The following is a 72,089-nucleotide window of genomic DNA, read 5'->3' as shown; positions in this document are numbered from 1 at the left end:
CAACTCGTTGCATATTGAACTTCACTTAATGTGTAGTGTTTGATTGTGTGAATTGTCATGCCGTGCCTTGCATGAATTCAGCTGCTCATGCATCATTTGTATTGTTCCATCGTGTGGTGAGTTCCGTGTGTTGATTTGTGTTTCCGGTTTTCCACGTCTCGATAGAGTTCCGCAAGCGTGTCGGATTGTGAGGGCCCGTTCGACTACGTCAGTTCGTCTGCTTCACGGAAGCATTCTTCTTCCAAGCGGGATCTCAGGCAAGATGACCATTTCCCCAGATACCATTACTATCATTGCCATGCTAGTTATTTCGGTGCTATCGTTTATGTCTCGTTGCCTACCATATGTTAAATATCAGCCTCTCAACAATGTCATGAAACCTTCAACCTGTTCAACCTAGCAAACCACTGATTGGCTATGTTACCGCTTGCTTAATCCTATTGTTAGCGTTGTTAGTTGCAGGTGCAGATGCTTCCATGCGAAAGCATGGGTTCCTTGTTATATCACCATATTAACTCTATTTAATTTAATGCACCTATATACTTGGTAAAAGGTGGAAGGCTCGGCCTTTCTAGCCTGGTGTTTTGTTCCACCTTTGCCCCCTTAGTTTCGGCTACCGGTGTTATGTTCCATAAATGAGCGCTCCTAACACGATCGGGGTTGTTATGGGGACCCCCTTGATAATTCGTTTTAGATTAAAGCTGGTCTGGCAAGGCCCAACTTTGGTACTACATTTGCCTAATAACCTAATAATAATGCATAGGGACCCGCCGGCACCCGCGGACTAATTTAATCAACCCCCGGGCCAGTGCTCCTCATGAGTGTTGGTCCCACCTGAGCGATGTCCGGCGCCCCTCTGGTCACCTGGAGGTTTAGCGATCCCGACGTCTAGCTCATCCGCCGTGTCCTGAGAACGAGGTACGCGACTCCTATCGGGATCGTCGACACGTCGGGCGGCCTTGCTGGATTAGTTTTACCTTTGACGAGATATCTTGTGCATCGGGATTCCGGTGATGCTTTGGGTAATCTCAGAGTTGAGGTTTTCCACTAAGGAATCCGACGAGATCGCGAGCTTCGTGATTGAGGATTTTTATGCGGCTTGTGGTAATTTGTGATGGACTAGTTGGAGCACCCCTGCAGGGTTAAATCTTTCGGAAAGCCGTGCCCGCGGTTATGTGGCAACGTGGAAACTTTGTTTAACACTGGTTCTATATAACTTGAAGTTAACTTAATTAAAATATGCCAACTGTGTGCGTAACCGTAACTGTCTCTTTCGTGAGTTCCTTCTCCGATCGAGGACACGGTGGGGTTATGTCTGACGTAGGTAGGTGTTCCGGATCATTCATTTGATCATGAGTAGTTCACGTCCGTTATGCGTAGATCTCCCCCCTCCTATTTCTTGTACTCGTAAGTTAGCCACCAAATATATGCTTAGCCGCTGCTGCAACCTCACCACTTAACCATGCCTCACCCATTAAGCTTTGCTAGTCTTGATACCTTTGGAAATGAGATTGCTGAGTCTCCTGTGGCTCACAGATTACTACAGCACCAGTTGCAGGTACATGTAAAGGTTAGTTGACGCGAGCACGTTGATTGTACATTTGGAGTTGCTTCTTCTTCTTCTTCATCGATCTAGGATGGGTTCCAGGCCGGCAGCCTGGGATAGCAAGGATGGACGTCGTTTCATTTTCTTGTTTGTTTTCGTCCGTAGTCGGACCCTGCTCTTACTCTTGATGATTATGTAATGTGCTGTTGTGACTCTGATGTAGCTTGTGGCGAGTGTAAGCCAAGTCTCTATGTATATCTCTTCTTTTCAGTACATGTACTTGTAACGATATCCATTCTTGCGACATGACGAGATGCGCTTCTATCCCTGACGAGGCCTTCATGCCAAATTGAGGATAGGGTCGCATCTTGGGCGTGACAGTTTTGCAATGGCTTTTTGATATATTTAATTTCATAATAGAGATGAATCGCCAATTTGACCCTCAAATTGAAAAGCACTACAAATGAACTCTGAAAATGTTGAAAGTTGGCATGCTATCATCATTTCACCCACATAGCATGTGTTAAAAAGTTGAGAGGGCTACGACAAAAACTGGATGCACTTCGTGTACAAAACGGATAATCTCTCTCGAAGTATCAGGGTTTTGAACGAGAACTCATCTCTTACATGGATACTATGTAAATGAAAAGTGTTTGAAATTTAGTACATTCCATACATGCATTACATAAAAGGTTTAATACATTATTACATTATTGCACCAATATTCCTATCTATTATTTCTGTTTTCTTCTGGGTCGTAGCCATGGAGAATCTTCATCATTCAGTAGGATGCTTGGGTCAGTTTTTACTTTGAAGGGCGGAATTTCATGAAACTTATTATAATCTTCTGACATGTCTGTCTTGTCATCTACTCCCACGATGTTTCTTTTCCCTAAAAGAACTATGTGGCGTTTTGGCTCATCGGACGATATCTTCTTTTGCTGATTTCTTTTTCTCGTTTTTGTAGACATGTCCTTCACATAGAAAACCTGAGCGACATCATTGGCTAGGACAAATGGTTCGTCCATGTACGCAAGATTGTTGAGATCCACTGTTGTCATGCCGTACTTTTGGTCTACAACTACCCCGCCTCCTGTCAGCTTCACCCATTTGCACCGAAACACAAGGATCTTAAAAGTAGGTCCATAGTCAAGTTCCCATATCTCCTCTATATACCCGTAATATGTTTCCAAACAGTGCCCATTCTCGTCTGTTGCATCAAAGCGGACACCACTATTTTGGTTGGTGCTCTTTTTATCTTGGGCAACCGTGTAAAATGTATTCCCATTTATCTCATACCCTTGGAAAGTACATATAGTCGAAGATGGTGGCCTGGCCAAACAGTACAACTCATCTTCAACGGTGTCGTCATTCATGAGATGTGTCTGCAACCAACTGCCGAAAGTCTTCTCGTGTTCTCCTTTAATCCAAGAGTCAGCCTTCCCCGGGTTTTTGGAGCGTAGAATATTCTTGTGTCTCACGATATACGGAGCCACCACGGTGGAATTATGTAGAACTGTGTAGTGTGCTTGAGAGAAAGAATGCCCGTCGATACATACTTTTTCTTTCCTTCCTAGTGTGCCTTTTCCTGTCAGCCTACCCTCATACCGACATTCAGGAACACCAATCGGCTTAAGGTCAGGAAGAAAGTCCACACAAAACTCAATGACCTCCTCTGTTCCATAGCCCTTGGAGATGCTTCCTTCTGGCCTAGCACAGTTACGAACATATTTCTTTAAGACTCCCATGAACCTCTCGAAAAGGAACATATTGTGTAGAAACACAGGACCGAGAATTCTAATCTCTTCGACTAGGTGAACTAGGAGGTGTGTCATTATATTGAAGAAGGATGGCGGGAACAACAACTCAAAGCTGACCAGACATTGGACCACATCAATATGTAACCCTCATAGACTTTCTCGATCGATTACCTTCTGAGAAATTGCATTGAGGAATGCACATACCTTCACAATTGTCAGGCGAACATTTTCCGGTAGAATTCCCCTCAATGCAACCGGAAGCAATTGCGTCATAAGCACGTGGCAGTCATGAGACTTTAGGTTTTGGAATTTTTTGTCTTTCATATTTACGATTCCCTTTATATTCGAGGAGAAGCCAGTCGGGACCTTGATACTGAAAAGGACTTCAAAGAAGATTTCCTTCGCTTCCTTAGTAAGAGCGTAGCCGGCACGCCCTTGAAACTGCCCTGGATGCATGCCATCTCTTCCTTTATGACGTTCCTGGTCCTCCCGTGCTTCCGGTGTATCTTTTGACTTCCCATACAAGCCCAGGAAGCCTAGAATATTCACGCAGAGATTCTTCGTCAGGTGCATCATGTCGATTGCCGAGCGGACCTCATGGACTTCCCAGTAGGGTAGCTCCCAAAATATAGATTTCTTCTTCCACATGGGTACGCGCTTATCAGGGCCGTTAGGAACAGGTTGGCTGCCAGGACCCTTTCCAAAGATTACTTTTAAATCTTTGACCATATCAAATACTTCAGCACCAGTACGGATGACAGGCTTCCCCCGGGGTTCTGCCTTGCCATTGAAATGCTTTCCTTTTTTCTTTAAGGGATGCTTGGGCGGAAGAAAACGACGATTGTACGGGTACACATTCTTCCTACATTTGTCCAGATATATACTTTCTGTCTGATCCAAACAGTGTGTGCATGCATTGTATCCCTTGTTTGACTGTTCTGAAATGTTACTAAGAGCAGGCCAATCATTGATGGTTACGAAAAGCAACGCTCGAAGGTCAAATTCCTCTTGTTTGTGCTCGTCCCACACACGTACACCTGGTTCGGCCCACAACTGTAAAAGTTCATCAACTAATGGCCTTAGGTACACATCAATATCGTTGTCGGGTTGCTTTGGACCTTGGATAAGCACTGGCATCATAATGAACTTCCGCTTCATGCACAACCAAGGAGGAAGGTTGTAGATACATAGAGTAACGGGCCAGGTGCTATGACTGCAACTCTGCTCCCCAAAAGGATTCATGCCATCTGTACTCAGACCTAACCATAAGTTCCTTGCGTCAGCTGCAAATCTCGGTAACTCTCTCTCGATTTTACTCCACTCCCGACCATCAGCGGTGTGCCTCAACTTATCGTCTTTCATAGGATCTTTCATGTGCCATCGCAACAAATTCGCATGATCTTTATTTCTGAACAGACGTTTCAACCGTGGTATTATAGGAGCATACCACATCACCTTGGCAGGAACCCTCTTCCTGGGTGGCTAGCCCTCAATATCACCAGGGTCATCTTTTCTGATCTTATACCGCAATGCAGTGCATACTAGGCATTTATCCATATTCTTGTACTTCTCACCGCGGTAGAGGATGCAGTCATTAGGGCATGCATGTATCTTCTGCACGTCTAATCCTAGAGGGCAGACAAGCTTCTTTGCTTCGTACGTGCTGGGGGGCAATTCGTTCTTTCTTGGAAGCATCTTCTTCATCAGTACCAGCAACTTTTCGAATGACGAGTCAGTCACACTGGTCTCTGCCTTCCACTTCAGCAATTCCAGTGTGCTACCCTGCTTCTTCTGGCCATCTTCACAAGTTGGGTACAACAATTTGTTGTGGTCCTGTAACATCTTCTCGAACTGCAACCTCTCCTTTTCTGTGTCGCAACCTCGTCGTGCATCAGAAATGACCCGGCCAAGATCATCAGCGGGCTCATCCGGTTCCCGTTCTTCATCCTGATCTTCTTCTTCATTGTCTTCCATTGCGGTATCAGCATACTCAGGGAACATAGATCGGTAGTTGTCATCATCGTTCTCTTCTTCTTCATCATCGTCTTCCATCATAACCCCTCTTTCTCCGTGCTTGGTCCAAACATTAGAGCCCGACAAAAAACCGGACCAAAGCAGGTGGCTCTAATGACTCTTGAGGAAGTGTAATTCTTCTCATTCCGACATTCAACACTTGGACAAAACATATAGCCACCACCATGCTTGTTCGTATCGGCTGCCTCTCGAAAAGAATGCACGCCTTCTCTGTAAGCGGCTGTGCGTCGATCACCGTACATCCATGGATGGCTCATCTGTGTTATATGACAGTATATCAAATACAATCACGATCCTAAAAATTAGTACCGCACGGTCTAAACGAGGAAATATAGTTGCTAACCTTTTAGAATAAGTAGAAATAAAGAGGAAGAGGTTTAAGCGTGGCTCAGGCATCTCATATCGTAGTTGTGTTCGGTCAACTAAAGCGGCATCGCTCTAACACACATTTCAACAAACACCTCTAGTGCATCAAAAAAAGTGGAGAGCTAGCACCCACCCACAATCCTCCATCCAAGAAAAATGCAAGGAAGAGGACAGAGGGGGGATGTGCTATATATAGGCAGAGGACTTTAGTCCCGGTTTGAGACACAAACCGGGACTAAAGGTGGCGCACATGCAGGCTGCCCACCGCGTAGCCCTTTAGTTCCGGTTTGGGACACGAACCGGGACTAAAGGCTCCTTACGGGCCGGGACTAAAGCCTCGAGGGAGGCATCGAGAATTGGGGCGACATGGCCGGGCCTTTAGTCCCGGCCCAGAGGCAGGCCGGGACTAAAGGGTCCCGGCCAAAGGCCCGTTCTCCACTAGTGCAATAAGATGCTCATAGCCAAGAAACAAAATAAAAGAAAAACAAATACCACATCACAGTGTTCAATCACTCGCAACAATGACATTCTAATCACCACCGAAGACAACACCTGCACTACAAACGAAAATTTCCAAAAGCAATGCCTCCAAAAAGAAAACAAAACACAAGTGTTGTCGTCACCCGATCAAAGTCTTGGGTTTTCCTCCTAGAGAAAGTCCGAGTTTCCTTCAACAAGGTCATTGCCACGTACAACCAATGAAGGCTAGACCTTGTGTTTATACCATGAAAATCATGGCTTGGTATTTGAGGAGCACTATCAAGAATGCAGTCCACCTATGTTTTCACCACCGCTTGACCAGGATGATGTTGCAAGTCGCCAAACATCTGAGACACATGGAGAACATGTGTTGCATTGTCTTCAACACAACCATCCAGTACCTAATTCTCTGCCAATACAAACCTCCAATGCAGCCACGATGATATCCCCACCTCTGTTAGTTTCATGAAAAACTATATTAAGGCATGTCCCAAGGTACCGACAAGAAGGCGAAGCTTCGCTCCTCACCTCAGTGAAGCCACTTTTGCTGAAGAGAAGGACACACATGACCGCATTGATTCCGCTCTAGATATCCAAATCCAACAACGCCTTCTGCCAAACTGTGGAAATCTTGAAGAGGAATACCGGAATTTGACAAGGCCAAATCGAGAAGGCAATCGATGCCTTGGTGCTCAAAGAATAACAAGGCCAGTCCACCTTTATTCTTCGGGGCAGACAATCAGGCTCCCACACTACCATCCGACGCCCAACGAACTCGAGCACCCCCGACGAAGGAGGATGCCACCACCACCATGCCCGGGAACGTTGTCCTGGACAATCCTGGTGCCGTGGTACTTTCCCAGGAGTTCCTCTTCGGAGACGCAGCGATATGGCAAGCGCAACAATGGTCGCGATCTCTTCCAGGCTGTACATAGCAGATCGGGGCCCTGCCCACCACCACCAGCCGCTGTCGTTGTTCATCATCAAAGATGTTGGCCGACGTTTGCTGGTCACCGTTGTCTCGCACCAGCATCAAACCCTAGGCCGGTGCGGTCGCCACCGTCTGCGATATCTGCACCGCCGCGCCAGGGAGGCCTGTCACCACGAGACCCCCGCCACCCGTGCTAGGACGTTGATCAAAAAATTATGCTGCCGCCACGCCGACAGGACTTTGCCTGATGATGACGCCGACAGCGACAAGAGAAGGGGCGAGGATAAGAGAAGCTAGAAGGGAGGGGCGGCGGCGCTCCGGTACGGACCGACGCGGCCGCACGATAGTGGTTTTCTCACGATGGAGGACGAGTTGTCATGTCCTTGCGTTCTTGAACCTCTTCCTGTTAGATGCACTAATAAGAACTTTTTTCGATAAAGGACATTTCATTGAATTAATTTATTAAGGTGATACAACCGCATCCAAAGAATGCTCGGCCTGTGCATAACATGATGCACACAGCCAACATGTTCAAACGACCAAAAATAAACATTGTTTTGCAGCAAAAAAATAGATCAATCCAACCTAGGGTGGGGCAGATCCTATACGGAGATTACACCGTCATCCATGGTGGGAGAAAACCTCCCTGGCCGTACGTTCCAGCCGTGTAGACACCGTCATAAAGAGGTATGTGTCCTCCGACTTCTGCGGGATAAACCAAGTACGGAGCCATCACGTACATGCATGAATAACCTGTACAGGAGAGGAAACACACTTATTATTAAAAACCACGTTCTTTCTAGTAAGCAACAATGTCCAGCATAAGGCAGCCGCCCTCACAAGTATATGTGCAGAAAATTGTTTATGAATACCCCGCAACCAATTGCCGAACATGTTACGTGGACTACGTGTGGGGTATAGATTTGAAGCTATTTGAACTATGGCCCATACCGTGCGAGCGAACTTAGAATCAAAAAATAAGGGTTTAATAGACTCGTCATGTTGGCAAAAGACACATGTCTTACTACCTTGCTAGTTACGTCGTACCAGGTTATCTCTAGTCAAGATGACCCCTCTGCTTAAAAACTAGAGGAATATCTTCACTCTCAGAGGTATTTTTAGATTCCACAATTTTTTTGTTATCAACTGGAACATCGATATGAGTCATCGCATTGTTTAAGGACTTGACTGAGAAACTACCGTTTTGGTGTAGTTTCCATCAAAACTTGTCAGGCTTGCTTGTCAGTTGAATGTCCTCCATACGAGAGAGTAATACATTCCATGCTGCCAGGCGAGGGCCCAAGAGGTCCCTACGAAAAGAAATATCGGGGTTTTTTTGTCCCAAAACTTGTTTGATCGTGAAAATTTTATGTATGACAATCCTATACAAGCTAGGGTACTGCACCATAACTGGGGTGTCGCCTAGCTAGGTATCTTTTCAGAATCGAACTTGAGAACCATCCTTGACTGAGAAAGTACAAAATTGAAAAAAAAAATCCTTGGCCTTCATGACACCATACCAAAAATATGAATCGCCGGTTTCCAATGAACTTGAGAAATGGCTTTGGACCCACGTATTTGCTACGAATGATTTCCTGCCATACTCCATTCGCAGTTAGTAATTTGTAAACCCATTTACTGAGAAGAGCGATATTTTTAATCTCAAGATCTTGAATTCCGAGGCCCCCTTGACAATTAGGACGGCATAATACAGTCCACCTAGCCAGACGATATTTCTTGGATTCATTATCGCATTGCCAAAAAAATCTTGATCTAAAGTAATCTAGACACTAAAGAACCCCTTTCGGTAAGTGGAAGAATGACAACATGTATAGAACCATATTGCTGAGGACCGAATTGATCAAAATCAATCGCCCCCCATATGACAAGAGTTTGGCTTTCCAGCTGGCTAGCCGTTTCTCAAGTCTCTCTTCCACATGCTTCCACTCTACGATAGTTAAACGCCCATAGTGAATCGGAATACCGAGATACCTAATCAGGAAATGTCCAAGCTGGCAGCCAATTTTTTTAGCATACTCACTTGCGGACTCTACAGCATCGGCGAAGCATAAAAGCTCGCTCTTATGAAAATTAATTTTGAGACCAGAGAGCTCCTCGAATGTGCATAAAAGCAACTTGAGGTTTCTTGCTTTATCTAGGTCATCATCCATAAAAAGAATAGTGTAATCCGCGTATTGTAAAATGGACAGACCTTCTTCTACTAAATGAGGAATAACACCGCTAATCTGACCGGCCACCTTAGCCCTCTGAACAAGGATAGCTAACATATCGGCGCAATGTTGAACAAAATAGGGGATCCGGGGTCCCCTTCGCGAAGACCCTTCTTAGTATGAAAATAGTTGCCAACAACACCGTTGACTTTGATAGCCACACTACCTCCAAAAACAAAACTCTCCACCCAACGACACCATTTTGGTGAAAAACCCTTCATACGTAAAGTTTGCAATAGAAAGGGTCATTTTACTTTATAATAGGCCTTTTCGAAGTCATTTTTCAAGATAACTCCGCTCAACTTTTTACGATGAAGCTCATGTACGGTTTCATGCAGCACAACCACTACATCTAGTATGTTGCGCCCTTGCATAAACGCCGTTTGAGTGGGTTTGACTACATGGCCAGCCACCCAGTTCAACCAGTTTGTTGCAACCTTCGTAAATATTTTAAAGCTGGCGTTTAGAAGGCAAATCGGCCGATATTGTTGAATACGACTAGCCTCCTTAGTCTTGGGCAGTAGAATAATTCCCCCAAAGTTTAAACGGGCGATGTCAAGGTTTTCGATGTGAAGTTGGTTAAACAACTGAATCAAATCCACGTTGATCATATCCCAGAAACATTGATAAAACTCCGTCAGGAAACCGTTTGACCCAGGGGGCATGTTGTGTCCCATTGGAAATACCGCGGTCCGAATTTCCTCCTCACTGAACGGAGAGGTTAAAAAATCATTTTCCGCCTCCGAAACTTGAGGTATGTCATGAGTATTAGACTCATCCAGCGTAAAGGAACTTTCAGCTGAAGGTCCAAAAAGCTCTTTGTAATAGTTAGTAATAAAGTTTCTGAGCGACACATCCCCCTCGATACGGCCTTCATCCTGGTCAAGAGCTAAAATACGTTTCTTGCTATGCCTTCCATTGGCCAACATTTGAAAGTATTTCATATTTTCATCCCCTTGAACAAGCGAGTCGGCCTTGCACCGTTGATACCATTTAATCTCTTCCTCGCGTAAAAGGCGGGCAATCTGCTCAATTAGATGACTTTTTTGCTCAATCTCCGTAGCAGAAAGGGCCGCACCTATCAAGGGCATCGATTAAGGTAGATAGTCGCAACTTTTCTTTTTTGTATATGCACTAATAAGAACTAAAGGGATATGAACATCTATTCAAATGGCCAACACCTAAACTGCGTTCATTAATTAGCTTGGTAGCTTTGGTACAAGCTCTTGTGTGAACTCGCCATCATGGCTATGCCTGCGTGATACCAACTACCATCACTACCGGACTAGAAGCCTACACCGACGAATAGACTACCATCGGCGTAGGGTAGAATGCCATCGGCATAGGCCTATGCCAACGGTTCCTATCGACATAGAGCCATCATCAACGCGAACGTCAGCGTACCTGGCCGCAGCCATCAGCATATGAACCTATGTCGACGGTTTCCATAGAGTCGTCGGTATAGATTCATCATCGGCAAACGTTCAAATTAAAAGTACAAATCTGGAGATCCATTGTTGTTTCTAATTTTTCTTTTACTCACCATTGAATTAGCAACAACAATGGATCTCGAGAATTGTACTTTTTTTCTCCAATTGCAACGATGGCTACCGATTATATCCACGCTAACCACAATTCGTCCTCTCAATCTCAATAGGCCCAGCAAATCTCATGCTACCGAGTTAATTAGAGTCAATGAGTCCTAGATATATCCATTATCTTCTTTCATAAATATATTATTATGTCACTCAACCATGTGATCTAATTATTTGTGATTTTTATTAATATTAATTTTATTTATAGAGATAAGTTAGTACATCTTCTGCTTATTAGTTGATATCATATGTATCATCCTTTCACAATTGAAACACATGTTTTTAGGACCTCTAGAGCTTGCTACCTACTATTTTTGTTTACTAGAATTGTTTGTGTAAAATACCAGGATTTCCATTATTTTGTTAATATTGCGTGACAACGACACGGATCGCTGACAACTGGTGCTCACCAGCTACCTAGCACATGCCGACACCACATCTTCAACCATCATGGAATATATTTCAAGCTGGGATAAAAAATAACCAGTTCTATTTAACTTAGAATATGATGATAAATTAGAGCTCTATATAAAAAATTTGAGGTCCATTGGGAATCAATATAAATTTTTGGCGTGCATTAAATTTCGCATGAACTATCATTTTCAACACAAAAGCTCTCCCAAACAAGAGAAAGAAACATATCTTTTTCATAGATATTTAGAATGAATATGTTCCCTATGGTAACTGGGTTCGCACGTAGAATAACAAAAGGGGTTATTCATGTTCAAGCTAGTTTCAACAATACCATTATAACTGTTACAGACCCACAAGGTCGGGTGGTTTTCTGGTCCTCGGCCGGTACTTGTGGATTCAAAAGCTCAAGAAAGCCCTTTATCCATTTTTTCTTTTTAAATACCCCCTTCCCTGGGGAAAGAAGAATAGTAAAAAAGATATGGAGTGCACTAGAAAAAATTTGCATTATTTCCTTCCTCTATTCATGCAGAATTGCTCATGAACTTTTTTTACGAAAAAGGGTTTCCCTCCACTTTGTATTACAAAGCAACCGAACAGTACAACCGATGATAGGTGCTGAGGCGGAAACAGCACAGTCACGCCCTATAGAAATGGAAAAGAAAATATAAAAGAAATAAATGCCTACACCGGTGGATCGACAGAAAACACAAAAGACTCGCGACCGCTGTGCCCACCAAGAGTCTTCCACCAAGCTCCAGGACTCCGAAGCGCCGGTACCCATCAACACCTCCAAGAAGGAATGCGACAATGACGACGCTGCTACCAAGGGTTTCCCCCGGTACGCGACGAGGCGTGAGGAAGGGTAGCCCTGATGCCATCCAGGAAGGTTCGGCGACACCTAACGGCGTCACCGCTTCAGTGTCGGTGTCACAGCCCAAGTTTGCTTTGCTTGCCATTGCATTTCATGCATGCATTCAAATTCCTTTGAATCTGGAAATGGAAGTGATCAAGCTAAATGATTTGAAATTTGACAAAAAGGCAATAAAATTATTACCTTAAAATGAACCAGAAAAATGTTTCAAACATTTGGGAAAATAGTGACAGGGAAAAATTTGTCAAACCAAATTTCTAAGTCCCAGAAACTTATGAACATGAATTTTGATTGGACTAAATAACTGTTTGGAATGGAGTTATTTTGTTTTCTTTAAAATAAAAGTTTCAAAAATGTTGAAACTATTTTGGGGCATTGATTATTTTTATTACTGTCACATAATACTATTTTAGGATTTTATAAAATGATTAAATGTTTTATTAAAATACTAAATCTAAATGCCAGAAAGAAAATAAAACAAAAATAGAAAAAAAGGAGACAGAGAAACTTACCTAGTGCCTACCTGTTGGCCCAGCCCACCAAGGGGGGGGTCTCCCCTGTCGTCTTCCTCCTCGTGCCAGAAGGCAGAGAAGAAGGAAGGCACGGCGCCCCCTCGCCACCTCCTGCTTCGCCGTGGAGCCTTCTCCTGCCTCCACCGCGTTAGCACGAGGTTCTCCTCTCCCTTATCTCCTTCCCTCTCTCCATTCCCCTCCTCTTCTCCGTGTCTCCTCTCCTCTCCCGCCATCGTTGCCGAGCACTGCTCAAGTTCGTCGCTGTCGCCCCCGGCCACCCCTTGCTTCTGTGTCGCGCCCTACACCTCCGCCTCGATGAGCTGCTGCTCTCCATCAACAACCCCGAGCTCAACGGCCTCCGCAGCGTCGTATCGCCGTCTTCCCAATCTCCGGCCGCCGGCACCCTCGAGGTCGATTCGCCCTGCTCCGAGCTTCTCCTCCGTCGCTGTTGCCCCCTTCGGAACCGTCGTGAGCTCCTGCGTCTCCTCCTATGCTCTCCCCCTCCGTTCCTGCCCTCTAGCGCCAACCCCCCACCATGGCCGACTCCGGCCACCGCCCGAGGTCGTCGCCGGCCTCGCTCCGGCCACCTTCTGGCCCGTAACTTGGTCGGAATGGATGCGGCGATTCCTCAGCAAGCTGTAGAGCCAAACCGCGACCGAAATGGATGCCCGTAGAGATTTTCCGATGACGTTCGCCGCGTCTGTAGTCGTCGGCGTTGAGCCGACGGTGGTCTCGACCCCCTGTGACAGCGGGTTGACTCCCCTGAGTCACAGACAGGTGGGGCCGAGCCCTGTTTAAATTAAGTCAATGACAAAGTTAACTAATCAGATTAATTAAACCTAATAACTCACTGACTAGTGGGCCCAGACCCTAATTAGGAATAAAAGATTAAAATTAAACTGTTCTTAACATGTGTGTCACTCACTAGTGGGCCCTGGCCGTCAGGTTTGACCTGGCCGGCCAGTTGACCTGCTGACGTCAGTGCTGATGCAATAATAGTATTTCTGTTTATAAAATAAATCCAGGAAATTGCTAAAAGTTGTAAAAATCATAGAAATTAAAATATAACTCGGATGAAAATAATTTATATATGAAAAAGTATCAGAAAAATCCAAGGAATCTGATTATGGCATTTTCATGTATGTTTGAAGAAGTTAACATCACCAAATAGGCAAAATGGTGAATAGGATAAATTTCATAATTAGTTTGGAGTTGGAAATTGATACTTATTTGAATTCCACTTCAATTGTTATGACCAAACATTGGTCAATGCAAATCAGTACCTCAAAATACTAACCCCATGTATGTTGGAACAATTTGTTATGAGCATCAGGTCGAATCAATTATAAGGGTACTTGGAAAGATACCCGGCTTGAAGTGATGTTTGGATCCTAATTCAAACCAACTTCAACTTAAGAAATGATAGCCACATTAGCCCTGCCACCTTTCATTTCATGTCTTGAGCATGCATCATAGTGTTGCATTTTCGTGAAGTAATTGTTGTTCTTTCTTGTTTGTCGGTGTTGTTCCCCCTCGGTAAACGATGTTTCCGACGATGTGATCGTTGACATTGATGAAGACTCATTGCTATCTTCAGAAGTGTCAGGCAAGCAAACCCCCCTTGAGCATATTGAAATAAACCCACTCCCTCGCTCCTGCTCTCTTTTACTGCATTAGGACAAACACGATTCAACTGTACATGTTATCGGTAGTTGAACCCGTTCCTGTGCATGACCTGATTTTGTCATAGTAAATAGTTGAAACCTCTTAGCATGAGTAGCAACTGCTTGAGCCTTGATGTGGTTACTCATCCATGCTGGTTTACAATGCCTGCTATGCTTAGAGTCGTGTCGGGTCTGATCCGTCTGGATGATGAACCGGAATGGTTGTGTTCATGTCCTACAGTGTGAGAGTAAAGGTGTGAATCTGATTTGGTAAAGGTAGCGATGAGAGGCCATGTAGGAGTACATGGTGGGTTGTCTCATTGGGACCGTCCTTAAGAACTGAGTTCTGTATGTGTTATCCAAGACAAGATACTACCACACATTGGGATACTTAATTGACCCTCTCGTCTTATTAATCGACTAGATCTTTGTCCAGGAGTTGCAATTAGTTTCTGGTCTTTGTAGGAAAAGTGTTGGCGGCCGTGTTTAGCTCTGCCCGACGGGGTAGGCTTCACTACGGTAGATACACAGTGGCATGGTGTACCAAGTGGCACCCGGATGGTGGGCTTGGGAACCCTGCCCGCATCGTTTGGGGCCGTAGAGGAAACCTCGGCCGGACTTCCTTGCGGGTTCAGTCTCAAATAGGCGATAAACCTGGACTAGGGTCTTGTGTGGTTAACGGTCGTGGCCGACACCCACGCCAGTGCTTCCGCTTGAAGGTTGCCGAGATGCATGACGTGCATATGGTGCTAAGTGGTGGGAGCATGTGTGAAGAAGTATACCCCTACAGGGTGATTCAATCTGTTCGAATAGCCGCGTCCTCGGTTATGGACTACTTGGAAACATTACGTAGTACATAGACAATTTAAATGGATACTCTAAAACATGCAAGATAAGTGTGAGTGCTATGGAAGGCCTTCTCATAGGGAGACGAGAGTGGATCCATAGTGGTGTATTGAATTGGTGAATATGTGGACCCGTGTGCGCTATCCCACCTCAAAGAAAGAACTTGTAGTCGTAGTACAGGTTAGCCAAGAGTCAAAGCTGGCTTGCTGCAATCAAACCCCACAATCCTTTCATTGAAACATGATGCATATGTAGATAGTTCTGATGTAAGACTTCTTGAGTACCTTTGTACTCACGGTTGCTTTATTTATGTTTTGCAGAGAAGACTTAGTCTCATTAAAAGGTTCTACGTGATGTGTTCGATGTTGACCGCAATAGCTTGGGAATCCCAGACAGAGGTCTGGCTCCTTTGGTAGGGTCGTAGTAGCTTTTCAGGCTCTTCCAGCCACTTTTAGTAGATGTCTGTACCCAGACATGATTTTCTTCCGCTTGTTGTTTGTATGACTTGAGTGTCGGGTCACGAGACCCCTGTTTGTAATATCATACTATGTTTACTCTTATGAGTCTTTAATAAATGCTTGAGTCATAGAGTTATGTTGTGATGCCATGTTGTATCTACACATATCGTGCATAATGTGTGTATGTTTGAAATGCATTATATGTGTGGGATTCGACACCTAGTTGTTTGCCTCTAGTAGTACTCTTTACAGGGAAATGCCTCTTTGTGATTCCATCGAGCCTTGGTAGTTTGCTACTGCTCGGAACACATTGATTGACCGGCATGTATCCTTCTTTGCTGTTGTGTCTGTCCCCTCGGGGAAATGTCACGTGGTGTAATGGAGTCCTTGTAGCTTGCTACGACTCGTCTACACACATTGATGACCGACACCTGCTTTGCTGGGTTATGTATGCCTGTCCCTGTAAGGTTGTACCGCTGGGGTTTATGACTAGTCATGTCGACCCGGGTTCTTTGTCGTTGAACGCTAGCAACATATTCATATACGTGAGCCAAAAGACGCAAACGGTCCCGGCCAAGGTAAGGTGGCAGCCGTGGAGTTTACCGTGCGTGAGGCCGCAAAGTGATGTGATGTGTTACAGGCTAGGTTCTTATGACTCAGGATCGGGGTCCCGACAGCTTTGGTATCAGAGCTTGACTGCCTGTAGGATAACCAAGCCAAACTGGTCAATGTTGAGTCTAGCAACTCTTTAGTTATATAAGGGAATTGTTTGTGGAAGGGAACGTAAGGCTCTTTTTACTCCTTTCCTTGTGTCATTCTTATTCTGAGTCACCCTCTTCTTTATTCTATGGGGTTTAAGAATTAGGCTTTCTCATCTATTCATTAGGATGACGAGTTACTATGTTGGAGATTTATAGAGAAGTTGTTGTCTTCCTAGATCAGTGTCCCCATAAGAATTCAATTGTTATGTTGTTAGTTTTCTTGCAGGTTGCCTCATAATTCATGCCCGTACAGCCCTTATGTTGTCCGAGTTTTCCAAAGTTTCCAAATAGTCTGATGCAATTGCAAATTCCCTCCTCCTGAGCTAATGTCTTTTGGCCGGACAAAGCACACTAATAGTTGTGTTGAGGTACTTTATTACCTCGATGTTTTGTTGAAGTATTAGGAAAACATGTTACTCCGAAAACTACCCAACAGTCTAGATGTGTGGTATGTCTTCCAGTGTGATAGTTCGGGCCAGCATTTTCGAAAAACATCTCGTGATGTTAAGTAGCTTGTAGGTATTCTATTTCTGGGTCTTTGAATCCAAGGATCATTCTACTCACTTCTATTGATAGTGTTGCTAGTTCCCTTAGAATGATTAGTAACCTTGTTGTAGTCCTCAAGGTGCGTGGTATATCATTCTTCCAATACCATGGACCATCTCTTTCAAAAGTCCTTCGTGAACTTAAGATCACAATAAGAGTGCTCGTGATGAGTTCTCTACTCCATATTGTGATTTTGCCTACTCCGCTCTTCCGCATGGGTTATCTGGAAGAATTATGTTGAACTCGTTCGACATTCTAATCCATGCATCCAAAACTCAAGAAAATCATGTGCTCTTGAGTTGACCCTATCTAGTTGTATTTTGACCTTCATCATTGAAAGGATAGTCAAGAGTAGTTGTGCATTCATGTCATCGATGTCTTCTATTTTGTGGTCTGTCAAGTTGTTCTATTCTCGAAAGACTGGGAGAAGCAAACTCCAGTACCTCATTCATTTCTTGGATTGGGTCAAAGTAGTTGTATTCCGCAGATCGAAATGCTAAACCAGCTTTTGTTCTGATCTATCTTGGAGTATTACCCTCTTTTTGTCAAAAGTGTTATAAGAATTGCACCATCTCTTATGAGCTCTTGAAGTAGCGATACTTTTCTCTATCATTGTTCATTCCTCGGTTTTCGTGTTGGTTGTAACCGAAATATCGACAAGTGAGCCATGATGTGTGAAATCAATACTCCTAGCAATGTTATTGCTTGGTAGTTAATGGACAATAAATTCACTCTTATGGTGATGGTGATTGAATCGTTATCCTAAGATTGAGCGTGCTACCTAGTCCATGTTTCATGGTGCACTTATCGATCTATGAGTTAGGATTTTTTTCAATCGCTCGTTCTATGGATCACATCATCTTGCCCTGAAAAACGAGATTGTTTCTGAGCTTAATAATATATCGGTGGTTCGTGATTTTCTGAATATCTTCTCGGAAGTATTACCAGGTTGTTTCCTGACTGTTATGATAGAGCTCGCGATCAAGTTGGTTTTTCTGTAAACCAACCCCTTCTCCAAGAATCTGTATTGGATACCCCGAGCTAGTTGGTTAAGCTAAACAACAACTTGGAGAGTTGGAAGATAAAAGCTTCGCCTAAACTCAGCTCAATTAAAAGGGATATCCTTTTGTTGTGTGAGTCTGAAGAAATATGATATTTTCATCGGTTGATTCATGTGATCAACTGTTGCATATATTATCTTGTTCAATTTTGATTTGAGCATGGGCTATTGTCAAATCAAACTCAGAACCAAAGATTTCGTAGCAGTGTCTTACTCAGGGATTTCCTTGAGCCTACACTATTGTATTCTTTGATCTGACCAATGCTATTATCTTGCTTACATAGTTGTGGAAATCCATTTACATGGGTATCTTGATGAATTGTTGTTGAGCCCATCGGCAACATTCTCATTTGTTCCATGATCTATGTTGGACATTAAGCTAGAGTTGGAAACTTTGTAGACATTGTCTTCGTGTCTCGTGCACGAGGTATATGTTAGGTGTAAGAAGTGACTTCCTCTAATTCATGTGCATCTTATGCAAGCTGTCGCCATGAATTCGAGAAAAGTTAATTTGTTTTCTTCGGAGTCATCTCAAGTTAGTCATGCACGTGCGAAGTATTCTAAGGTCTGAGAGATTAGCTACCTCCATTCCATATGTATCTCCTAGCACACCAAGCCAGTGATTGATTTGTTCAAGGAAAAGAAGTTAAGTGCCATTCCTGAAGGTACCAGATGGACTTGCACATGGCTTCGTTATCCGCAATGATGGTTCCCATCCAGAACTCGGTAGTGTTTTGTTGTAAGACTTTTCATGTGTTCACAGTTGTCTTGGGCAGTGTGTTCACGTGGGTCTTGTGATCCAACTCATGTTTTGGAGTTGTCTTCCGTAGTTCATTTCCTGAGAATCTCGCAACGTTATCTCGTCGATTTGTGTTGCAAACTTTCTTTTTGGACATGCTGAGTCTGAAGCATCGTGTCACCAACCGGAGCTGAATCTCAGGCGGTTATAATGGTTGGAATTTTCCCCAAGAATTATAATATTGGTCTCTATGTAACCCAGTAAAGTGATGTAATGGCTAACACATCTAGCCGGAAGACTTGATATTATAATATCTTGTATCAGCAATCTTAGCCATCTTCCGTGTGGTTTTTGTATGACCTATTTTATAAGTTGTTCCTCATGGATCCCCTTTGAGCCCTAAGTCCGATCTATATTGATGTGCTAGATATAAGGCATGACTTATAATTGGGTTGTGCTAGTACATCAAGGAGAACATTAGAAGCGAAGTGCTAAATGTCTCTCGGTCGATCAACCAGATTTCGTTCCTGATCGATTTCGTTCCCTTGGCACATCTAAGGTGAAATCTAAGGAAGTGTTGACTTCCTTTGCATCTGCATCCTCCATCATTGTTCATCATGGTAGTATGTTGTGTCACCAGGATCCTTGGCACGGATGTTGGTAAACCTTCATGAATATGGAAATGCTCAAGTTCTTGAGAGCACGCTCAGACACTAGGTTATATCCTTGGTAAATTTTGGAATGTGCCATCCGTTCGCCGAGTTGTTCTATAACCCTAGTTTCTTTCCAACCTAAGTATGTCATTCTTTCAAATTTCTTCACACAATCATTTGTGAATTGTCTTCCATGGTAGGAAGAGTTTCAATGATCTTAGGATCAAAAGTAATTCTTTTTGCCACTTAAGGAGAATAACTCTAAGAGTCACCTTCCTAAGGTGCCCCATTGTGGTATGAAGGGCAACTTAATCCTCGCTACTTTGAAACCTCACCAGCATCTGTTTTAAGCCTGGATTTGTTGCCTACCAATTGAACCTCTGTCATATGTCCGATTTACTCGTCCGTGTTATGAGTGTTGTGTCTCAGCTCAAGGGACGTTCCTATGCCTCATTCTATGAGTTGCTCCTGAGTTGCTCGATCTTTGAGGAGATCGAATCTTGTAGAGTATTCCCGTTCTTTTGTCGTCGAGCTACATGAAGACCTCAAGGACAAAGATGTCAAGATCAACATAGTGCGATGAATCAACGTCCTCGAGACGAGCAAATGGATCGTGAAGACTGTGATAGTTTAGTATCCCCTCTTCCTCCTCCCGACTACGCCTGAATCTCGGGATGAGATTCTTGTTTACTGGGGGTGAGTTGTCACAGCCCAAGTTTGCTTTGCTTGCCATTGCATTTCATGCATGCATTCAAATTGCTTTGAATCTGGAAATGGAAGTGATCAAGCTAAATGATTTGAAATTTGACAAAAAGGCAATAAAATTATTACCTTAAAATGAACCAGAAAAATGTTCCAAACATTTGGGAAAATAGTGACCGGGAATAAATTTGTCAAACCAAATTTCTAAGTCCCAGAAACTTATGAACATGAATTTTGATTGGATTAAATAACTGTTTGGAATGGAGTTATTTTGTTTTCTTTAAAATAAAAGTTTCAAAAATGTTGAAACTATTTTGGGGCATTGATTATTTTTATTACTGTCACATAATACTATTTTAGGATTTTATAAAATGTTTAAATGTTTTATTAAAATCCTAAATCTAAATGCCAGAAAGAAAATAAAACAAAAATAGAAAAAAAAGGAGACACAGAAACTTACCTAGTGCCTACCTGCTGGCCCAGCCCACCAAGGGGGGGGGTGTCTCCCCTGTCGTCTTCCTCCTCTTGCCAGAAGGCACAGGAGAAGGAAGGCACGGCGCCCCCTCGCCACCTCCTGCTTCGCCGTGGAGCCTTCTCCTGCCTCCACCGCGTCAGCACGAGGTTCTCCTCTCCCTTATCTCCTTCCCTCTCTCCATTCCCCTCCTCTTCTCTGTGTCTCCTCTCCTCTCCCGCCGTCGTTGCCGAGCACTGCTCAAGTTCGTCGCCGTCGCCCCCGGCCACCCCTTGCTTCTGTGTCGCGCCCTACACCTCCGCCTCGATGAGCTGCTGCTCTCCATCAACAACCCCGAGCTCCAGGGCCTCCGCAGCGTCGCATCGCCGTCTTCCCAATCTCCGGCCGCCGGCAACCTCGAGGTCGATTCGCCCTGCTCCGAGCTTCTCCTCCGTCCCTGTTGCCCCCTTCGGAACCGCCGTGAGCTCCTGCGTCTCCTCCTATGCTCTCCCCCTCCGTTCCTGCCCTCTAGCGCCAACCCCCCACCATGGCCGACTGCGGCCAGCGCCCGAGGTCATCGCCGGCCTCGCTCCGGCCACCTTCTGGCCCGTAACTTGGTCGGAATGGATGCGGCGATTCCTCAGCAAGATGTAGAGCCAAACCGCGACCGAAATGGATGCCCGTAGAGATTTTCCGATGACCTCCGTCGCGTCTGTAGTCGCCGGCGTTGAGCCGCCGGTGGTCTCGACCCCGTGTGACAGCGGGTTGACTCCCCTGAGTCACAGACAGGTGGGGCCGAGCCCTGTTTAAATTAAGTCAATGACAAAGTTAACTAATCAGATTAATTAAACCCAATGACTCACTGACTAGTGGGCCCAGACCCTAATTAAGAATAGAAGATTAAAATTAAACTTTTCTTAACATGTGTGTCACTGACTAGTGGGCCCTCGCCGTCAGGTTTGACCTGGCCGGCCAGTTGACCTGCTGACGTCAGTGCTGATGCAATAATAGTATTTCTGTTTATAAAATAAATCCAGGAAATTGCTAAAACTTGTAAAAATCATAGAAATTAAAATATAACTCGGATGAAAATAATTTATATATGAAAAAGTATCAGAAAAATCCAAGGAATCTGATTATGGCATTTTCATGAATGTTTGAAGAAGTTAACATCACCAAATAGGCAAAATGGTGAATAGGATAAATTTCATAATTAGTTTGGAGTTGGAAATTGATACTTATTTGAATTCCACTTCAATTGTTATGACCAAACATTGGTCAATGCAAATCAGTACCTCAAAATACTAACCCCATGCATGTTGGAACAATTTGTTATGAGCATCAGGTCGAATCAATTATAAGGGTACTTGGAAAGATACCCGGCTTGAAGTGATGTTTGGATCCTAATTCAAACCAACTTAAACTTAAGAAATGATAGCCACATTAGCCCTGCCACCTTTCATTTCATGTCTTGAGCATGCATCATAGTGTTGCATTTCCGTGAAGTAATTGTTGTTCTTTCTTGTTTGTCGGTGTTGTTCCCCCTCGGTAAACGATGTTTCCGACGATGTGATCGTCGACATTGATGAAGACTCATTGCTATCTTCAGACGTGTCAGGCAAGCAAACCCCCCTTGAGCATATTGAAATAAACCCACTCCCTCGCTCCTGCTCTCTTTTACTGCATTAGGACAAACACGATTCAACTGTACATGTTATCGGTAGTTGAACCCATTCCTCTGCATGACCTGATTTTGTCACAGTAAATAGTTGAAACCTCTTAGCATGAGTAGCAACTGCTTGAGCCTTGATGTGCTTACTCATCCATGCTGGTTTACAATGCCTGCTATGCTTAGAGTCGTGTCGGGTCTGATCCGTCTGGCTGATGAATCGGAATGGTTGTGTTCATGTCCTACGGTGTGAGAGTAAAGGTGTGAATCTGATTTGGTAAAGGTAGCGATGAGAGGCCATGTAGGAGTACATGGTGCGTTGTCTCATTGGGACCGTCCTTAAGAACTGAGTTCTGTATGTGTTATCCAAGACAAGATACTACCACACATTGGGATACTTAATTGACCCTCTCGTCTTATTAATCGCCTAGATCTCTGTCGAGGAGTTGCAATTAGTTTCTGGTGTTTGTAGGAAAAGTGTTGGCGGCCGTGTTTAGCTCTGCCCGACGGGGTAGGCTTCACTACGGTAGATACACAGTGGCACGGTGTACCAAGTGGCACCCGGGTGGTGGGCTTGGGAACCCTGCCCGCATCGTTTGGGGCCGTAGAGGAAACCTCGGTCGGACTTCCTTGCGGGTTCAGTCTCAAATAGGCGATAAACCTGGACTAGGGTCTTGTGTGGTTAACGGTCGTAGCCGACACCCACGCCAGTGCTTCCGCTTGAAGGTTGCCGAGATGCATGACGTGCATATGGTGCTAAGTGGTGGGAGCATGTGTCAAAAAGTATACCCCTGCAGGGTGATTCAATCTGTTAGAATAGCCGCGTCCTTGGTTATGGACTACTTGGAAACATTACATGGTACATAGACAATTTAAATGGATACTCTAAAACATACAAGATAAGTGTGAGTGCTATGGAAGGCCTTCTCGTAGGGAGACGAGAGTGGATCCATAGTGGTGTATTGAATTGGTGAATATGTGGACTCGTGTGCGCTATCCCACCTCACAGAAAGAACTTGTAGTCGTAGTACAGGTTAGCCAAGAGTCAAAGCTGGCTTGCTGCAATCAAACCCCACAATCCTTTCATTGAAACATGATGCATATGTAGATAGTTCTGATGTAAGACTTCTTGAGTACCTTTGTACTCACGGTTGCTTTATTTATGTTTTGCAGAGAAGACTTAGTCTCATTAAAAGGTTCTACGCGATGTGTTCGATGTTGACCGCAATAGCTTGGGAATCCCAGACAGAGGTCTGGCTCCTTTGGTAGGGTCGTAGTAGCTTTTCAGGCTCTTCCAGCCACTTTTAGTAGATGTCTGTACCCAGACATGATTTTCTTCCGCTTGTTGTTTGTATGACTTGAGTGTCGGGTCACGAGACCCCTGTTTGTAATATCATACTATGTTTACTCTTATGAGTCTTTAATAAATGCTTGAGTCATAGAGTTATGTTGTGATGCCATGTTGTATCTACACATATCGTGCATAATGTGTGTATGTTTGAAATGCATTATATGTGTGGGATTCGACACCTAGTTGTTTGCCTCTAGTAGTACTCTTTACAGGGAAATGCCTCTTTGTGATTCCATCGAGCCTTGGTAGTTTGCTACTGCTCGGAACACATTGATTGACCGGCATGTATCCTTCTTTGCTGTTGTGTCTGTCCCTTCGGGGAAATGTCACGCGGTGTAATGGAGTCCTTGTAGCTTCCTACGACTCGTCTACACACGTTGATGACCGACACCTGCTTTGCTGGGTTATGTATGCCTGTCCATGTAAGGTTGTACCGCTGGGGTTTATGACTAGTCATGTCGATCCGGGTTCTTTGTCGTTGAACGCTAGCAACATATTCATATACGTGAGCCAAAAGGCGCAAACGGTCCCGGCCAAGGTAAGGTGGCAGCCGTGGAGTTTACCATGCGTGAGGCCGCAAAGTGATGTGATGTGTTACAGGCTAGGTTCTTATGACTCAGGATACACGTTCAATGGGTACACGTTCAACACGGAGGCCAAAGACATGGACAGTGATTACCAGAACTCCGGGGTGACAATTCAATGCGTGACCGACGCCAATGGCACAACTGAAAGATTCTATGGAAGGGTCAAACAGATCTGGGAGCTTGATTATGCTGGAATGCACGATGCGACGATGTTCCGTGTCAGATGGGCCAAGGACGTCGTAAGAGAAAACAAGTATTTCACCACCATGTCTATACCCGACGCGAAGAGCACTCCCGTGAACATTAACATCATCACCAAAAATGAGCCATGGGTGCACGCTAAGCATGTGACACAATGCTTCTTCATAACCGACCCCGCCAATCCCAGCCGTGTTGTCGTGAGGAGATCCAAAAGAAGCATCGTCGGAATGGATGGAGTCGCTAATGAGGAAGACTATGACCAATACGGCAACCCGATGAGGGAAGATTACGATGACGATGAAGCATACATGAAAATAAGAATCAAGACTACGTAGCGGCGGAAAGATTGTACTCCATGGCTCCAGAAAAGTCAAAAGGAGGGGCTCAATTACTCGGCAACGAACAAGAAAGGGAAGAAGCTCAATGTGAAACGTCGTCGACGCAGCTGATCAGAAACCTACATTTATATATTTGTATCTATTTTGTGTACGCACTTAAGTAACCGTTATCAGTCAAATGATATGTTACCACATGCATGGTTCCGGTGATATTCGCTCACTGGGGGAGAGAGAGACGCCGTCGTCATTGGGAGAAAAACAAATAATAAAAAGAAAGTAATAAAGAAACATAATAAAAAGAAAGTAATAAAGAAACATAAAAAAATAAAGTAATAAAGAAAAATAATAAAAATAAAGTAATAAAGAAACATAATATAAAGAAAATAATAAAGAAAATAACGTTAGCAGTAGCGCTTTTTTAGTTCCAGCGCTACTGCTACTTAGCAGTAGCGCTGGTTCTACCACTAGTTTGAGCTAACCGCCGCGTGCGCTAAGTCCCCAATTCCTCCCTGCCACCCCTGTTTCTTCCCCAATTCTTCCCCCCGCCGCCCGTGTCCACCCAGCATTGCCGTCATCCCCAGAGCCGCCCCTGACTCCTCCGCGCGCCGCCCCTCACTCCTCCCCGCGCCGCCGGCCTGACTCCACCCAACGTCACCGTCGCCGCCCTGAGCTCTCCCATCGGCGTCGTCGCCCCTCCCTGTCGGCTAGGGTTGAGGTGAGGCCCCGCCAGGTACCCAACCCCCCACCACCACCTTCTCTCTCTCTCTGTCAGTGCTCTTCGGCAGCAGGTACCCGACCCCCTCACCCCCTCCCCCTCGGCAAGGTCCAAAGCTTACTGAACTTGAAATGTTTTGCTTTGGTATGCATGCATATGGCTGATGTGTAGTTAGTGTTTGATTGAATTTTTTTAACTAGTGTAGATAGTGCTTGATGGAAATTTCTCTTTATATTTGATGGAACTAGTGTAGATAGTGCTTGATGGAATTAGTGTAGATAGTGCTTGATGGAAATAAATAAAGATAGTGCTTGATGGAACTAGTGTAGATATAGTGCTTGATGGAACTAGTGTGAATTATTTTCTGTTTATATTTGTATAATTAATCTTGTGATGGTGTCATGGTATCCGAGTGGTCTATGTTTTGCCGGAATGTTGATTCATTTCCGTTCCGGCAAATTTTAGACGCTCCATATGTCCACTTTTTAGCAAAGGTCATGCCGAAATTTTCGGCATGACTTGTGCTAGAAACTAGGACATATGGAGTACCCAGGATTTGCCGGAAGGGGAATGAATCAACATTCCGACCAAATATAGGCCCATTTTTTGTATTCATTATATCTTTTATTTACAATTGTTGCATAGGAAACATGTCTACCAACGCGGAAGTCGTGGGTGGTTCTGCTCACTCCACGGACCCCGTGGAGGCAGCAAATCACTTTTTTGAATACCTGGACGAACACCAGATGGGGTTGCATGGTGGCGGCAGTGGTACCAATCCCGACCCTAACGCCGACACCGGCACCAGCACCGACACCGCCCCCGAGACCGGCGATGATGTCGTAGCCGGTAAAGCACCGAAGAACAAGAGGACACAAAAACCAAACGAGCTTGCCATCGGACAAATTGTGGTCACGGAGATTCACCCGTTGAAGTTAGAGCCAACGGCGCGAGAGGAAGCGCGCAAGTGCTGGGGCAATCAACTTGGATGCATCCTCAGAGAAACCGCCAACATCAACGATGAGAGGTTGAAGCAGATACCACATATGGAGCACATGCTCCTAAAGAAGTTGCACAATAGGTTCATGTTCCCCGGTCGGGATGAAAAGGAATATAAAGACCCGTGGAAGGACCCCGCCATGACAAAGATAAACTAGAAGGCGACGGTGACGTTCACCAACGGCTTGTCCTCCTGGAAAGTTCGGGTGAAAAAAGCTGTTAAGAAGAATGAACCGTGGTCCAAGATTCATGCTGAGAATCCGACAATAACGGAAGAGGACTTTGCAAAATCCTTTTGAATTGCGAAAAAGAAGAGGTCAAGGCAAAGTCGTAGAAAATGAAGGCGCTCCAAGCTAGGAACACGCCTCCCCACCGCCTCAGAAGCCGTGGTTACGAGGGGAAGAGGCACATATGGGCCAAGGAGGACGCCGAACGTGAAAGTCTCAGGATCCCAGACCCCTTAGCGGAGTTCACCGACCCGCTGGAGCATGACTGGATCAGGGCCCGGTACAAGTTGGACAAAGTCAAAAAGATCTTTTACACGGACCCGAACACGAGGGAGTTCATGAGACTTCTGGTAATTGTTATATTACCACATTATCATATTAGCTTCCAATCAATTTGACTGCAAGTTTTGTCACATTAGTAAACCATCCACGTTCCTTTTGCAGAAAGAGCAGCACCAAAAGGCAGCCGAAAGCGACGAGTCGTTACAGTCGTCGGCGAGGCCCAAGTGGGACACCTCATTCAACCGGGCCCTCAGCATACTGAAAAAGGTCCCGGTGGACAAGCCGCTGTCCTATGGACGTGTGCACAGCGTCGGAGATGGCGCCTCGTGGAAGACGTGCTACCCCGAGGGGCTAGAGGATAGAAGGAAGAGGCGGTTGGTCGTCACTCAGGAGAGCATCGACGAGAAGGTCGCGATTGCGGTCAATAAGACCAAAGCTGAGACCAAAGAAGAGTTGGTCGACGTAGTAAGTGGGTTGGTCACTGACGCGGTGGACAGCTTGATTCCGGCAATTTTCAGTTGGTCAAAGAGCAATCCAAATGCACGGCCGGAGGACTACCCAATTCCCAACTTTGGCGCGAGCAACTCGGGGACCACCAAAGCACCAACACCTGCCCAAGCAACCGCAAAAGGTCCCGTTCCTGTTCATAGCAGCCCGACCTCCGACTCTGGCATGCTCGGCGGGCCTTCCTCGCTGGCCGAGCTCGACACCCTCACAGTAATTACGCGGCATACCCTTTTCACAAGCATGTCTATAGTCTTCCGTTTTAGTTGCTTTTCAGATGTTTGATGTCACACACATGTCTCCTTCGTATAGGCTGACGACACCCCGTGCACCCTTCTCTACGACATCAAGGGCCAGAAGGTGGCTGTGTGAAAGGCAACCACCGTGAAGCCGAAGGACCGCATGTTCCACAACCGAAAGATGCCCGATGGCGTCTTCAAGGATAACGTGGCCACTTTCTTAGCGGGCTTCGAGGATTTGCCTCCTCCGATACCAGCCGGTGACGACGAGACCCCTATGCTTATTGGCGGATGCAAGAACTGGTTCTTGACTTGGCCGAAGTCTCTTATTCGTCTCGAGGAGCCCAGTATCACGCCAACGCCAAGTTCTCAAGAAGGTATGAACACCACCCCACCTACCAAATTACCTGCACCTGTCGTGGCAGATGATGGTAGCGTACGACGCGAGGGAAAGCCTCCATTAGTGCCAGATCATGTCGCCCCCGCTGTGGAAGAAGCAAAAGTTTATGATGACACAGAGGATGATGATGAGGACCCGAACCGGTATTTCAATACCGCCTATGATGGATTGATGGCTCAGGACGCCGAAGACTCACGCTATGACCGTGGAGATGATGACTTGATGATGCCTGATTTGCCGGAGCCGGAACGTCCTAAGGCGGAATGCAAAAAGTCTCTCTTCAAGCCATCCTCGCAGGAGACGCCTCCAGATGCCGCCTCTACCCACCAACCCCCCGAGGCCCGTCCACTGTTTAGCCCGAGGACACTTGGAGTGGTGGTTAGGGAAGGTATGGTGGGCTCACTACCGCCACCCCCCAAGAAGCAAAGGAAGAGACCGACCAAGAGAACTAAAGGCGCCATAGGTGCTTCAAGCAGCCAGCCGCCTCTGAAACCCCTGGTGGTAGACAGAAGACCTGTCGAAGGTAAGCCGCGTGTCCACATCGCCGGCGAGCCGGTCCTACTTGCCAAAGCGCTAGATCACATACTGAACAATGATCTAAAGAGACTCCATGAAGATGTGCTGGCCAGAGAGAAAAACCTTCTCGCCGTGAAACATCCAGGATACCCGCTTTACGCGGCTCATGTGCCAGGTGGGAAGATGTACGTCGATACCTGGCCCGTGAATCAGTCCCTCATGCGATTTGACTACATCTACAACATGTTCACATGACCAAGCTGGATTTCCAGTTCATCCGCATGTATGCGTTGTATGTCAACTCCATCATCAATATGGAGAGCATCAAATATATTTGCGTCGCGGACCCATACTATATGCACGAGGACTTCTTGGGAGTTTGCAAAGAGCACCGTGACTATGCGAGCAAGTACCTCGGCGATTTCATGATCGCTAATAAGGACAAGGAAGCGATTCTCCTGCCTTATCATCCCTCGTAAGTCATCCGCGCATATCCTTTCGTACATGTTTCATTCCTTTGCAAGCATGGATGCTAATTTGAGGTGTACTTAATTTGCGCAGCGGGGGCGGAGCCGTCCTCATCGTTCTGTATTCGGAATACTCCCATGCTATCTACTTGGACTCGTCGAAGAACCTCAAGAAAAAGGATTACACACACGTAAAGAGCGTTCTCGACTCTGCCCTGTGGACCTGCAGCCTGACTGGTGGATATATCAAGGTGAAAAAGACCAGGAATAAAGCACTGGCTTTCGGCCATAAGACCGACTTCTGCTGCATCCAACAACCGAACAACAGTATGGCTGATGGATTCTACCTCATGCATCACCTGATGGAATTTAGAAGGGATAATCAACGCCTTCGCATGTCAGCTACTATCAAAGATGCCGAGATTGTCAGCTAGGCCACAAGCATAGGAACGACACCGGATCATCGAATCCGAGATGAGTTTTATCACGTACAGTGTGAACTAGCCCAAGTGATCATGAAGCAAGTCCTCGAACCAACGGGGATGTTCTACAATGGGGCAATCACGTGGGTTGATGTCCGAGCACTTCTAGTCGCGCAGCGTCTGGACATGAACCCTTTCACGAAGCTCAGGTGCGTCCTCGCTGACTATGAAGATTGGGACGAGGACCTGAACGACTGATTGTCAATGACAATGTGACGTAACTTTGGCAAAACTTTGAAACTATGTGATGTAACTAAACCGTGGTCCAGAACTAGCGTAGATCATTCTAGTTAATTAGTTTGGGTATGAGTAACTTCGTCATTTATGTTTACTATTAGTTTCTTTTATTTTGCTAACCATTCTCTTTGTTTTCTTAAGTAAATTATGTTGCATATTATCGTTCAAATCAACAACTCACGATGCAGGTACCTAGATCAGAGATGGCGAAGCACTACTACGTCGTGTACGTTGGGAGGGTTCCAGGAGTCTACGACCACTAGCCAGCCGCTCAGGCCCAGGTGCACAGGTACCCGGGTGCTACCCACAGAGGGTTCGACACCAGAGCCGAAGCAAAAAGTAGTTACTTCAGGTCGACACTCCAGCATGAGCAATAGTACCAAGGGCGGGACCGTCGGTACTACATAGTCGCACTCTTCCTCATGTTGATCCTCTTCTCTTGTACATCACGTTGTAGATAGAGATGATGAAACTTGTGGGTGTGCCATGACCATGCAGTCGCACTTATTCGAGACATGACATGATCGCACTAATTATGTATCGCTATTTTCGAGATTATGTGATGATATTTTGTGTTGAATGATGATGATGATGATGATGGTATGACGAGACTATTGTATGTCAATGATATGTGAGAGTGGTGTATGTTTAATATGATGTGATGAAAATATTGTATAAAATCTGTATAAATATATCAGAAATACAAAGAGGGTATAAAGCTGTGAAAGCAGCAAAATTTAGCAGTAGCATTGCTGCTAAGCAGCACTTTATAGGGGCAAACGCTACTACTATAGTTAGCAGCAGCGCTGGACAGGCAAGCCCTACTGATAATACTAGTTACCAGTAGCGCTGCCATACCTGCGCTACTACTAGGATTTAGCTGTAGCGCGATAGCAATAGCGCTCGATCCAGCGCCACTAACAAGGCTAAACCCAGCGCTATTACTAGAGTTTTCCCTAATAATGTATGAGAATGCAGAATGCTGAAATGGTAAATAACTTCCGGACACAATTAAGTATAGGTAAATATACAATTCATGATATATTATTCTTGTCAGGTACGCATATGGATAGCATACTTACATCAACCCTTACAAGTACACAATGACGAAATCGCTTGAATCGTCACAGAATGACAATATTTGACAACAATTATGTGACATAGTTGTTGTTCATCCTAACAATAATATTCATCCGCGTGGAATGAACCAAAGGAAAACACATACGAACATACACAAGCATGCACACAACTTTGCTGGAAATTAAAAAACGAACATGCACACAAGCACTAGAGATTAAAGGAGATACCGTGACAGGTACGCATATGGATAACATGACAAACAGGCCAGCAGTTCTGGGAAGTAGTGATGAATTGATGGAGCTGTGGAAGATGGAGAGTGAAATCCTCGCAAATCTTTCCTCAGCCAGCTAGCGCCGATTCTTGATCTTCAAGAAGCGGGAGATCGGTGAAAACCTTGTATCATCGTCCTCTTCTATTGTGCTTGTTTCCTTTGCTGGTCGCTTCTTGTGTGTAAGATTAGGTTGCGCTTTATGTGCTGCAATGTCTTTTCTCACCTGATGAGGGATATGGTCACCAATGCACTCAATCTCCTTCAATCTCGGAAGGTTGTCAATGCCAGAGAGAGACTTCATCTCGTTGAAGGACCAAACAATCCTTTCGATCTTAGGAGCAGAATCCTTGGTGAAGCTGATGCTGCTGATGGTAGGGCACTCAACAATGAGAAGGTCAAGTGTTGGGAACTCATCTTCCTTGAAGGCCAGATGGCCTTTGTCATAAGAATTGTCTGAGAGCTCTAAGCAATGCAGATTTTTTTTCCTGGCAAGGATTTGCATATCTTCCTGCTTCAGTTGAGTATCACGAAGAGTTATCTTGGCAATTTGATCAACTTTGTTAAATAATGAAAGAAGGAACTTGTCACCCTTCAACTCGATCTCCTTTAATTTTGGGAGGCCGCAAACACCACTGAGCTTGGACCTTTTGTTGGTCAAGGACAAGGCAATCTTCTTGAGCTCAGGAGCTGCTCCACTTTCAAAGATGATGTTGATCATTCTGGAGTCCTCAACGCGAAAATACTTGAGATGTTGGAACTTTTCCTTCTTGAAGATGAATGTACTCTCGAAGTTTTTCTCAGCTCTTTCCACGGCATTATGCTCAAGATCAGAGCTCTGATTGTTTTTCTCGGGAACTCCGCTCTTCAGGTTTTGCTTAGAGGATGTAATTCGAGTGTTTCCCTCAACCACTTTGCTCTCAGTGTTTTCATCAAGAAGTCCACTCTCAATGTTTTTCTCGGCTCTAATCTCAGTGTTTTCCTTAGGAGATACACTCTTACTGTCTTGCTCGTGAACATTGTGCTCGTTGCTCTGCTCAGGGTCTCTACTATGAGCGATTCCCTCGGTAGCTCTGCTCTCAGTGTTCTGATCAAGAGCTCTACTCTCGCTGTTTTGGTCGGTTCTTATCTCAGTGTTTTGCTTAGGAGTTGTACTTTGGCTATCTTGCTCGGGAGCTTTGTGCTCATTGGTTTGGTCAGGGTCTCCACTCTGAGCGATTCCCTCGGTAGCTCTGCTCTCAATGTTCTGATCAAGAGCTCTACTCTCGCTGTTTTGGTCGGTTCTTTTCTCAGTGTTTTGCTTAGGAGTTGTACTTTGACTATCTTTCTCGGGAGCTTTGTACTCATTGGTTTGCTCAAGCTCTCCACTCTGAGCGATTTCCTCAGCGGCTCTCCTCTCAGTGTTCTGATCAAGAGCTCTACTCTCGCTGTTTTGCTCAGTTCCAATCTCTGTGTTTTTCTTAGGAGCTGTACTCTGACTTTCTTGCTCGGGAGCGTTGCGCTCATTGCTTTGCTCAGGGTCTCCACTCTTAGTTATTCCTTCAGTAGGTATCCTCTGAGTGCTCTGATCAGGAGCTCTACTCTCGGTTTTTTGCTCGGTATTAATCTCAGTGATTTCCTTAGGAGCTATACTCTGACTGTCTTGCTCGGGAGCTTCGCGATCATTGCTTTGCTCAGGATCTCCACTCTGAGTGATTCCAGCTCTCATCTCAGTGTTTTGCTCTGGAGCTCTACTCTCCCTGTTTTGTTCAGGGGCTCTACTCTGAGTGTTTCCCTCGGTGGCTCTGTCATTTTTGTTTTGCTCAGCAGACCCACTATTAATGTTTTGTTCGGGTTCCCTACTTTCAGTGGTTCTCTCAAGAGAGTTTCTCTCGATGCTTTGCTCAGTGGATGCTTCACCTTCAGAAAATGAAAGTAAGAATTGGTTGCCTTCTAACTCAAGCTCCTTCAATTTTGGAAGGTTGTCGATCCCATTAAGAAACCTTATGTTGGTCAAGGACAAGACGATCCTCTCAAGCTCAACGGTTGCTCCATCATCAAACTTGATGTCAGTCTCAGTCATGTTGGGGCCCTCGACAACAAAGTATTTGAGTTGTGGGAATTCTTCCTTCTTGAAGGTGAGCTTGATCTCATTGTATGCATTAGCTCGGAGTCTGACAGAGTGTAATTTGGGAAGCACAGCAAGGACCATCAGATCATCCTGTTTCAACAAGGTGCCAGTCAGAGTTACCTTGGCAAGCTCATCGCTACCTTTGGCCAGAGGTTCAAGAAGCTTCCCCATTTGTGTGACTCCGTTGATGCTTAGGCTCTCAAGATTCTTGGGAGTTTGTCTTAACCAACGGTGCATATCTATTGGATGCTGCTCTTTGCTGGAGAGAATGCTCTTAGTTCTGGTGTTGGAAGATATAGTGACAGAAAGAGACCGAAGGCAATCGTTTAGGTCACTGATCGCTTGAAGCAACCTCGTGAGGTGAGTATGCCTGTCTTTGATAACCACACTGAGCTTCCTTAATTGCCATAGATTTTTTATCTCTTTCAACTCACGGCCATCCCCTGAAGCCTTGACACTTGACAGTACCTCCAAATTTTCCATTTTCTCAATCTTGAATGGAATCTGGACAGGAAAGCGTGGTGACTTATCATTGAGTATTGAACTTGGATCAACACGGTTAGCCAAGAAGCGCCTTAGCTTCAGGAGCAGGACATCCCTTGTTGCATGCTCATGCACCATAGTTTCCCGGATATCCAATACCTCTAGCTCATGGAGGTTGTTTATTTCACTGGGAAGATATCTGACATTTGTTCCTCTTAGGCTCAGATACTTGAGAAGTAATATCTTGTTGCAAATGTTCCTGAGGTAGTGACTTTTATCAAAGCATTTAGTACCTTCCAGATCTAGCACCTTGAGCAATGGCAATTGTGGTGAGTATTTGGGGAGCTTGCGTACAAAGTTTTCAATGCCATCAGAGGCACGGAGTCGGAGACCACTAAAGATGGAGAAGTGGCGAGCCCAAAGATCTGACAGGCGTGCATCCAAAATGTGCTCTTTATTTGCGACCTTGGTGATGAACCCATGAACTTGATCACCTACCATGCAGCTCTTGACCTTTCCTGCAGCACCAATTTCACGAGGAAAAAGAAGCCCCCGTTTAATCAGAGTGTCAAAACATTGCTCGGCATGATGCACTGCAGTGGCCCAGTCTTGCTTAGTTATCAACCCCTCTGTAACCCATCGTCCTATTAAGGTTGACCTCTTGATGTTGTGGCCTTGAGGAAAGATGGCAAGGTATAACAAGCAAGTCTTGTGTTCTCTAGGCAGATCCTTGTAGGAGAACTTGATCATCTTCTTAGCTTTACTGCCAAATGTCTTGTGGGGAACCAGATCTTCATGTAACTTACGCAGCTCTTCATAGCTCCTGTTGGGATTATCATAAAGAGCGTACGTGAAGATCTTCATGCAGAACTCATGTGGATGACACTTGGCCAAGATTTCACGGAGAATGCTTGGGGTGTAGCCGTCATTTCCATTATTCGTCCGTGCCTTTGTAAGCTCGAGTACAGTATCATAGTAGAGTCCAACTAGAGAACAAGTTATTGGCTCTACTTCTGGTGGATGGCAAAATTCTTTGGCCATTTGGCTGTTCTTTGTGCACACGATCACTGCGCTGCCATCTGCGCAACCTACCAGATTCAAAGCATTTCTGGTCTCCTCCCACACGGATTTGGCTGAAACATAGTCTTTGTCATCTTGGAGAATAATGAGGGTCTTCTTATTTTCCAGACGCAGCTTAATCTTGTCTACTATCCCTTTGATATGCAGCTGATCTTCCATCCTCCACAAGATCTGAAACATCTTGTCCTTGGTTTCTTTGACAGCAGCAGCAAAACCACTGGTCGCTTCAACCTCTCCTGACACTATTTCCTCCATTTTCTCTTTTGCTTCTTTGATAACAGCAGCAACAATAGCACTGGTAATTTTCATCTCCTTCATTTTCTCCTTGGTTTCCTTGATAACAGCAGCAGCAATAGCACTGGTCACCTCCCCTGATAGCTCCTTCAGTTTCTCCTTGGTTTCTTTGACAAGGGCATCGGCAATATCCCTGGTCGCCTCCCCTGATTTCTCCATTTTCCCGGTTCCTTTCATAACAGCAGAAGCAATAGCACGGGTAACCTCCTCCGATACCTCCTTTGTTTTCTCTTTGGTTTCTGTGATAACAGAAGCAGCAGCAGCATTGGACGCCTCCCCTGACATATCCATGGAGTTGTTCTCCTTGTGTTGTTCGATTACAGAAGCAGCAACATCAGTGGCTTGTTCCTTGGTAGAGGTGTCTTCTAGTAGCTGCTGCGGCTTCGGAAGCAGCCCCATTATGATGTCTAGAGTAATCTTCTGGTTGTGGATGATTTGTTTGATGTGATCCTCACTGATCAGCATAGTAGCACTGGTGGTGGCTTCCTGGACCTGCTGGTGCTGCGGGGGCTTGTTTGCGAGGAACACCTTGTGAAGGATATCTTTATATTGGGTAGCATGGAGACGAATCTTAAGGTTAGACTCGCCTGCTTCCATATGAGTTTGCAGCTTGGAGGCAGTTCCCTCGATAGCCTCCTCCAAGGATAGTGGCACACACATGTCAGCCTCACTCAGCCGGAGCCGCAGCGCACGGAGGAGTATGCCCAGGCACTTGTTTTCTTCAACCTTCTTTCTGTCGACTCCTTCAATCTTCCCCGCATCAACTTCTCCAACCTTATTCTTGATTTCATCAATCTTTTTGTAGATTTCTCCACCATAAATCATGTCCCATATTTCGCACATGAGGTTATGTTTGTAATGGTAAACTTGTTCCCGAGGAATAGGGTCTCGCTCCCACCCCTTCATCTCGCCTTGCCGTGTGGCTTGCTGCTCACAGTCATGCAGAATGTAGGAGAGGATCTCACTGGATAACAGAGGAAGATCCCATGGGAGGTGCAGCGCCGAGAGATTGACCCAGACCTTGCACGTGAAGTCGGCGGTCGCCAAACTCGAAGAGCCACGTGCGACGGCACTGATGTCCTCTGTATCATCCGGCACAACAATGGCAATGGATGTTATGGATTTAGCCTTGTTGGTTTCCAACCAGTTGGCTAGCTTCTCGTCGCAATACTCCTCGAGAAGGCGAGGTTCTAGAGCTCTATGACGGGAATCAGAATCGTCGGCCGCTTGATTCTGATAGTCGTCATCGTCCTCCTCTTCCTCCTTGTCCTCGGTGACAGCAGCTTGGGACGACAACGGCAAAGATGCTGACGCCTCCTTCCGCGGGATCTCCACGCCGTACCGCAACCGCCTCTTTCCAACGTCGCGTGCCCGCTCCTTGAGCTCGCGCAGCCGGATGGCTGCGTTGTGCTGGGCGACCATCCTCTGCACCAACCAGGAAGCCCACCAGATGTAGCGCCAGCGGCCGGCCCTGGCACGGTAGACCGCCGGGTCACCGCGCCGGAGGTAGAGGTCGATGCAGTTGCTACAATCATGGGCCAGGTCCCGGACCTGCTTCATCCACGTGCGCACCTGCTCGTCGTGCCCGCCGCCGCCTGCGCGAGGTGCTGTCCTGGCCAGGTGCTCCAGGAAGCTGTGCATGCTCTCCATCTCCTCCTTGATGAACTCCGAGTCGCTGCCGACGCGGCTGAGCAGCAGCGCCTCGCTCCGGAGGAGGCCCAGCAGCGAGCTAACGGCGCCAGATGCGAGCTCAGCCATCGCAGCCGCGGCCCGGCTGGCTGGTGTATGTCCAGCAAGCTAGCTAGGCTCAGATTAGCTAGGAGCCTAACCAAGAAAAGGGAGGAGCTAGGAGCCTAACCTAGAACATGCCAATGAATTATTGGTTATCATGCATGCACGGGTGTGTGGCTCAACTATTTTTTTCGAGCAACAATGGCATCACATGGTCTATAGATCTGCTTTGTCCTGTACCAATGCCTAGCTAGTTTGCCTTCAACTCTTTCATTTACTTGAGCTGGCAAGGATGGTATGATTCCATTGAGGAATGTATTCTTTGAGTGTTTCTTCAGTTCAGGACCATGCCCAGACCCTTTACTTCATGTATCATCCCTTTTGCTTTGCATCTCTGTTGTAGCATCGAAGTTCAGGACCATGCCAAGACCCTTTCTTCATGTATCATCCTCTTTTGTTTTGCATCTCTGTTCTAGCATCAAATGGTCCAATCCACGTTGTCTGACAGAAGAGGATCAGATAATCGTTCGAACGAGATGACGTGACAAAAGCATGGATGCAATGGGAAACATATGCCTAGCTAGTTTTGTCTTCTACTCTTTCAGTTGCTTGAGCTGGCAAGGATGTACGATACCATTGAGGAATGTATTCTTTGAGTGTTTCTTCAGTTAAGAGCCATGTCCATACCCTTTGCTTCATGTATCATCCTCTTTTGCTTTGCATGTCTGTCCTAGCATCTAGGGGAGATCTTGATTCTTTGAACGGTTCCGGGAATGACTTTGATTGCTGCCACTTTCGCTTCTGGCATCGAAGGACAAAACTGGTGATTATGAAGTTGTTATGGATGATGTGTCTGCGCGAAATGAACTTGTGAGATGATCGAACCCCTGCAGACAGTTATATTGTTTCTTTAGTTATATTAAGTCTCCAAATTTGAGGGCCCATTTTCCATCTCGCACAGGGGCCCCAAATTTCTGGAGACGGCCCTGCCTGCAGAGATTAGAATAGAACTCTATAAATGACAAAGGAATATTTAGCATATTTACAACTCTACAGTAGTGCAGAACAAAGATTTATATAGCTCACAAGCTAGGCATCCAACTTTCAACATAACTATTCAACCATACACCATCTTCAGTATTACTCATCATGAGGAAGCACACTATGCATGGTTTGCTACATATCAGACATGAAAATGAACTGCTCTGCAGCAGGTACTTGGCATTCCTTTCAGTTAGCAGTCATGTTATTTGCAGTTCAAAATCCTTGAAGTTTGACAATTTTGTGAAACCAAATCAGCAAAACACAGTGGAGCTTCTACTACTTTAGATCAGAAAACTAAACCATAATTTCAAATTACCAAGATTATTAGGAAGATTACGTCATACAAACAGGAAGGTACAGTTCAAGTTTCCATGGTATTATAACTCCTTAGACATGCTGCCAGCCTTCCATCATGCAAATATGGTCAATATAAGTCCATATCTAGGATCATCTCGACACTCAGTCAATTAAAACATACACCAAAGATTATGTTTGTCAAAAATTAATTTTTGAGTAAATGAATTTATTGTGAGGTCGCAGGAAGTAAACTTATTGGTCTTCCAACAACATATGTATTATATGAGCTTTAGTGATTTAAAAACAGACCTATGCATTCTGCCAATTTCCTACGAATTGCAAGGTTCCATATGTGCAACCTGGCGACGAGTTCACCAGCTGGTTTGAGAGCACAGCAGAGCGTACCGGCCCAGACACGGCCAAAGGCGCAAGATCACCCATAGTCCTCATGATGTGGCAGCAGTGGAGCCTTCAAACTGACTGCGTTTTTGGCAATGCCTCGCCTGATCCGCCATGCTGGCGGATGCCATCCTCGCTGAAGTGCAGCTATGTCTGCTTGCCGCAGCCAGGCACTCAGCACGCCCTCAACATGGGTGACCTCTTGACCCTATGCCATAAGGTTTTAAGGTAGTGTACAATGCCTTTTTTTGCCTGTATTTTGTTTCTTGTTTTTGGTTTGGCTTTGGTTTCTGTCTGTTTCTCTTTTTTTTAGGTTGTAAGACTTGCTCCATCGTGTATTTTATTTCTTGTTTTTGGTTTGGCTTTGATTTCTTTCTGTTTCTATTTTTTTTAGGTTGTAAGACTTGCTCCATCGTGGCGTTTTGCCGTTTCTTCTAATACAATGATGATTACTTGAGTGCCCGTTCGAGAGAAAAATAACTCAATGTCTATTCTCATATCATCATAAAAAGTGGAAACTACATATATCTTGACCATTTACTAACTATTTTCACTAACTATGAGCATGTGGTAATAAATAATCTGTATTAAAAAGTAAATTCATTTATATAATCCAAATCAAAAGATCAATAATAAGACCAGGTGCAGCATATATGGCCCCCATAACAATGAAAGGTGCAAAACAGATTGCTGAAAATTTAGGTAAATACTCGATACATACAGAGAACATTATGGCAGCAATATTAAAATAATTACTCTTGGGGGAAACAGTGCCATCATTAACTGGCATTTCAGGGAAAATGTACTACTCGATGAAGTTTTCTAAGGAAGCATGGAATACCTTTAATGGTAGCCGCTGGAATCTTGCTGCAGTTTCCCTGAACTACTGTTATAAAGAAAATGAGAACTTCAATGACTAGTTGACTACACGTTTTCAAACAATATGAATATTAGAAAGCACAGGTAGAAACTTGTAACTCACAGCTGTATTCATCTTTATGGGACCTTTGCGCAAAATAAATACTCATTGTCAGGACTTTGCATGTCAACTTTAAAAAGGGTGTACCCAGTGCTTAAAGCCTTACCCTTGCATAATACTCCCTCCGTCCCAAAATAAGTGTCTCAACTTTGTACTACCTCTAATACAAAAATGAACTCCCTCCATCTACTAATACAAGGCCATTTCATATATTTATGTCTAACTTTGACTGTTAATTTTACAAACAAAATTATTAGTTATATACCATAAAAAGTATGTCATTAGATGCACATTTTTTAGGTAACTTTTCAATGATATATTTTTTACGACATATAACCCATATTTTGTTGACCAAAATTATAAGTCAAAGTTTGGCACGAGAAACGAAGTGGCCTTGTATATAAAAATGGAGGGAGTACTAAGCTTAAGACATTTATTTTGGGACGGAGGGAGTACTTCTGCAAGGAGGCTGGTTTGAAACCAGGACCTTGCTCTGATGACTCTTAACAAACTTTAGAGATTTTTAGTGCGGTTGAAATCCTTCAACAATTCTTCAGTGTCTTTAAGCAGTGGAATACACTCAACTACTGTCATATAAAGAAAATGAGAACTTCAATGCCTATACATTTTCAAACAATATGAATATTAGACAGTGCAGGACCAGCAGGCCACAGGCCCGCCATTCTTTGCATGTCAACTTTATTGAAGACAAATCTAACCCCTTGAAAAAAGAGGAGATGTCACATGTGATGGTATGAAGCAACTTAATGGACCATGTCATTGAAACTCTCAATACATTCTGCAAAAACTTCAAAACCGAGAAATTTATTGTACCACAAGATAACTTCGTCTAGGTTCTTTTTCCCATCGTGTCAATATTAGCCTCAATAGCTTCGATAGCTGGCATCAAATGAAGATGTATGAAGGCATGTTGATTTCACGTCCTGCACATAGCCAAGGGAAATATTCTAACAAAAGAATCATGTTGGAGTCAACATAACTATCAATTACAACGGCAAAATATGTTGACCCTAGGAGTTCAAAAGAGCTCAGACTGGAATATTTGGACTCATATCTTTAAATCCTACTGAAACACTTCTAATTTCCTACTCAGTTTAGGCTTTGCGGATCAGATAATAGTAATACTGTGCAGCCTTAAAATATTGTACTATATGATTTAGAATACATTTTTACCTCAAAGCTGATGTGATATTACACTTATCTCTCCTAGTCCTAGCCTTCTAATACAAGACCAAGCTCCTGAGCTGCTCGTTCGTTGGAGTGGCATTCAAAATTGACTCACTGGTGAGCTTACTTTGTGATCCTTTTTCTTCACTCAGGCTGGAGAGGCAGTGTACAAGATTTCAGCCCTTCCATGGAATGCAGTAAAATGCAAGGACATCAATACGAAATCAAACATTGATTAACTAGCGCATGTGGTGAACCATTATAACCAAAAATAAACAAATTGAGTAGGATATAGATGCCATTACTGCAAAGTGCACAAGTGAGTGAAGAAATGCTTGAAATGCGTACTGGACATAGCGTCTGCCAGACTTGCCTCGAATCCCATGAGCTGATCCTTTAGGCCATTGATTTTTGGTCTGTCATCACAAAAGTGCAAAAGTCAGCAAAACTAATCACCTTCAGCTTTAAATCATAAACAAGCTAATTAAGAAACCCAGTCGGCAGGTCTCACAACTCTGCACTTCTTCTTTTTTACCAGAAATGGCAGGTGCTCTGCCTTTGCATTTAGTAGAGGGAAAACTGTACAAGTAGGCTTTGGTCACAGCCTAAGAAAACAGGAGGGAAAGAAAGAGGCCACAGCAGCCGAGGCAAGCAGTACAAAAAATAGAAAAGGAACTACTCCCAGGCCTCAGCAAAGAGGCTGATATCTTCTCTGATGAAGGCAGCGACAGCTGACATCGAAGCTGTCTTATGCTGAAAAACTCCCCGGTTCTGGTCATTCCAAATATTCCAAGCAATATAGGCAGCAACAGTGGAGCCCACCATTGAAGAATTGAAGTGGCGAGCAGCGCAGCATTAACAACATCCGGGTAAGAGTTCTTGAAGCAGTGGCAGAACTCTTTGGCAAACTCTGCACTTCTGAGAGTTGCAGATTAACCGGCTCGGCGCCGTCAACGAACTGAATAGCTTACGGCTGGTATTGCACACTTGAGGTATCTCACTCCCATGCGTTTCATAACTGAAAAGGTTGCACCTGCTCAGAACCGAAAGCGGAAAACAAAATAATTGTGCTTGTTCTCACTGAATTGAGGTATGAATTTGTGGTACCTGTCCTGAACAAGCAGTTGAAAAATGGCCACAGCTCATGAACAATGGACTTCAAAAAAAGATTGCTTCTACTTGATGATACAGTCATGTAATTTAGGTAAAGGAGTGCAGTTTATTTCTAAGAGGTGCATGCAAATACCACTGAGCAATGTTGTTCATGGCGAACGCTGCCCCCCACCCAGCACACACACGCACAAATTTTTGCGCACTGTATCCCTAAACATGTGTCTCTATCTACTCTACTGCATGCTACTTGCTGATATCAGTCCTGACTGAGGCGGCGTTCATATAACGGTGAAAATCCTATCAAATTGGCGACGTTAGACTAGTATCGGCCTTACCCATAGCAGCAGGCCGGCGTCTCCTCCCGCTCCGCCGCGCCCGCCATTCTCTTTGCTGCACGCGTCGCCAGCGCGGGTAAGGGACGCGGCATCCCGTCTTCCTCCCGCGGTGGCCGCCGGCCCCTGCTCGCGCCGAAGCCAAGCTCGGGCCGATTCTCCACCCCGCGGTGCGGCTGGGTTTTGGGAGGAGAACGCGCCGCGGGATTCGGCTGTGGCGTGGGATTCCGGGGAGGAGTGGCCTCGGTGATGTGGTAGAGGCTTTTTTTTGTTTTTGTTTTTGAGGGGAACCGTATGTGGTAGAGGTGGTAAAGCCCACAGGAGATCGGACCGAACAAGGCCCAGTGGAGCCGAATAACGTTTGCATTTTCCCCTTCAGCGAGGAGAAACAAAAGTCACATAAAAAGGGAGAATGTTCTGAAAAGAATGAAAAGGGAGAAACCAAAGTGGCATGTATTAATATTTTATAATACCCTCGTGAAGAAATATAAAAGTATCTTTTATATTTCTTTAAAGATGGGAGTAACAGTCATGTACGTTTTACCGAAAAATGTTTTCGCCCGGCTTTATATATAAAACAACCACCAGAGAGACACATCTGGATACAACGCGCCACCACCTCAGACAACACACACATCCAAGACAAGATACAAGAATGCCGATGCACCGCAACACTACTCAATCGACCACCAAGCACACTACAGATGAGACAAAAGGAACTAATTGGGATCGACGAGGACCTCCCGAGACCTAGCCACCGAAAAGTGAAGCGGGACAGTGACGAAGCATGGACTTCAAGGCGGTGCCTTCAAGAAGGGCACGACATTGATAGTCGTCATCGCCCGATCCCCGAGGATTAGGTTTTCACCCGGAGCAACGTGGAGAGCCAAGGACACCACGTCGGAGCCTTCATGAAGGAAACGACGCCCGTGGCCACCGCCACCGTTGGCCGGAGAGGACCGGGCAAGTTATGCACTTTGATGTTAAACCTCTGCCAAACCACCATGTTATGCCAAACATCAGCAACCATGTCACATGCGTGACCATGACTGCCCGACCACACCCAAGACTCGTGCTCCGCCCACGAACACCGCATCTCTCGCCGCCAGGGCTGCCGCCGTACATCCAAGCAACTATGTGAATGCCCAAAGGGCTTGGCTTTGGTCTGACTGGCAGCACCCGTCGATGGAGCAACAAGCTGTCGCCCTGCCTCAAACATCGCCAGAACCTTGCCAGAGGGCACACGACCGAGGAAAGGAGGAGTAGGAGTTGACGCGTCCGGATCGATGCACCCCCGCACCGGCGATGGGTGGCCCCACATCAGGGCCTCACATCCCTCCTTCCAACTCCCCACCGGACACACCCCGTTGTCCCCTCACCGTGGTGGCCGACGCAGCTCGACGCGAGGCCACCAGCGACAGCTCGCCCAGCCACCGACAAGGAGCACGAAGCCACCCCTCACCCGCACCCAAGAGCACTGGCCGCCACCGCAGCCACGAGCGTGAGCTGCCCCGTGAAGCCCACTGCGCCACCACCAAGCCCTCGCAACCCTGCCGCCAGAGCCGGCCGCCATGCCTCCGCGCCCCCCACCAGCGTGAAGCACCACCGAACGTTGTTGCACCGCGCCAACAACCTCTCTGAGTGGGATGAAGAGGAGCCCCGCCGCCACCGGCACCGGCGGGCTTTCCCGGAAGCATGGTCCTGCGGCGGCGAGGGAGGGAAGGGAGGAGGGGGAGGCTCGGAGCCGACGTACAGGGTTTCCCCGCCGGTCGCCACACGGAAGCAACGCGAGGAGGAGGGGGTTATCGTGATGTTTTAGCTTTGTGGGGTTTGTTTTTCACAAAAAATAATCTTGCCTAAGGTCTGGCTAGGAGTCATGTACGTTTTCACATCGCTTATGCTTTTTTTTCCATAGCATAAATCTTTAGCATGTCATATTTTTTTTTATAAATAACTTAGCTAGCCGATTCTAGTTTCCTTAATAGGAGAGCTTATGTACTGTCTCCTTTCTGATAGTTTCTCGTGGCAAAAAGCTTGTTGCTTCTGTCTCAATGAAGATAGTTCCTGCGAGACAACCATTAAATGGGAATGACACGGTCGGCGTGGTACGTGGGGTTCGCTTCCAAAGTGCCATCATGATCTGCCACGGTGTTTTCTATGAAAAAGGGTTTTCTCCGCTTTGTATTATAAAGCAACCAACAAATACAGTCAACAATACGTGTTGAAACGAAAGCAGCACAGTCGTATAGAAAAACGAAAGAGAAAAAACAAAAGAAGAAAATACCGACAACGACGGATCGACAGAAACGAAGAAGCTTCACGATCACTGCGCACACCGAAGATCTCCCACCAAGCTCCAAGGCTCCGAAGCAACGATATTAATCAATACCTCCAAGAAGGATCGCGACGATGACGACGCTCCTGCCAAGGGTTTCCCCCGGTACGCGAAGAGGCGAGAGGAAGGGTAGCCCCCGACACCCTCCAGGAAGGTCCTACGGCACCCACAAGCGCCACCGCGTCGGTGTCGGCCAGGCCGACAGGGGTTTCCCCCGATCCCAACCTTTACCTCGGATGCTTCGGAGCCCACCACCAAAGCGACCACCATCCTGTGCCAAAGCGGTCTTGAAGTCTCCACGCCGTCTCACCACGACACCACGAGGTGAGGTCTGCATAGTGATGAATTGGAGTCGGGACTAGCGGCAGTAACACCGTCGGCACGCGCGAGGGCTCAACCTCCACCGTCAACGACGACAGCCGATCGAACACAATAGCAGGAGCATACCAGGCTCGTGGGCCCACAAGCCCGGCCGGACCCTCCACGCCCGTAAAGCTCCCGTCGTCGCGCTGCAACAGGCACGCCATCGACGACGTCGCCCCCGTCCGAGCTGCTCCTCCTCCTCACCATACAGACGACGATGAAGCCATAACGGGGGCAGGCCCACAGGGCCCAGATCTGGGTCGGGGGCGCGTCGTCGGCCATCCCACGCCACCATGCCACCCCGCCGTCAAGGGCCACGCCACCACCTCGCGCGCTACCGACCACCACCGTAGGGTGATCGGGCCTCCGCCTAGCCGAGGGGCACCGCCGTCGCCCCATGCCCCAGGCAGGGCAGCGGCGCGTGATACGTTTCCAACGTATCTATAATTTTTTATAGTTACATGCTATTATCTTATCAAACTTTGGATGTTTTGTATGCCTTTTATATCTTTTTTGGGACTAGCTTATTAACTCAGTGCCAAGTGTATGTTCCTGTTTTCCGTGTTTTTGACCCTTTTCAAAGGAGAATATTAAACGGAGTCCAAACAGAATAAAACCTCCGAAAAGATTTTTTTCGAAACAAAAGATACGCAGGGAGGTTGAGAACCAAGGCAGAGGGCACCACGGGAGGCCACAAGCCCCCTAGCCACGGCCTGGGGGCCGCGCGTAGCAGGCTTGTGGGCCCCCCATGTGGCTCCTCTGCCTTACTTCTTCCGCGTATAAATCCCCGAAAAATCCAAAACCATGGGAGAGAGCCACGCAAATACTTTTCCTCCGCCGCAAGCTTCTGTCTCCGCAAGATCCCATCTGGGGCACGTTCTGGTGCCTTGTCGGAGGGGGGATTCGGACACGGAGGGCTTCTTCATCAACATCATTGCCTCTCCGAGGATGCGTGAGTAGTTCACCATAGACCTTCCGGTCCATAGCTAGTAGCTAGATGGCTTCTTCTCTCTCTTGGATCTTCAATACAAAGTTCTCCATGATCTTCATGGAGATCTATTCGATGTAATCTTCTTTTGCGGTGTGTTTGTCGAGATCCGATGAATTGTGGATTTATGATCAGATTATCTATGAATCTTATTTGAGTTTCTTCTGATCTCTTATATGCATGATTTGATATCCTTCTAATTCTCTTCGAGTTGTGGGTTTTGTTTGGCCAACTTGATCTATGATTCTTGCAATGGGAGAAGTGCTTGGTTTTGGGTTCATACCGTGCGGTGACCTCATCCAGTGACAGAAGGGGTAGCGAGGCACGCATCATGTTGTTGCCATCAAGGTTAAAAAGATGGGGTTTATATCTATTGCATGAATTTATCCGTCTACATCATGTCATCTTGCTTAAGGCGTTACTCTGTTTGTCATGAACTCAATACACTAGATGCATGCTGGATAGCGGTCGATGTGTGGAGTAATAGTAGTAGATGCAAATAGTATCGGTCTACTTGTCTCGGACGTGATGCCTATATGTATGATCATTGCCTTAGATATCGTCATGACTTTGCGCGGTTCTATCAATTTCTCGACAGTAATTCGTTCACCCACCGTAATATTTGCTATCATGGGAGAAGCCTCTAGTGAACACTATGGCCCCCGGGTCTACTTCACATCATATTTTCAGCCTTACACTTTTACTTTGTTGCACTTTCCACCTTCAGATCTCACCTTGCAATCAATCGTGAAGGGATTGACAACCCCTTTGTAGCGTTGGGTGCAAGTTTGCTGTTTTTGCGCAGGTACTTTAGGAACTTGGCTTGATACTCCTACTGGATTGATACCTTGGTTCTCAAACTGAGGGAAATAATTACTGCTACTGTGTTGCATCATCCGTTCCTCTTCAAGGAAAAAACCAACGCAAGCTCAAGAGGTAGCAAGAAGAATTTCTGGCGCCGTTGCCGGGGAGCATCAAGCGAAGCTTATCCAAGTAACCATCGCAAACTCATCTCTTGCATTTACTTTTTTTGCCTGTCATTTTCCTCTCCCCCACTTTTGAAAACAAAAATTTACAAAAATATTTGCCTTTTTCGTTCGCATTTCCTTTGCTTGTGTGTTATGTGCCTTCAATATGCTTGCATCTTGGCTTGCTGAAAATCTAGTGATATGTATCCTCACCCACTTGCTAATCTCTTTAAGAGATCCAATTATGTTGAACCTTTTGCTAGTGAGTTGAGTGCACTTGACTTTCTCTATGGAGTTTTGCTTGAGGTGCGTGAATCTGAAAATCATGATGAAGAAATTTATGAAGTGATTCACGAGGGCTCCTTGAATGAAAAGCATGATTAAAATGATTTCATTATAAATTCTATTAATGACAATCATGCTAAAAATATGCAAAACGCTAAGCTTGGGGATGCTAGTTTTGCTTTGTCCACTACTTGTTGCGATGATCGTGATTGGGGTGATTATTTTTCTTATGATCTTGAAAATTTGTTTAACCCTCATGATGATTATGATGTTTGCAATAATATTAAAAGTGTGTTTGGAGAAGTCATGACTTTAGTTGATGATAATCCCACTATTTTTGAAGAGCGTCAACTTTGCATGCATGTGGATCATGAAAAGAATATCCTTTGTGATAGCTATATTGTTGAATTTGATTATGATCCCACATGTAATTGCTATGAGAGAGGAAAATATTGTGGTAGAAACTTTCATGTTACCAAATCACCTCTCGTTATGTTGAGATTGATATTGTCTCTTTCTTCTTCTTTGCATATCGTAACTATTGGTTGTCTTGACAATCTGTTTTCCTATAAAATGCCTATGCATAGGAAGTATGTTAGACTTAGATATGTTTGTCACATGTTTCATGATGCTCCCGTCGTGTCCGGTTGCTATCTTTTATTTGAGCATCATTGAATTATCAATGCCTAGCTAAGGGCGTTAAAAATAGCGCTTGTTGGGAGGCAACCCAATGAATTTATCTTTGCTTTTTTGCTTTCTGTTTTGTTGCGTACACACCATCATAATTCTGTTATGATTGTGTTTTTTGTGTTTCTTTTTGTGTTTGAGCCAAGTAAAACCTTTATGACTAGTTTTGGTGATGGTTGTTTGATCATGCTGGAAAAAGACAGAAAATTTTCGCTCACGAAATTATTTTTCATTTTTATCAACAAAGAGCTTTTGAGTTGATTCTTTTTGCTTCTTGTTGATATGCCAATTTCCCAAATTTTCGTAAGTTTTCAGAATTTTTGAGATACCAGAAGTATACGAAGTATACAGATTGCTACAGACTGGTGTGTTTTTGACAGATTCTGTTTTTGTTGTGTTGATTGCTTATTTTGATGAAACTATGGATAGTATCGGGGGGTACTAGCCATGGAAGAGTGAGAATACAGTAATCTAACACCAATATAAATAGAAATTAAGTTTTCTATAGTACCTAAAGAGGTGGTAGTTTGTTTTCTTGTGCTAATGATATCACGAGTTTGTGTTTAAGTTTTGTGTTGTGAAGTTTTCAAGTTTTGGGTGATGTTCTCATGGACAAAGGGATAAAGAGTGGAAAGAGCTCAAGCTTGGGGATGCCCAAGGCATCCCAAGACAAATTCAAGGACACCAAAAAGCCTAAGCTTGGGGATGCCCCGGGAAGGCATCCCCGCTTTCGTCTTCAATCCATCGGTAACATTACTTGGAGCTATATTTTTATTCACCACATGATATGTGTTTTTGCTTGGAGCGTCGTGTATTATAGGTGTCTTTTATTTTTGTTGTGTCACAATCATCCTTGCCACACACCTTTTGAGAGAGACATGCACTCATCGTGAATTTGCTAGAATACTCATTGAGCTTCGCTTATATCTTTTGAGTTAGGCAATTTAGCTCACATGTGCTTCGCTTATATCTTTTGAGCTAGATAACTTTGCTCTAAGTGCTTCACTTAGATCTTTTAGAGCACGGCGATGTGAAAGTGCGTTATATCGACTAGAGGGGGGTGAATAGGAGATTTTTAGAATTTCATCACTGAGGAAATTCCTTTTGAGGAAATTCCTCACTGATGACTAACTTACAGCGGAAACAGTTAAGGATCAGTTGTGCAATTGTTCACAACAGCAGTATTACAGAGTGAAGATTATGAAAACCGATTGCACAGCAAGCAGGCACGCAGAATACAGATGATGATTAACTCAAGTGAAGAATTTGGGGTTGAGGAAATTCATAGAAAGTCTTCAGCAAATTCTTCAAACAATCACAGTGAATGTCATCAACACATAATACAGAGAATGTAAAGAGTTGAGGAATTAGAACCCGATTCTTGAAGAAGACTGTTGTTGATGACCCAGTTCCAACTGCTGTGACAGTTGTACATCTGGTTTGGAGCGGCTTGGTATTTAAACCAAAGGACACCCAGTCCCGGGACACACAGTCCCTACCGTATTCTCCTTGAGCTAAGGACACACAGTCCTCGCCCAACACTCGTGGTAAGTCTTCAGGGCAAACTTCCAAACCCTCACAAACTCGGTCACCCGGCAATCCACAATTGACTGCTGGATTGCTCTAGACCATGACGCCTAACCGTCTGGAGGATGCACAGTCCTCAAAGGTAAAAGGCTTCAGTCCCACACAGGAACAACTTCTTCAGTGATGCTCAATCACTAGGTTTGGTTTGTGGTTTCGGTGGGTGGTGTATTTCCTCACTGATGATTTACTCTCGTAGGCTCTGAGGAATTTGGGTTGCTCTTATGACAAGTGTCAGTTTCGAACGGAGCAGCCAACCAGCTAGTGGTTGTGGGGGGGCGACTATTTATAGCCTGGGAGCATCCCGGCATGATTTGACATTAATGCCCTTAAATAATATGATCGTTGGAGTGGATAAGATCAGTGACTTGGCGTGGCTTATCGAAACGGTCGGGACTCTCAACTGTGAGAGTCCTCATGTCACTCATATTCCTCACTTGAGGCTTTTGGTAGGATTAGTCTTGGGTTGAGCATCATGAGGAAATTCATTCCATAGCGTTACTTTGACCCCCTTTAACAGTACGGTGTTCCTATTCATCAAATGCGAAGAAAGTAAAACAGAAAACGTAAATCTTCATGCTTCAATTTCTTCAGAACGATTTTCTTCAGGAACCACCGATCTTCTCAATATCAATATCTTCATGAGGAATGTCAATTTCATCGCAAATTCTTCGCGATTCATTTCTTCAGCTTCAGACCAATTTCTTCAACTGAAGACATATATTTTTAGGGGTCGATATTCTTCAAATATCTCAAACTCCTCAATGACTTATAGATCCTGTGTACACTTATAAACACATTAGATACTTAACCGATAAGTCTTCAAACCACCAAAATCACTAAGGGGCACTAGATGCACTTACAATCTCCCCCTTTTTGGTGGTTGATGACAATTAGGTTAAGTCTTCAACAGGGGTCAAAAATATGAAGTGTAAATACTCATTTGAGGAATTTTAAAACAAGATTCACAGAGACTCCCCCTGAAGATGTGCATACCTTGAGGATTTTGCTTTTATAGCATATGCACATTGATGATTTATATCATGGAGATCTCCCCCTGAATCTTGTAAATCATGCATACATATAACATATTATATGAAGAAAATGAAGATGCATGATGGCAAATGGTATCTGACGAATTTCAGCATGCGTGCATTAAAACTTGAGGAATAAGCATGCGAAGAAAAACTAAGCATGCGAAGAAAAACGTTCAAAAGCGTCAGAGTACCATCGGGCTTAAGTTACAACTCATTACATAAAAACTTTAGAAGAGCCAAGAGTTTGTAACTTAAATATAGTTCATAAGCCCCAAAAATAAATCTCGTTTGAAGACTAACTCTCAAGTTTCTCCCCCTTTGTCATCAAGTGACAAAAAGGGACAAACTGAGGACTAACGCCCGTGAAGACTTCATTTCTGGGCAGTTGATGAAGATCCTTGACGCTTCTTGGGTGTAGTCTTCTTCCTTGGGCCTGTCACGGTGTCAAGTTGTTCCTCATCAGATTCGGCGGTGCGGAAGGACGAGAAGGAGCTGTCTTCAAGATCTGGCACTGGAATGGGCCTGAACTTCTTCTTGGGAGGCCACGACCAGTCAAAGTCCTGCTCAAAGTTCAATTCTTCAAGCTCAGTCTGGGTCTTCAGATGTGCAAGGGTAGCCCAGGTGCGATCAAAAACCTCATGCAGATAGTGATGATTGAGCTTCACACTATTATGTGTCTCAGTGAGGGTTTTCACAATGGCACCAAACTGGCGTTTGACCCATTTGTGGTTATGATCCACCTTCTGATGAAGACTGAGAAGAAGCTCTCTGGTGTTTAGCACGCGAGGAGGAACTGGGCTTGGTGGACGAGTCTCAGTATCGTCCCATGAGGAATATGCATCTGGCTCTTTAAATTGACCATCAAGAGGCCTGCTTCCTTCATCAATTACGGACTTTCCTTTTCCCTCAATGGGCTCGAAAGTCTTCTTGTTGACCCGGATAGGAGGCATATAACCAACATGGTTCTGGAAATCTGCGTGAAAGTTGATGCATGTCCGTGTCCTGAGGAATCTCATGATCCATGGTGCATAAATTTTGTGATCATATGGGCACATTGCATTGTCAGCCAAAGTCCTCAAGAAGAAATCATGGATATTCATGGGGATACCGTGAATGATGTTGAAGAGGATATTCTTCATGAGGCCGACGACATCTTCGTCATCATCATGGCCTTTGATTGGCGCTAGCACACTGCAGAGAATGCGGTAGACAGACCGGGGTGTGTACTTTAGCTCATAGACGAGGAATGTGGTTCTTGAGGGTTTTCCTGCAGCCAAAGGCTTCATGAGGACTTCCATCATTTCATTTGGCAGCTCACGCTCACCATAAAGCTTCACTGCCCCTTCTGAAGGAATTGGTACGGGTAGTTCTCTGAGGAGTTCAGACGCTGGAGCCTTGTAGTGAGTATTTTGGGTCATCCAGTCGAACACCCAAGTGTTGATGTCATCAGCATTGCCCGAGATGTGCAGAGTTGAATAGAACTGAAGAATTAGCTCACTATTCCAATCTGATATGTCGGAGCACATAGGGAGCAAACCTGCATCATGTAGTACACTCAGAACTGGTTCCATGCAGGGAATCTCTTCAAGTTCAGCATGAGGAATGTGCCTGTGCTGGAATATCTTGTTGCGGCCACAGAGCACAGAAGCATAGTAGTTCATCTGCGTCCTTGTCCAAAACTTCAGATGCCTCATTTGAGGCTTGTCATAAGGATTCTCTCCGATGAAATACATGCGTTCCTCAAAGAAATTCTCTTTCTGAAACTTTGGCCTCTTCGAGAATGGCAGGCGCTGAACTGGATTGAGATTGTGCTGAGGAATGGGAGGGGAAACAACCATGGCAGATTCTGGGTTGAGGACAATGAATTCATTGTCAGGGGCGGGAACATTTTCTTCAGCAGTTTCCTCAGGGTGAGGAATTTCTTGCTCTGGCTGAGCATCAGGCTGAGGAATTTCTTCATCCTTCTCAGCTTGAGGAGTTTGATCAGCCTGTTCAGTAGGAGGAGCCTGCTCAGACTGGACATTTTCTTCAGCTTGATTTTCATCAGCTGACTTTGTGGCAGAAGCAGATTCATCATCTGCTGCAGCTGAAGCTTGAGTAGTCTCTTTCTGAGGAATATGAGGTTGAGGACTGTCATCTATTTGTATTTCCTCATCAGTATGCTCCTCAGAGGCAGCATCCTTCATTTCCTCATCTGCCCTCGTAGTGAGGTCACCAACGACGACCATTTCAAAGGAGGGTGCAACATTAAGAGGCACCGGGTCCAGAGGGGCAGATTCTTCAGTTTCCTTGAGGCATTTTTCCTCAATCTTTTCTTCTGCTGAGAAAGCTTTTCTCTTCTTCACTTCCTTCTCAGCAGCCCTTGTCTTTTTTCGCGTCTGATGCAGACGGGATTAACTTCTTCACCTTTGAAGTTTTTGGTGAAGGTGTTTTCTTAACAGATTCTTCAGCTGGCAGTGAGGAACCAGCTGGAACATAGTCATCAGCCTGCTTTGGTGAAGCAGCTGGATCAGTAGCAGTTTCATCAGGGTTTGCAGTTTCATCAGGAGCGGTCTCAGTGATGATTTCTTCAATGGCCGGCTCATCAGCACGGCGCTCTTGGTGTTGTTCCTCAGCTTGAGGAATTTCCTCCTCAACAGGAGATGCATCTTTTGGCTGTTCAACCAGGGGCTGAGGAGTTGGTGCTGGTGGGGGTGACGTCTGTTGTAGTCATCAACAGCACTAGTGGCTAGCTTGATGAAATTGCTTTTGATGCTTGTGCGATCTAACAGTTTATCACACTTGTCAGTCAAGACTTGCAGCTCTGCCTGGGTGGACACCAATGCTTCAGGCGTCAGCTTGAGAACATTTTGCCTGAGGAATTTCTCCTTTCTGGCCTTTGCAATCTTTGCCTGCTTGGCCTTCTGTTCCTTCCACTTGGCTTCGTTTATGAAAGTAGCCACCATGTGGCTGACACCAGGAGGAAGTTTCAAATCATCAATGGGTGTGTTTGGGTCTTCATACCACACATTGATGAAATCGAGGAGGACCTTGGGGTCCATCGCCAGAGGAATAGCACTGCCTGATGCTTGTGCTACCCTTTCTTGCTTGTTCCTGATGATGGCTTCCAGAGTTTCATCATCATATTCTTCACTGCCCTCTGATGCAGACGGGACTGTGATGATTTTGCTGGGGCTGGGCAGAGGTGCAGGTTCAGTTGTTGTCAAAGTCTTCAAAAGAGGTGTTGAAGACTTTGTCTCCGAGCTAGTTGCAGCTGGGAGTGAGGATCTGGAGCTGGCAGTCGTAGTCTTCACGACTTTCTTCTGTACTGGCTTTGGAGGTGGAGCTGAGGACTTTGGTGTAGATGCGATTGGTGCTGAAGGTTTTGGCGCTGATGGTTTTGGTGTTGACGGTTTTGGAACCGAGGGTTTTGGAGCTCAGGGTTTGGTGACAGAAGTCTGTGCAAACTTCTCTTGAGGTTTTGAAGCTTTTGGCTTTGTTGGCACAGACTTTGGTTGAGGAATCTCGGAGCCTGAGGTTTCTGCTGCTGAGGAATGAGCAGCACCGGAGGCAGCAGCTGAGGATTCATGAAATTTCTTCACTGTTGTTTCTGCTTGCTTCTTGAGCTTGGCCAGATGCCTTTCTTTTTCATCTGGGTAATCATCAAGTGTCATAAGACTTGAGGGATGAGCTACTTGATGATCCTCAAGCGGGGCCCTTCTCCCAGGAGGCTTCAAAGCAAATTTATTTGCATATTTTGGAGTCACAAACATGTACTCCTTCCACTCCTTTGCCCATCTGCGTTCAATTTTCTGCAGCCTAATCTTTCTTTTAGGCATAGTCTTAGGTTCATCATCAGGCGTGCAGTAGTCCAGGTATATGTCATCAGGAATATCAACAGCTGTGTTCTGCTCCAGTTTCTTTCCTCCCCTTTGTTTCCTTTCTTCCTCCATTTTCTTCAGACGAGGAACTTTCTGAGGATTTTGAACTCTTGAGGATTCTGATGAGCCTTGAAGAGTTTCTTCCAGAAACGCTGCAAATGAGTTAATGTGATGAGAACCGAGAGATTCATCAGCTCACATGTGTGTACCTGTGAACAGAGTATAGTTGCGAGGAATTTGGAGAGGTCATATGCGTTCTCAAATTTGAAGAAAATGGAAAAGTTTGACAGTTTGAGGAATATAACCAGTGGTTGAGGAATTTGCTTAAGCATTCTGTTCTTGGGTTCCAGAGTTGTACAGATCCGAAAATCGCACAATTGAGGAATCTCGTGAAAATCTTAGATGCTTAGCTAGTTCATCAATGATTGTGGTGATGGATAGTGTTTGAGGAATCATGTGCGCATCATATCTTGAGGAAAAACAGATTTCACAAGGGAGAGGTAAAATTTTAGATCTAATCTGTTGTAAAAATGGGATATAATTACCCTGGAAGGTGCGAACGAAGAACAAAAAAAGGTGGTGTTGGAGAGGCTCTTCGGTCAAGTGTCCAATGCACCCTAACTTGGCAGCAGAGGACGTCTACGGCGGCGGCGGACGTAGATGTTCCGACTCTGGCGTGATCCTGGCGGCGAGAAGGTTGAGGCAGTGAAGCTCTTCCTTGCCGGCGACAAGACTACCAGCGGTGGCGCTAGGGTTCGGTGTGCTGTGGCAGGAGAGCGATGAGGCGAAGAAGATGATACCGAGGGGGTTAAGGACATATTTATAGCCCGAAAGTTACTGTTTGGCGCGAAAGTTTCGGACCGAATAGCCCTTGCCTCTACGTCTCCGCAGGACATGTGTAGCTCCCGTACGATGCGGTGGAGATAGTGGAGATCGTGGCTATCCAATCGTGGGAAGTGGGGGTTCAGTTACTGTTCCTTTGAAGAAAACAATTTTTCGAAGATTTGAGGATTTTCGTTACAAAATCATCAGCTGGCAAGGATGCAGTGAGGATTTTGAACAAAGTTTCAAGTAGAACGCATATGAAGAATTGAATAGACTGGATAAGTATACCATAGAGGGAAAATAGGGTCCGATCACATTCACTTAGCAGAAACATCAACTTGAAGAAATAGCAATAAGTGAATGCTGTTGAGGACTAGAAATCACAGTCTACCTAGGCAAATGAAAGTCATAAAGTGTTTTTGAAGATTTTGCAATAGATCATCACAATGAAGAACAACTGTTTTGAAGAAAAATGCATTGTGAGGAATTTGATCATTTGAAGAAAATCAACTTGAGGAATTTCACATTGGGCGGTGGCGTTGCCCACCATATAAGAAAGTTGATTACAGACGCCGCATACAATTGTCGTAGGGCCCTGAGAATCAATTTCTTCGTTAATTTCTTCACATTCAGAGTGACTTTCTTCATTGGTTGAAGAAAATCGTTTCATCATGTGTTGCACATCTAAGTCATCAACTTTGCATAATTGTTAGGATGTGTGCATGTTTTTACAAAACATTTGAAGACTCTAAGATATTTAGCTCACACCGCAACTTGCAAAACCTTTTCTCATCCAAGGGCTTAGTGAAGATATCACCCAGTTGATCATCAGTCTTCACATGGTCGATGAGGATATTGCCTTTGAGGACATGGTCCCGAAGAAAATGATGACGAATCTGGATGTGCTTGGTCTTCGAGTGCTGTACTGGGTTATAGGCAATCTTGATAGCACTCTCATTGTCACAGTAGAGAGGCACATTCTTCATGTTGATGCCGTAGTCCTTGAGGGTTTGCTTCATCCATAGTAATTGAGCACAGCAAGAACCAGCAGCAATGTACTCAGCTTCGGCAGTGGAGAGTGATACGCAATTCTGCTTCTTTGAGGACCAGCAAACCAGTGATCTTCCGAGGAAATGGCATGTGCCAGAAGTTGACTTGCGATCCACATGGTCACCAGCATAGTCTGAATCAGAATACCCTACCAGATGAAGATTGGAGCCCTTGGGATACCATAATCCTAGTGTTGGTGTGCGAGCTAAGTATCGAAGAATATGTTTCACAGCCTTATGGTGTGATTCCTTCGGTTTTGCTTGAAAACGTGCACACATGCAAACACTAAGCATTATGTCTGGCCTAGATGCACATAGATACAATAAAGAACCAATCGTAGAACGGTATACCTGCTGATCGAAATCTTTACCATTTTCATCAGTGCCGAGGTGACCGTTGGTAGGCATTGGAGTCTTGGCACCTTTGCATTCATGCATGTCGAATTTCCTCAGAACATCCTTGAGGTATTTCTCCTGTGATATGAAGATTCCATTGCTTTGTTGACGAATTTGAAGACCTAAGAAGAATTTCAGCTCCCCCATCATAGACATCTGATATTCTTCACTCATCATATAGGCAAATTCATCACTGTATCTTTTGTCAGTACAGCCAAATATGATATCATCAACATATATTTGACATACAAACAGTTCATTATCATAAGGTTTTGTGAAAAGAGTTGGATCGAGTGAACCAGGTTTGAAGCCTTTCTTGATGAGGAATTCCTTCAACGTATCATACCATGCCCGAGGGGCTTGCTTGAGGCCATACAGAGCCTTTTTGAGTCTGAAGACTTTGTCTGGATTCTTTGGATCCTCAAAACCTGGGGGCTGAGAAACATATACTTCTTCCTCAAGCTTACCATTGAGGAATGCACTTTTCACATCCATTTGATATAAGATGATGTTATGATGATTAGCATAAGCAAGTAGGATTCGAATAGCTTCAAGTCTAGCAACAGGTGCAAAAGTTTCATCGAAATCTATTCCTTCAACCTGGGTGTAGCCTTGGGCTACAAGTCGTGCCTTGTTCCTCACCACTTGACCGTCCTCATCTTGCTTGTTTCAGAAAATCCACTTGGTGCCGATTATGTTATGCTTGCGAGGGTCTGGTCGTTTGACGAGCTCCCATACGTCATTCAACTTGAATTGAAGAAGTTCGTCTTGCATGGCTTGGATCCACTCCGGTTCCAGAAAAGCCTCAGCTACTTTTGAGGGTTCTGTGATAGATACAAAAGAAAAATGCCCACAAAAGTTAACTAAGTGTGAAGCTTTTGAGCGAGTGAGAGGACCTGGCGCGTTTATGTCGTTGAGGATTTTGTCAAGTTCTACTTCATTTGCAATCCTCGGATGAGCTGGTTGAGGATTTTGTCTGGGCTGAGGAAGTGGTGCTGTTGCAATTTCCTCAGGAGCATCTTCTTGGTTTTCATCAGCGATGGGAATTGTTTCTTCACCAATTTCCTCAGTGGGGACAATGTCTTCAGTAGGCTTAAGCTTTATTGCTTCCTCAGGAGACAGCTTATCTCGATGAGAAGGCAATTGCTCTCTTTGCGAGCCATTATTTTCATCGAACCGCACATCTACAGTCTCAAAAACTTTGTTGTGATAGTTGTTGAAGACTCTGTAGGTGTGTGAGTCCTTTCCATAACCGAGCATAAAACCTTCATGTGCCATAGGTGCAAATTTTGAGCTATGATGAGGATCTTTAATCCAGCATTTTGCACCGAAGACTTTGAAATAACTTACATTGGGTTTCTTGTCAGTGAGGAGTTCATATGAGGTTTTCTTGAGGAATTTGTGAAGATATACCCTGTTGATGATATGACATGCAGTGTTGATAGCTTCAGGCCAGAAGCGACGAGGAGTCTGATATTCTTCAAGCATAGTTCTTGCCATTTCAACCAGAGTCCTGTTCTTTCTTCCGACGACACCATTCTGCTGAGGAGTATAAGGAGCAGACAATTCGTGAGTAATACCAAGTTCATCAAGATAATCATCAAGACCAGTGTTTTTGAACTCGGTTCCATTATCACTCCTAATATGTTTGATCTTGATGCCGAAGTTCGTCGAGGCCCTTGAAGAAAATCGTTTGAAGATTTCCTGCACTTCAGTTTTATACACTATGATATGCACCCAAGTGTATCTGGAATAATCATCAACTATGACAAAGCCATATAGAGATGCTGCATTGGTTAGTGTTGCATAGTGAGTAGGTCCAAATAAATCCATATGAAGCAATTCGAATGGACGTGTAGTGGTCATGATGGTTTTGGAGGGATGCTTGGATCTGGTCATTTTCCCAGATTCACAAGCACCGCAGAGATGATCCTTGAGGAATTTGACTGATTCGATGCCAATGACATGCTTCTTCTTTGCAAGTGTGTGCAAATTCCTCATGCCTGCATGACCTAGTCTTCTGTGCCACAACCATCCTTCTGAGGTTTTTGCTGTTGGAAATATGCCCTAGAGGCAATAATAAATTAGTTATTATTATATTTCTTACTTCATGATAATCGTTTATTATCCATGCTATAATTGTATTGATTGGAAACACAATACTTGTGTGGATACATAGACAAAACACTATCCCTAGTAAGCCTCTAGTTGACTAGCTCGTTGATCAAAGATGGTCAAGGTTTCCTGGCCATAGGCAAGTGTTGTCACTTGATAACGGGATCACATCATTAGGAGAATCATGTGATGGACTAGACCCAAACTAATAGACGTAGCATGTTGATCGTGTCATTTTGTTGCTACTGTTTTCTGCGTGTCAAGTATTTATTCCTATGACCATGAGATCATATAACTCACTGACATCGGAGGAATGCTTTATGTGTATCAAACGTCGCAACGTAACTGGGTGACTATAAAGATGCTCTACAGGTATCTCCGAAGGTGTTAGTTGAGTTAGTATGGATCAAGACTGGGATTTGTCACTCCGTGTGACGGAGAGGTATCTCGGGGCCCACTCGGTAATACAACATCACACACAAGCCTTGCAAGCAATGTAACTTAGTGTAAGTTGCGGGATCTTTTATTACGGAACGAGTAAAGAGACTTGCCGGTAAACGAGGTTGAAATAGGTATACGGATACTGACGATCGAATCTCGGGCAAGTAACATACCGAAGGACAAAGGGAATGACATACGGGATTATACGAATCCTTGGCACTGAGGTTCAAACGATAAGATCTTCATAGAATATGTAGGATCCAATATGGGCATCCAGGTCCCGCTGTTGGATATTGACCGAGGAGTCTCTCGGGTCATGTCTACATAGTTCTCGAACCCGCAGGGTCTGCACACTTAAGGTTCGACGTTGTTTTATGCGTATTTGAGTTATATGGTTGGTTACCGAATGTTGTTCGGAGTCCCGGATGAGATCACGGACGTCACGAGGGTTTCCGGAATAGTCTGGAAACGAAGATTGATATATAGGATGACCTCATTTGATTACCGGAAGGTTTTCGGAGTTACCGGGAATGTACCGGGAATGACGAATGGGTTCCGGGAGTTCACCGGAGGGGGGCAACTCACTCCGGGGAAGCCCATAGGCATTTGGGGGGGTCACACCAGCCCTTAGTGGGCTGGTGGGACAGCCCACCAATCCCCTATGCGCCAAGATAGAAAAATCAAAGGAAAGGAAAAAAAAAGGAAGAAGTGGGAAAGGGGAAGGACTCCCTCCCACCAAACCAAGTAGGACTCGGTTTGGGGGGGAGAGTCCTCCCCCCTGGCTCGGCTGACCCCTTGGGGATCCCTTGGACCCCAAGGCAAGGTCCTCCTCCCTCCTCCTATATATATGGGGCTTTTAGGGCAGATTTGAGACGACTTTCTCACGGCTGCCCGACCACATACCTCCATAGTTTTTCCTCTAGATCGCGTTTCTGCGGAGCTCGGGCGGAGCCCTGCTGAGACAAGATCATCACCATCCTCCGGAGCGCCGTCACGCTGCCGGAGAACTCTTCTACCTCTCCGTCTCTCTTGCTGGATCAAGAAGGCCGAGATCATCGTCGAGCTGTACGTGTGCTGAACGCGGAGGTGCCGTCCGTTCGGTACTAGATCGTGGGACTGATCGCGGGATTGTTCGCGGGGCGGATCGAGGGACGTGAGGACGTTCCACTACATCAACCGCGTTCTCTAACGCTTCTGTTGTACGATCTACAAGGGTATGTAGATCACTCATCCCCTCTCGTAGATGGACATCACCATGATAGGTCTTCGTGCGCGTAGGAAAATTTTTGTTTCCCATGCGACGTTCCCCAACATTTGCTAGTAAGCAAGTGGCTGGTTGAGGACCTGTAGAGAAGTCAACAATGTACAAATCCCCTCTTCTTACACCTTCGAAGACTTTGGATCTGTCAGATTCCATGATGACTACACATCTATATCTACCAAAGATAACAATCATATCAAGATCACAAAGCATCGAGACTGACATGAGGTTAAAACCAAGGGATTCAACAAGCATCACTTTGTCCATATGCCTATCCTTGGAAATAGCTACTTTGTCAAGTCCCAATACCTTGCTTTTACCTTTATCAGCATATGTGATTTGCTTCAGAGGTGATGGAGTTAGTGGCATATTCATCAGTAGGCTTTTATCACCAGTCATGTGATGTGTGCAGCCACTATCGAGAACCCACTCAGTATTTTTGGGTTTGTCATCCTGCAGATGAATTAGTACAGCTTACCATCTCATATGCTTCAAGTTTGAAGAATATGATACTAATTTCATCATAACAGAAATGTAAGGACGTGTGAAATATTTCCATTTCATCAATCATTAGCTTGCGTCCTATCAAGCATTTCCTCAGGTCTCCAGCAAATTCTTCAGATGATGATTTTCATCTGGAGACCTGACCTGCAGAAGTGATTAGTTTGATTTCTTCACCACCCACATTTGAAGGGGTGGCAAAGCGTTCATCATCCTGCGAGCACCATATGAAAAAGGTGCCATTGACGCTAATGCACTTCTCTTAACAGTAGGGGGGTTAAAGTACTCATATGAGTATGCAGAGAACTGGTTTGAGGATTTATGAACATAATGATTTGAAGAATAGCGCTCATAATCATATTCCTTGTAGTTTCCCTGCATGTTAGACGCATAAGCACGGGTATGAGCATAGTTTTGACCAGTTCAGGATTTTGATCCTCTTGAAGACTTTGGTCCTCCTGAGGAATTTGATCTGGGGTTCAGATTTTTCAGAGGTGATGTCATGAGGACATTTACTTGAAGATTTTCAAGACAATTTTTGGGAACCCAGATTTTCCTCAGAGGAGGGCCATTCCTGCGGTTAGTTCCAACATATCGAGCAAATACTTCACCAGATTGATTTTTGAACAGTTTATAGTTGGAATCAAATGACTCATCTGAGGAATAGGGTAATTCACATGAGAAGCCAGTTAGATTAGATGGATCAAAAGGAGGCCCAGTAGCAGCAACCCATGAGGTTTTGGGATACTGCTCAGGTTTCCAATAAGATCCATCAGCATTCAATTTCCTCTCAAAGGCAATTCCTTCTTTCCTCGGGTTCCTATTCAAGATCTGCTTTTTGAGCACATCACAAAGGATTTGATGTCCTTTGAGGCTTTTGTACATGCCTGTCAAGTACAATTCCTTCAACCCTGCATTTTCATCAGTGACATTTGTGTTTTCCTCAAGTGAGGAAATAGACACAACAGGTGCAGTTGAAGAATTTGTAGCAGTGGTAGCATTTGAAGATTCTGGTGAAGAATTAGCAGTTTCACGATCAATGCATTTAAGACATGGAGGAATAAATTCATCTTGACTAGCGCTGATCTGTTGAGCTAGTAATGAATCATTTTCCGAACGAAGATCATCATAAGACATCCTCAGCTTCTCAAGATCAAGCTTCCTTTGAAGAAATTCGTAGGAAAGCTTCTCATGATCAGTGAGGAGTGTATCATAACGATCCTGAAGAATATCAAATCTAGACTAAAGATTTTTCATGTCATCAGCGAGGATTTGATTAAGATTCATTTCATCATTCAACAGATCATCACTTTTGTCTAGCAATTTTTGAAGCTTTTCCAGAGCAGTTTGTTGTTTAGTGGCAATGATGGCAAGTTTGCTGTAACTGGGTTTTTTGTAATCATCATGTTCACAGTCACTTGAATCAGATGAGGAGGCATTATGTGATACCTTTGAACCTTTTGCCATGAAGCAATAGGTTGGAGCGAAGTCATCAGCATAGTCATCAGTATGGATGGTGCACTCATTTTCTTCAAGATTGAAGATTGACTTGCTGACGAAATTGGTTGCTAGTGCAAGACTAGCCTGTCCGGATTCTGAATCTTCTCCAGAGCCTTCTTCATCATCACATTCTTCTGATTCTGCCTCGGAATCCATTTCCTTGCCCATAAGTGCCCGAGCCTTTCTGAAGCTAGTTTTCTTGTGTGAGGAGGACTTTGAGGATGAGGATTTTGAAGATTTCTTCTTCTTCTTTGAGTCATCAGAACTGTCATCCTTGTATTTCTTCTTCTTTGATTCCTTTCCCCAACGAGGACAATCAGCAATGTAATGGCCTGATTTCTTGCACTTGTGACAGGTCCGTTTCTTATAGTCCTCAGATGCAGATTCTGAATTCCTCATGTCTCTCCTTGATGATTTACCGAACTGGCCTCGTCGTGTAAATCTCTGGAATTTCCTCACAAGCATTGCAAGTTCCTGACCAAATTCTTCAGGGTCACAACTGCTGTCATCTGTGTCTTCTTCTTCAGATGAGGAAATTGCTCTTGCCTTCACGGCGCGTGGTCTGGAATAGCTTTGTCCATATAGATCTCTCTTTTCTTCTAGCTGGAATTCATGAGTATTTAGCCTTTCAAGGATATCAGCAGGATCTAGCATCTTGTAGTCTGGTCTTTCTTGGATCATCAGAACTAAAGTGTCAAATGAAGAATCCAAATATCTCAGCAGTTTCTTCACAACTTCGTGATCAGTGATGTCTCGAGCTCCCAGTGCTTGCAGTTCATTTGATATGTCAGTGAGGCGATCAAAGGTGTCTTGGCAGCTTTCATTTTCATGTCTCTTGAAGCGATTGAAGAGATTGCGAAGAATATCAACACGAGAGTCGCGTTGGGTTGATACTCCTTCATTTACCTTGCACAGTCTCTCCCAGATCAGTGTTGCAGAGCCTAAGGCACTTACTCTTCCAAACTGGCCAGGGCTCAGATGACCACAGATGATGTTCTTCGCTTGAGAATTGAGTTGCTTGAATTTCTTCACATCAGCTGCAGTGACACTAGCAGAAATGATGGGGACACCATTTTCCACAATATACCAGAGATCATTGTCTATAGCTTGTAAATGCATTTGCATTTTGTTCTTCCAGAAGGGAAAATTATTTCCCTCGTAGGTAGGACATGCTGCAGTCACTTTAAACATGCCTGCAGTCGACATAACTAAAACTCCAGGTGGTTAAACCAAAATCACACAGAACAAGGAGTACCTTGCTCTGATACCAACTGAAAGTGCGTTATATCGACTAGAGGGGGGTGAATAGGAGATTTTTAGAATTTCATCACTGAGGAAATTCCTTTTGAGGAAATTCCTCACTGATGACTAACTTACAGCGGAAACAGTTAAGGATCAGTTGTGCAATTGTTCACAACAACAGTATTACAGAGTGAAGATTATGAAAACCGATTGCACAGCAAGCAGGCACGCAGAATACAGATGATGATTAACTCAAGTGAAGAATTTGGGGTTGAGGAAATTCAGAGAAAGTCTTCAGCAAATTCTTCAAACAATCACAGTGAATGTCATCAACACATAATACAGAGAATGTAAAGAGTTGAGGAATTAGAACCCGATTCTTGAAGAAGACTGTTGTTGATGACCCAGTTCCAACTGCTGTGACAGTTGTACATCTGGTTTGGAGCGGCTTGGTATTTAAACCAAAGGACACCCAGTCCCGGGACACACAATCCCTACCGTATTCTCCTTGAGCTAAGGACACACAGTCCTCGCCCAACACTCGTGGTAAGTCTTCAGGGCAGACTTCCAAACCCTCACAAACTCGGTCACCCGGCAATCCACAATTGACTGCTGGATTGCTCTAGACCATGACGCCTAACCGTCTGGAGGATGCACAGTCCTCAAAGGTAAAAGGCTTCAGTCCCACACAGGAACAACTTCTTCAGTGATGCTCAATCACTAGGTTTGGTTTGTGGTTTCGGTGGGTGGTGTATTTCCTCACTGATGATTTACTCTCGTAGGCTCTGAGGAATTTGGGTTGCTCTTATGACAAGTGTCAGTTTCGAACGGAGCAGCCAACCAGCTAGTGGTTGTGGGGGGGGCGGCTATTTATAGCCTGGGAGCATCCCGACATGATTTGACATTAATGCCCTTAAATAATATGACCGTTGGAGTGGATAAGATCAGTGACTTGGCGTGGCTTATCGAAACGGTCGGGACTCTCAACTGTGAGAGTCCTCATGTCACTCATATTCCTCACTTGAGGCTTTTGGTAGGATTTGGCTTGGGTTGAGCATCATGAGGAAATTCATTCCATAGCGTTACTTTGACCCCCTTTAACAGTACGGTGTTCCTATTCATCAAATGCGAAGAAAGTAAAACAGAAAACGTAAATCTTCATGCTTCAATTTCTTCAGAACGATTTTCTTCAGGAACCACCGATCTTCTCAATATCAATATCTTCATGAGGAATGTCAATTTCATCGCAAATTCTTCGCGATTCATTTCTTCAGCTTCAGACCAATTTCTTCAACTGAAGACATATATTTTTAGGGGTCGATATTCTTCAAATATCTCAAACTCCTCAATGACTTATAGATCTTGTGTACACTTATAAACACATTAGATACTCAACCGATAAGTCTTCAAACCACCAAAATCACTAAGGGGCACTAGATGCACTTACACGATGTCATATTTTGGAGAAATAAGACTCTCGATCTTCACTTATATCTTTTTGAGAGTCCTCTCTCTGAGTAACTTGGTAGTTGGCTTGTGCTATGAAAGCAGTCATAAAGATGATAGGCGTCCAAAGAGCATACAATAAAACTTCCATATTTTTTTGCATTGAATAGAAACAGAAGTCTGATTCCTCTCAATTAGTTTTGAGACATGGATTTGGTAATATTAAGAGACATGTTAGTAGGGTGTTGTGAATCTAGAAATACTTGTGATGAAGTTAGTGATTCCCGTAACATGCACGTATGGTGAACCGCTATGTTAGGAAGTCGGAGCATAATTGATTTATTGATTATCATCCTTTGTGTTGTGGTCGGGATCGCGCGATGGTTAACACCTACCAACCCTTCCCCTAGGAGTATGCGTTTATCACTTTGTTTCAATTACTAATAAAACCTTTCGCAATAAGTATGTGAGTTCTTCATGACTAATGTGAGTCCATGGTATAGATGCACTTTCATCTTCCACCATTGCTAGCCTCTCTAGTGTCGCGCAACTTTCGTCGGTACACAAAACCACCATAGGTCTTCCTCAAAACAGGCACCATACCTACCTATGATTGCCTTTTCATAGCCATTCCGAGATATATTGCCATGCAACTCCCACCGTTCCGTCTCATGACTTGTGTCGTCACTTACATATTGCCATTGCATGATCGTAAGATAGCTAGCGAGATGTTTCAACGTCATACGCCAAGCTAGATCGTTGCACATCCCGGTACACTGCCGGAGGCATTTCCTATAGAGTCATCATCGTTCTAAGCATTGAGCTGTGAGTAAATGAAAGTGTGATGATCATCATTATTAGAGCATTGTCCCATGTGAGGAAATAAAAAAAGAGGCCAAAGTTGCCATCACAAAAAAAGTATATATGGAAAGAGGCCAAAGAGCCCAAACAAAAAAAAGAGAGAAAAAGAGAGAAGGGACAATGCTACTATCTTTTTCCACACTTGTGCTTCATAATAGCACCATGTTCTTCATGATTGAGAGTCTCTTGTTTTGTCACCACCATATACTAGTGGGAATCTTCATTATATAATTTGGCTTGTATATTCCAATGATGGGCTTCCTCAAAATTGCCCTAGGTCTTCCTGAGCAAGCAAGTTGGATGCACACCCACTAGTTCTCCTTTTGAGCTTTCACACACTTGTAGCTCTAAGTGCATCCATTGCATGGTAATCCCTACTCTTTCACATTGATATCTATTGAAGGGCATCTCCATAGCCCTTTGATACGCCGAGTCAATGTGACCATCTCCTCCTTTTTGCCTCACAACCTTCACCACACTCTATTCCACCTATAAGTGCTATATCCATGGCTCACGCTCATGTATTGCGTGAGATTTGAAAAAGGTTTGAGAAAGTAAGAGTGTGAAAACAGTTACTTTGCCAATACCGGGGTTGTGCATGATTTAAATTCGTTGTGTGGGGATGATGGAGCATAGCGAGACTATATGATTTTGTAGGGATAACTTTCTTTGGCCTTGTTATTTCGAAAGTTCATGATTACCTTGCTAGTTTGCTTGAAGTATTATTGTTTTCATGTCAATAACAAACTATTGTTTTGAATCTTACGGATCTGAACATTCATGTCACATGAAAGAAGTTACAAAGGACAAATATGCTAGGTAGCATTCCACATCAAAAATTCATTCTTTATCACTTCCCTACTCGAGGACGAGCAGGAGTTAAGCTTGGGGGTGCTTGATACGTCTCCAACGTATCTATAATTTTTGATGGTTCCATGCTATTATCTTGTCAAACTTTGGATGTTTTGTATGCCTTTTGTATCTTTTTTGGGACTAACTTATTAACTCAGTGCCAAGTGCCAGTTCCTGTTTTTCCGTGTTTTTGACCCTTTTCAGAGGAGAATATTAAACGGAGTCCAAACGGAATAAAACCTCCGAAAAGATATTTTTTTCGGAACAGAAGAAACGCAGGGAGCTTGAGAACCAAGGCAGAGGGCACCACGGGAGGCCAGAAGCCCCCTAGCCGCGGCTTGGGGGCGCGCCTAGCAGGCTTGTGGGCCCCCTCTGGATCATCTGCCCTACTTCTTCCGTCTATAAATCCCCGAAAAATCCAAAACCACAGGAGAGATCCACGATAATACTTTTCCGCCGCCGCAAGCTTCTGTCTCTGCAAGATCCCATCTGGGGCACGTTCTGGTGCCCTGCCGGAGAGGGGATTCGGACACGGATGGCTTATTCATCAACACCATTGCCTCTTCGATGATGTGTGAGTAGTTCACCATAGACCTTCAGGTCCATAGCTAGTACCTAGATGGCTTCTTCTCTCTCTTGGATCTTCAATACAAAGTTCTCCATGATCTTCATGGAGATCTATCCGATGTAATCTTCTTTTGCGGTGTGTTTGTCGAGATCCGATGAATTGTGGATTTATGATCAGATTATCTATGAATCTTATTTGAGTTTCTTCTGATCTCTTATATGCATGATTTCATATCCTTGTAATTCTCTTCGAGTTGTGGGTTTTGTTTGTCCAACTTGATCTATGATTCTTACAATGGGAGAAGTGCTTGGTTTTGGGTTCATACCGTGCGTTGACCTCACCCAGTGACAGAAGGCGTAGCGAGGCACGCATCGAGTTGTTGCCATCAAGGTAAAAAGATGGGGTCTATATCTATTGCATGAATTTATCCCTCTACATCATGTCATCTTGCTTAAGGCGTTACTCTGTTCGTCATGAACTCAATACACTAGATGCATGCTGGATAGCGATCGATGTGTGGAGTAATAGTAGTAGATGCAAATAGTATCGGTCTACTTGTCTCGGACGTGATGCCTATATGTATGATCATTGCCTTAGATATCGTCATGACTTTGCGCGGTTCTATCAATTGCTCGACAGTAATTCGTTCACCCAGCGTAATATTTGCTATGTTGAGAGTATCCTCTAGTGAACACTATGGTCCCCGGGTCTACTTCACATCATATTTTCATCCTTACACTTTTACTACGTTGCACTTTCCGCCTTCAGATCTCACTTTGCAATCAATCTTGAAGGGATTGGCAACCCCTTTATAGGTTGGGTGCAAGTTTGCTGTTTTTGCGGAGGTACTTTAGGAACTTGGCTTGATACTCCTACTGGATTGATACCTTGGTTCTCAAACTGAGGAAAATACTTACTGCTACTGTGTTGCGTCACCCTTTCCTCTTCAAGGGAAAAACCAACGCAAGCTCAAGAGGTAGCAGCGCACGCGAGGACTGAAGGTCCCACCACCGACAGCACCACCCGGGCCTGTGTGGAGGCGCGTGGTGCCGGCGGGGGAGGAATGGGGGAGGAGGACAACCGAACGGGAGGGGGTCGCGCATCGCCCCAGCCACCTACGGGGAGGCGGCGGAGGGACGGATGAGGAGCGGAGGAGAGGGGGCGGGGGGAGGGGGTGGCCGGGCGGCCGACGGCAACGAGGAGGACTTAGGGGAGCTAGCGGCGGTGATGGAGGAGAGCGAGGAACCCTAGGAGGAACCCACGATGTTTTCTTGTTGAGGTGAGCTAAATTTCCAATACAAAGTAGGTATCCATGTTGTATTCTTGATAAATCCCCTCCTTTCGACGATGGTCCCGGTCTCCCTTGGGACATACCTCGTGTCTACGCTGTGAATGGCTTGATGTTCCCATTGTTTCACCCGGCCGAAGAAGCCGAGTAGATCATCCTATTGAAGATCCGGACTACAAGAAATCACGAAAATGCTTTATTTTTGTTTTTTTTTATTGGTAATATGTGTCTCATTCATATCATAAAAATCAAAGTACAAGTCACGTAAAGATTGACATGACAAAACTGAAAAGATAGATGAACATCTTTGAGTTTGACACCAACGTCCGTCACCTGCCTCCGGCATCACCAGAACAACCATCGAATAAAATAATAACGAATAACCTTCTCATCTGAGCTCGACGCGGCTCCATCGCTGATATGCAGTTTTGCGGACCTCCAAGGCGGCTTACCCAAAGTGAAGCCCTTGTCACTGAACGAATCAGACCGGGACAACACCCTAGACACGCCATGGAACTCCAGATCTGACACCCCACCACGACTAAGACGTCAAAGTAGGAAATCATACCTGCCATCCAAGAACCACGAACCCAACACACGTTTCGTCTTCCAGATGTCATCGATGCAGACCACAATCTACATCCGGTCCTGGACTACCTCCCACGCTCCGCGCCGACGCTGGACCAAACGTCGTCGCAACGGCGGAGCCCGTGGACACAGGTCCACCACAAGGATGCCGCCGTCGCCACGCCATCCTTGCTTGAACAGACTGGTTTCCAAATCTATCCCCAACCATAGGACAGATTACCTCATCAAGGAAGAATCATAATAATCACTATTCAGCATAGCCATCGCCGCCGTCGAAGCCAAGACGATGAACAACCTAAAAAACTAGACTACAAAAACTAAAAATGATCCACCCGCGTGGATCCGACGACCCTTCTCACCACCGACGATCGAAGTCGCCGGCGGAGGAGAGCCGCCGGAGGACAACGCTGGAAGATTGTCTCTCCTGACGGCGGCTAGGGTTCCAACCGTAAGTGGAGAAAGGAAAATGCTTCAATCGGTTTCATACTCCTTAGTGTAGGGATTAGTTACCTACTACGCTTTCGTTTTGGTTGTTTGCCAGAAAGATTGCATAGCGAAGTAGTAATACAACAAATAACTAGCAGAAATAAAGAAAAAATACCAACCACTACATACCCTCTGTACGATAATATAAAATGATTTTGCAAGCTAACATAGCTTGTAAAAAAGTCATATTGTGGGACAGAGGGAGTACAACATAGGCCAGCTACTGTAGATGGCATAGCACTACTTCAGTTCTTCAGTATTATGTTTGGCTTTGATGATCACCAAACACTTTATGCTGCCAATATTTTATCATCAAGTTTGGACTGCTTACCGCGAGTGCCACATGGTTTCCGCCGCCAATATTATAAGGTAGTGCAGAATTTTTCTGCCGACTTAATTAGTGATATAAACAGTTGGTAGTGTAATTCCTTCAGTTTTTCTTCTTTTTGTGGGAGAGGATTCCATCCTCCACTAGGCTTAATTTCTCTTTGCTCGGTAGCATTTTCAGAAACATGTGAACGTACACAATAATAGAAATACAAAGTCACGACAATAAGGGGAACAGTCATTGAAGAGGAACTACCCTAGAAACTTGGTAAATGAGAAGACTGGCAAAGTCCACAAAATTATATTGGATATACATGATATTGATGTGTACTTCACTAGTACTCCTAGTAGCACCAGGGTATTAGATACCGGTTCGATTGCTAAGTGTTAGTAACTCGAAATAAAAGCTACGGAATAAACGGAGACTATCTAAAGGCGAGGTGACGATGTGTGTTGGAAGTGTTTCCGAGGTTGATATGATCAAACATTGCACGCTCCCTCTACCATCGAGATTAGTGTTAAACCTAAATAATTGTTATTTGGTGTTTGCGTTGAGCATAGACATGATTGGATCATGTTAATAGCAATACGGTTATTCATTTAAAAGAATAATAGTTATTATGTTTACTTGAATAATACCTTCAATGGTCTTGCACCTAAAATGAACGGTTTAATGAATCTCGATCGTAGTGATACACATGTTCATAATATTGTTGCCAAAAGATACAAAGTAGTAATGATAGTACCACTTATTTGTGGCACTGCTGCTTGAGTCATATAGGTATAAAATGCATGATGAAGCTCCATGCTGATGGATCTTTGTACTCACTCATTTTTGAAACGTCTGAGACATGCAAACCATGCCTGTTGGTATAAATGCATGAAGAAACTCCATGCGGATGGACCGTTTGGACTCACTTGATTTTTGAATCACTTGAGACATGCAAATCATACCACATGGGCAAGATGACTGAAGACCTCGTTTTCCTGTGAGATGGGACAAGAAAGTAACTTGTTGGAAGTAATACATTGTGATGTATACAGTCCAATGACTGTTGAGGCACGCAGTGGATATCATTATGTTCTTACTTCATAAATGATTTGAGTAGATATATACTTGTGTATTTACTTGATGAAACACAAATCTGAATTATTTAAAGGTTCAAGTAATTTCAGAGTGAAGTCGAAGATCATCGTGACAAGAGGATAATATGTCTACGATGTGATTGTGGAGGTAAACATATATATCTGAGTTACGAGTTTGGTAAACATTTAAGACAATGTGAAAACTGATTCACGTGAAAATTGTTTCACAACTCATGCCACCTGGAACACCATAGTCTGATGGTGTGTCCATATGTCATAGTCGTGCCCTATTAAATATGGTGCATACTATGATATCTCTTATCAAATTACCACTATCGTTTATGGGTTAGGCATTAGAGACAACCGCATTCACTTTAAATAGGGCACCACGTAATTCCGTTGAGATGACACCGTAGGAATTATGGTTTAGATAAACCTAAGTTGTCGTTTCTTAAAAGTTTGGGGTTGTGATGCTTATGTGAAAGAGTTTCAGCCGGATAAGCTCGAACCCAAAGCGGATAAATGCATCTTCATAGGACACCCAAAATAGTTGGGTATACCTCTTATCTCAGATCCGGAATAGAAAGTGTTTCTAGAAGCAGGTCCTTTCTCGAGGAAAAGTTTCTCTCGAAAGAATTGAGTGGGAGTATGGTGGAGACTTGATGAGGTTACTGAACCATCACTTCAACCAATGTGTGTAGCAGGGCGCAGGAAGTTGTTCCTGTGGCGTCTACATCAATTGAAGTGGAAGCTAATGATAGTGATCATGAAACTTCAAATCAAGTCACTACAAACCTCGTAGGTCGATAAGGTCACGTACTGCTGCTACAAAGTGGTACGGCAACCCTGTCTTAGAGGTCATGTTGTTGGACAACAATGAACCTACGAGCTATGGAGAAGCGATGGTGGGTCCGGATT

General features: G+C 44.7%; 1 protein-coding gene and 1 long non-coding RNA gene across 4 annotated transcripts; both read right to left on the bottom strand.

Moving 5' to 3' along the window:
• Positions 1 to 30,850: 30,850 nt before the first annotated feature.
• Positions 30,851 to 38,173, bottom strand: LOC123424548. Its single transcript, XM_045108178.1, has one exon. It carries the CDS (start codon positions 36,905 to 36,907, stop codon positions 31,262 to 31,264), a length of 5,646 nt encoding a protein of 1,881 aa, XP_044964113.1. The 5' UTR covers positions 36,908 to 38,173; the 3' UTR covers positions 30,851 to 31,261.
• Positions 38,174 to 39,294: 1,121 nt separating this feature from the next.
• Positions 39,295 to 42,571, bottom strand: LOC123424547. Of its 3 annotated transcripts, XR_006621700.1 has the most exons (5): positions 42,236 to 42,567; positions 41,093 to 41,203; positions 40,794 to 40,940; positions 40,434 to 40,543; positions 39,295 to 39,506 (listed from the first exon to the last, which is right to left on the bottom strand). It is a non-coding gene; the product is annotated as an uncharacterized LOC123424547 (long non-coding RNA). The 3 variants fall into 3 exon arrangements; XR_006621698.1 differs by having other exon boundaries at positions 39,295 to 40,543; positions 42,236 to 42,571; XR_006621699.1 differs by having other exon boundaries at positions 39,295 to 40,543; positions 41,136 to 41,203; positions 42,236 to 42,566.
• Between the last annotated feature and the right edge of the window lie 29,518 nt (positions 42,572 to 72,089).

Source organism: Hordeum vulgare, chromosome 2H, assembly GCF_904849725.1.
Source record: "Hordeum vulgare subsp. vulgare chromosome 2H, MorexV3_pseudomolecules_assembly, whole genome shotgun sequence".
Lineage (NCBI taxonomy): Eukaryota > Viridiplantae > Streptophyta > Magnoliopsida > Poales > Poaceae > Hordeum > Hordeum vulgare.
The sequence above is the reverse complement of the archived record's forward strand: the minus strand, read 5'-3'. Positions and strand labels throughout refer to the sequence as shown.

Excerpts from the sequence above, each read along its gene's own strand:
- LOC123424548 (XM_045108178.1), bottom strand. The coding sequence starts at position 36,907 with ATGGCTGAGCTCGCATCTGGCGCCGTTAGCTCGCTGCTGGGCCTCCTC.